This window comes from Anguilla anguilla, chromosome 5 (genome assembly GCF_013347855.1).
Source record: "Anguilla anguilla isolate fAngAng1 chromosome 5, fAngAng1.pri, whole genome shotgun sequence".
NCBI lineage: Eukaryota > Metazoa > Chordata > Actinopteri > Anguilliformes > Anguillidae > Anguilla > Anguilla anguilla.
The window spans coordinates 56,077,284-56,149,372 of record NC_049205.1 but is presented as its reverse complement, the minus strand read 5'-3'; positions in this window follow the sequence as shown (position 1 = coordinate 56,149,372).

Sequence of the window (72,089 nt, the reverse complement as noted above, 5' to 3'; positions counted from 1 at the left end):
TCAAACAGCACACACACACACACACACACACACACACACACACACAAACGCACACCACATTTTTTTTGTTGTTTCGTTTTTTTTGTTTGTTTTTTTTTCCTGCTGTACTGTTCAAGGTACTTTGTCTGAGATTGAATCTTTGACCTTCGGACTTTGCTTTGGGTTAAACAGAGCTTTGTATGGCTCATTATCAGCTCTGAGGGATGTGTCCACCATATCGATTTTAGCTCTGAGCCCTGCACTTTCTAATGCCTTTGGAATGCATAGTCTTTCACTCTATAGTGCGACTGCCTAACAAGCAGCTACTTCCTGCAAATTAAAGCACAGATGGAAAAGCGTGTCAAAGCCGGCATCCTGTGAATTCTTTTGTTCAACATTCAGAAGACAATACACGCAAAAAGAAACTTGGAAGGGCTGCAGAGTTGACAGTGAACATTTCAGCCTATTGAATTGAAAATCAGGCAACACTTGCCTTCAATAAGCACAGCTATTGTACATATATCGTACATATATACGGGGCGACATAGCTCAGGAGGTAAGAGCGGTTGTCTGGCACTCAGAGGGTTGCCGGTACGATCCCCCGCCCTGGTCGTGCCGAAGTGTCCCTGAGCAAGACACCTAACCCCTATGAGTTGATTGGTACCTTGCATGGCAGCCTTTCACCATTGGCGTGTGTGTATGTGTGTGAATGGGTGAATGAGGGGCATCAATTGTAAAGCGCTTTGGATAAAAGCGCTATATAAATGCAGTCCATTTACCATATACTGTATATCCCAGCACTTTTGTCAACACGCTTTGTTAACACATCTATGGAATGACATGCAATCAACCTTCCAACCTTAATAAAGGATACCTGAGTTGCAAGTGGTCAAGTGGTGTTTTATAAGCTGCACAATGCTCCTTTGTACTTTTACTGAACTATGTAACCGTGGGACCAGACTACGCTGTAAGAGACTTGTGTGAATACCCATCAGTGGACACCAAGGTCACTGTGTATTTGAATGTTTGATTTTGTTTAACATGTTTCTCTCCATACTGAATGCATTCCCAGAACTCCCAAACCCTAAAATATATACATACATAAATACCATAAAAAATATAAATTGCCCTCAGTTTAAGGGAACGAAAGATGCATAGATGAAACTGTTTCAAATATTTATGTGTAGGGACAATTTAGCATACACAATTTAAATAGCCACACTTATTTTCACCTTTCGATTTTTTTGTGTGATATTTGTTAATCTGTCATTCATATCACAGCTTTTATCCTTCCTTTAATCCTTCTGCTACCATCTATTCTGACCTTAAAAGAGATAGCTTTGTACAGATGAAGTGTAAATGGAAGTGATAATGTGTAGTTTTATGCATTCATTAAAACGATCAAATACTCTAATAATTCCAGTTTCAGTTGAAGGTCAGAGGCTGATGTGTTGTAAAACACACGGCTCTTCCGAGACTTTTAAATGGCACATTTAAACTCACATCAAACTGAAAAATCTGCTGCACTGACACTCGTATTCATTCAGGGTTAAGTGATCATTCACAAATTAAAATTTTTTTGGAGTCTTGGGCAAAACGGATGGCTGCTATTTTGCATGCATCCAGCCAGATGTTCTACAGATCTTACAAAGGCTCGCAGAGATGATCCAAATATTGTCAACATAACCATCAAATAAAATCAAATCAACTTTTATTTATACGGTACCTTTTGTGCAAGCTTGCAATATGAAGTGCTAAGTGCTTTGCAGATAAAAACAAGAAGAAAGATCAATAAAAACTGAGAAAAAGTCATAATATTAGTAGATTTAAAAGTATAAATAAATAAATAAATAAACACCCTTATGGAATAGCTAGGCTAAAAAAAAGTGTGTATTAGGATTCCATTTAAAAATGTCAACCAATTTTGAAGTCAGCGCATCCTTTGGCAGACTCTTCTTAAGGGCAAGGACCATAAACACTGAAGGCTGCCTTCATATCCTCCTCCTCCTCCTCCTCATCATCATCTTTAAATTATGTAATTTAAAGAAATTGGTTTTCAACCCAAATATTTATGCACCCATGTGTTGCTGTCACTGATAATTCATAATTGCATTTTAATAATATAATATAATATAATATAATATAATATAATATAATATAATATAATATAATATAATATTATATAATATTATATAATATAATATAATAATATAATAATATTATATTATATTATATTATATTATATTATATTATATTATATTATATTATATTATATTATATTATATTATATCATATTATATTATATTATATTAGCTACTTTTTTCATGTCTTCAGTAATTGAAAAATGATGCTTGTGCCTTTCACATCTTTGATTCATTAGCAAATGAGTCTTTCCTATGTATGGCAAGTGTTTGCATAACCCATGCATTCACCAAACACTTTCCAGGTGTGTGTCACTTCCTTTATCTCCATTCAGTGGCTTTCCTAGGATCACTCTGCATTGATTAGCATACCACCATGATAATATGCTAAGCTGTTAAATAGCGGCAGAAAATTATTACTAGGATATACCATAAGGGGATTAATTACAGAGGAAAATCTAGCGGATAAAGCTAATTGTGGAAATGCTCCATACCCATTGCACATCCCTGCAATCCTCATCGAAAAAAAAAAGGAAGTGTGCAAAGAAAAACTTGCTATTTGCTTAGCAGACAAAACATATATGCACAGCTGAGAGTTTCCCCAGAGCGTCTGGGACCAGCTGGTCCAAGTCTGACGTCCTTGCCGTTTCTGCAAAACAGCTGGCAGTGCTGATGAAAGCTCGGGAACACATGGGAGAACCAGGAGAGGACCATCTGAGCGCTTGATTCATTTGGATGTCACAGATGCAGGCGGATTCCTTTTTTGTTTATGGGTGTATTTCTTTCTGCCTCTCTCTCTCTATCCCAAACCCCTCTTTAATCACACCTTTCATTTCTCTACGGAGGGGAGCTAAGACCCCCCCCCCCACACACACACACACCTCTCCCCCCCACCCGCGCACTTTCATTTTTGATTGCCTGGTGGCCATCCCCCTTAATTTTGTGACACAGAGCAGCTGGGTGATGTCATGTCCACAGGGTATGTATGTATTGCCTAGGATTTGCAGGTTTGCGAACCATCCACCACCTGTGCTTTCTTTCTGTGTCCCCTTTGTTCAGCTCAATATGTCACTCAAACCCCCACTGTCCCCTGCCATCAAAACGTTTTCAGCTCAAAGGGGCTGGGAGAGGGGGGGATAACAGCTCACTTCTGATCATTTCATCCGTGAACTTTTGCTATTGCCTAAATACTGTAAGCTGCAATTACAGGAATTATTGCATATAATTATGGCCTAATTAATCATCAAGCTGTATGCAATACATCCTCATCTTAGCTATTTCTGTTCATGTAAATTGTTCTGAATTGTAAACATATGTTTAATATCTAGTTGTAAATATTGTATATACATTTTCCTGTTAATCCACTCACGATAGAAAAATAAATGCATTAATGAGCCCTCAGGATTGGGTGAGGAGTCACTGACTGATTGGGTTGTGTTTAGACACTGTGAAACGATGAGTCCAGGATCATGCTTTAGGGCCTGTGCTAGGGAGTAGGCAGGCTCATGATAGTGTAATAGCATCTGTCCTGTTAAGGAGATTAAGTTGAGTTGAGGAGCAGGCTGTCCAGCTTCTGGACTGCTGTTTCCGATGATTTAGTTAACCTTCTGGAAAGAAAAAAAAAAACGGTTTCTGATTTAAATTATTTCTTCACCAAATCATTCCTCTCTAATTATGTCCAAAGTGCTCAAGTAGAGATTGAACTATTTATATGCCTTTGGCTGAGGCAAAATTATGTCTGCAGCTGTTTATGATGAAATATGCAGTAATAGCAGAGAGTTCCTTCTCTACATGCTAGAAACTTTTTTAAAGTAAATGCTCTTCCAAGCATTATCTTCTGCTGGATTTTTTGAATTTATGGACAAAGGAAATCATGGTTAATAAGAATAGGTTCTGGGCCCAGTTTATCTTAAAGTAGCATGAAACACAATGCATGCATTACTAACATATGTCCTCACTAAACAAAACACTAATGTGAACCCATTAAGTTCTGTATACAGTATTTCCTCCTAGTTAATCACCAGAAATCCACAATGCAGCATTAGATGCACAACTGAGCATTGATTAGTGAACAATGCAGAGCTATATTTTGGATTTTTATTATTCTTTGTTGAAAAAAAAAAAAGATACACTTACCCATATGTACTTTTGATAGCAGGTTCTTGAAAACATGGTTAGATTGAACTTATCAGACTGTATGGTACTGCACCAAGCAATCATGCATTACCTACACAAAATGCATCTCTCATACGTCTCTGGTATAAAACAAGTGTCATCTTTTTTCTGAAGAACTGTTATCATAGTCCATTAGAAACATGGAAGTTCAGTAGACATTTTGTTATGTCAATTATTTTTCTCATTTTTGGCACAACGGCCGTTTATTGACCGGTTGAAAAACATTTAATTACCTTCCTGGGCTGCAGTCCAAGCTGCTGAAGTAAGTCCAAGCTCCTGCACTTACACGCCACTTCCACTTGAGGGAATCCATTTACTGTCTGGAAGACTATGTCCATATTGAGTGCAGGAGTGTCTGTTAACAGCGCAAAGGAAGTTTGTGAAATTAGCCCCTCCGCCCTTCATTTTGCACAGGGAGTGATCCTTTGAAATTCCTAATTTCCTCTTGGAAGTTAACTATGCATCTGGAAAAACCTATGAAAACGGACATGCTGCTTACCGCTGAAGCCAAATTATTGAAATTATTGAAAACATTACTAATTGAGAAAATACAAAGTTTGATTTTGTGGTTGGATATATATTGTGTGAATTTCCAGATAATAGTTTGATGATACATAGAAAGCCATTTCTTGTTATTCGACACCAGCTTGTCACAGTTAAGTTACTGTAGACATCTAACAAGCAAGCTAGCTAGATCAACCTCATGAGGAATTTTAAAGGCAGAATATACAGACGGGTGACAAATTAAATTTCAGGAAAAACCTGAATATAAATGAGTGGAGAGACATAACAAACGCAGATGCTTCCATACAGGTGTACTGCATGATACAACTGAGCAATTAACATCATGCTCTGTATAAATGCATGTATAAAAATGCTGAGCAGGCCCAGTTGACCTCTATTTTGGATCAAGATGGCAAGAGGAAAAAATGCAAGTGACTTTGAAAGAGGGTTCATTATTGGGGCACGGGTGGCAGGAGCTTCAGTCACAAATGCTAGTATTTCAATAAGAACAGTGACTAAAGTGACAGCTGCATTTAGATCTAGGGGAAAGACATCAGTAAATAGGGTCAGAAATTGTGATTGAAAGCATACATTCAATGACTGTGATGCTCGTGCATTAGAGCAAAATTTAAGGAAAAAACAGAAGAGCAACTCTTCCTCAGGTGACTGAGAAGGTCATTGCAGGACGTGATCAGACGGTGTCAGCAAGAATAGTACATTGATAGCAACACAGAGAGGTGTATTATAATAGGGTTGCAGTGCATGAACCCTTCATTACAAAGATGAATGCACATTTGAGAGTTTGGTGGTGCAAAAACCTTAGGCACTGGTCTACAGAGATGTGATATGGCCAGAGGAGTCATCCTTCACCATGTTCTCGACAAGTGTGCATGTGTGGCGTACACCAAGAGAATGGTACAGGCCTGAATGCTTGACCTCTACATTGAGGGGGTCCAGTGGCTTTGTTATGCTGTGAGGGGCATTTTCTTGGCATGGTTTGAGTCCACTTGTTCCCATAGAGGGAAGGGTCACACAGCGAATCAATACAAAGTTATTCTGAGTGATCACCTTTATCCTATGATGAAGCATTTCTATTCTGATGACAATGCCCCCATCCACAGGGCACAAGGGGTCACTGAATGTTTTGATGAGTATGACAATCATATGGCCTTTGCAGTCACCGGATCTCAACCCAATTGAACTCCTATGGGAGATTTTCGACCAAAGTGTTAGACAGCGCTGTCCACCACCATCATCAAAACACCAAATGAGGGAATATCTTTTGGAAGAATAATGTTCCATCCCTCCAGCAGAATTCCAGAAACTTGTAGAATCTCTGCCAAGATGCTTTAATTTATCACCCGTGTATATATATATATATATATATATATATACGTGTGTGTGTGTGTGTGTGCATGCGTGCTCGCATTCGTGCACATTGTCATTGCCGAAGACATGAAATTGCAGCAGGCATCTCAGTCGTCGTTTCTAGTTTTATTTCCCAGGGCAAACAGTGGACCAGTTCAAATAATTACACTCCCTCCCTTTCTTCTTTACTTGGTTAATAAATGGTTATGTCACATGCACCCGAGTGAACTTTGCAAGGACAGAACTTTCAGCGGACTGGACCGCAGCCATGGTACAGCAAGAATGTCCGTAACACTCATTATTTTTTGATGGACAACTTCCGCAGGCACTCCTTGATTTATGAGACGCACTCTGTCCCTGGTACGTACTTCTCATTTATTGTTTCTCAGACTTCGCTCCACCCCTTGACTTCATAGCGATCACTGAACCAGGTCAATGCCAAGGTTGCACAGGAGAAGTTATGCTACTTTGAATGCTTTTGATTGGATGACGTTCAGTTTATTGTCAACCTGGCTCCTTGATCTTTGTTTTAGTGTCTTTTCCCACACACCATTTGTTTGTTTATTTTTTCCCACCCAGGTCTCCCATTTTTTTTATTTATTAAAAAGTGAATCAAATATTATTTACAAAGGTGCATACATACAAACAGCATGTATAATTTCACCGTAAACCTTTACTTTGAATGATAATGTTTACCTTGATGGAAAATGTCCTATGGCTGATGGCTGAAATAACCATATGCATAATGCATATGCAAAACAAACACACTGCTCCCTATAGCCACTACCCTGCAGATATTTCACTCAGAAATATGAAATCGCATCATGATTTGGCATACGAATGCTATGCCAATGGCATATTACAACAATATGCCAACTTCCACCGAGTTCACCTTCACTTTTATTTAATTTTTTTCAAAAGTGGAGTTGTATTCACTGAGGGTACATTGTGTTTTTTTTCCCTCTATCATATAAATTATGCCCCGCCTAGTTTTAACCCAACTGTTCTTCATTGATGTACTTTATTTGAGCTGTTAGCTATACAGTACACTAACCTGCATTTGGCCTCCACTTGTAGATAACCATACATAAGTCAGTTTAGCGATAGAAATCTGTTTCTAAAATGTATTTTAGCATGTGTGGAGAAGGGAGCAGTAGGCTGGCAAAGAGTCTGTGAAATAAAATGCTTTGCAAAATGACACTTGCGATAGGTATGATTGCACACCATATAAATCACAGTAGGTTCTGACAATGTGACATTTGCAGTCTCACTACGAAGTGCTGTCCGGGCCAGAAGGATCACTACAGTGGAGAGTAGAGGGGGAAAGAGCAGAGGGTGTCTTGTCGATTCAATTCAATATGTCAGGATGCAGCTTCTCACCAAGAGAACAAGAAAAAAAAAGTACCAGCTAATAATCAGACGTTGTCCTTTACCCAAGTGTATAATGGCAGATAATAACTGATTTCAAAGCTTGGACCTTAACCGCTATAGCAACTCAACATTAGTGAAGAAAGAAACGGTTGATGGGCACAAATAAATGTTAGCTCCCATTGGAAATTCCCCATTGAAAATAATACAAAAGAATGTGAATATGTGGCTGTACAGGATTAGCTGTTAATACTTTTAAAATGATTATGTGCTTTTATGTAGGGTGACAATGCGATTATAATAAGGGCATAATTCACATAAAGCAACTTATACTTTGAGTAACTGAGCTAATGCACATTCGATTTATAGGTCGATTTACTAATGCATGTAATATTACGTTACAACCACAATATTCTGTCACTGCTATATTTTAAAATGACGCATTCAGATTTGCTGTCTCGCTTATAATAATTCAACATTTATAACATACTACTGTGGATGCAGACACCAGTAGAGCTATCCAGTCTGACACAAACCCGATGGGGCCAAAAGATATGCTGTGATTTTGTTGGTTATCAGGCCTATTTTTAGCTCTGTGACATTGGGTCGGATCAGGTGCAGGCCTGCTGCCAATCTGGAAGTTTCCAAATAGCAGCGCAGCAACACTTCCACCAGCTGTTAACAACAATTGATCGCAATGGTACAAAGCTTCCGGTTTTTGTAGCGTACCATTATGCTCAACTAGCTTATTGAAACAGCCATATTTGGCAGCACTTGAGCGATGACCTTGTTGATGTCACATTAACCTTTGGAATGTTAAAAACGGGCTTCAGATGTGTGGAAGGGTCAGGCGGGACATTACAATACAACCTTCAGTGAGTGCATTCTTTGTGGCGTGCTGCATTCTAAACTACATAGCCATACGCCTCGGATGAAGCAGACCTTACAGAGGCCACATTACTAGACAAGTGAGGATTGCAAGGGAGATTACGTCCATGTGTTTAAGGGATACTAGTACAGGATTGTTTTTCTGTGGGATTTATGTGGCCCCATAAAACGTAGTGTGCCAAGTGTGCACGGCCTCCCAAAGTAACTGTACAGAAGGACAATAAAAAGGAACGCACCAAAGAAGTCTCACCTTAGTGTCACGTTCCGGAGATATTTACATTTTTTTCATTTTGTTATGAGTGGCCTGAATTCCCCTCCCTTTTCTGCATTGTCAACTGTTACTAAAACCAAATCCAGCTTTTTTCTGGTTTATATATTGCGTGTGTGTGTGTGTATGCGTGCGTGCACGCATGAGTGCTAAATTTTATTTTCTTATGTGGATACAGAAGAACAGATGGAATTGAGAGCCATCACCTTCATCATCAGTGCACAATATTCCATCTTTCCGAGTCCTATTTGTATTTGAATCCTGCAGTCGTACTTTAATGGAATATCCCATTCATAATGGATTACAGTTATACCATTGGTGGTCATGGTCCACAAGTTTAATTAGAAAGTTACAATATACTCTGTCCTCATATGATGGAAATTATTATAAGTTATTAAACACAATGATATATATTCAGTCAGGTCCACACTCTACAAATGCAATTACATGTCTCTCTGTTATCATTGCTTTTGACTGCAAGCACTGGAACATGTCAGGCCATTCTGTAGTTTTCAAAATTATTGTGCAATCATCGCTACACAATGCTATTATCTTTGCCTAAAAGAAAAGCAAACTAGTGGAGCTATGGTGTAGTAGAGATCATTATAACCTTATAAGAAATCTGAATATTTCATTATCTGGAATATATGTGAGCTTTGAAACATTGAGGCGATTTTCTTTATATTAACAATAAATAAGATGGATTTTTATTTGTGTTTTTGTTGCTGTGGGTAAGAGCAAAACAATTTACTCACATAGTAACCAAGCAATGTGGATTCTGAGCAACTGACACACAATAATTATCTATTGCTATACTGAGTATCCATTTGTTTCCATTAGGATTGTGTCTAATTGGATAAGGAAAATACGTCATAGGTTTGATGAAGTGAATCTGTCATGGCGGAGGCTCCAGAAACCCTACTCTGAATTCTGGAGGGGAGTATGCAAGAAACAGCAAGAGAGGGAGTCGTTCTGTCAGACAGCCAACGCGCGTGCGCTGATACACAGGCCAGTCCAACACTGGATTATGTGGACCGTAATGGATCTCATTTCATTGTAAATTCAATGTCGTAGGGAAGTTTTTACAGTGGAAATAGACCTTTTTTATGCAAAACAAATGCACAACAGGCAGACCTTTGATATATAATCACACACACACACAAACACACACACACATATTTGTGTGTGGGTGTGTGCATGTGCGTGTTCTGACATTTCAGAGTGCGTGTAAAAGAGTAGGCCTTGGATTCCACACACAAACAAGAGTAAAACCCACAGAAATAAAAAAGAACATCCGTGAAAAACAAGTTGTCTGCTTTCTCATCCAAACACAGCGGAACAGCATGAGACGTGAACGTTTCTTTCTTTTCCCCTCGCCAGTCAGTGCAGTTTCCTTTGTTTTCCGACCTCCTTAATCACGACACCTCTGAGACTGCAGAGCGAGCGAGAGACAGAGAGAGAGAGAGAGAGCGAGAGAGAGAGAGAGAGAGCAGGAGAGAGAAACAGAGAGAAACAATGTTTACTGTTAAATGCACGTTCTCCTCTTTTTTTTCCACGGCTATCGAATGCGTACGGATAACTAAATCATTTAAAATCACCGCTTTGAAAAAAGTGCCACGACTCAATCCACAGAGGAAGCTGAGAAACAGAACAAAGAATGACTTTTGAGGAGTCCTTCATCTCTAATCCTCCTCAGAGCACCGCACACGCCAGCTCTGGCAATCCGAATCCTGGTTCTCTCTTCGCACGTACGTTTGACTGACAGCGTTGTGATGGCAAACCGCAGCACGGCATCAACGGCGGCAAGTGGTGCGAGTGGCGTCGCAAATAAACGCTGTCGACACCGTTAACACATTTCTGTAGCTTCCCATTCATCTTCCGGTCTCCCCGGTTTTTAACAGAATGAACCACAGGGACACTGACGCTTGGATTCAATCAACATTTGTCCTTACCTTGACTTGACTTGACTTGACTAGATGCAAGACTTGGATGCAAGGTTTCGACTTTTAATTTGCCAACAAAAATCTAAGGCATGTTAATTTACTGGTGATCTCTGAACTTGCCAGACCATGTTTGTGAACACTTGCAATAAATTAAAGGCAAATCTTCATTGAATCTCGGAGTGAATCCGTAAATGTTGCTAACTAGACACAGATTAGCTCCTCCCCATTGAATATGTATAATTAAAAAAAGCCCCTTCGTTCATTATAAAAGCCCCATGGTTTTGTTTTCCTCGCTGGTGTCAATATTTGGTTCTGGTGCTTGTTAAGGATCACACCTGGCCAAATTGGTTTCTTTAAATATGCTTTACATCATTAAATGCCAGCAAAATGTGAACACGCTCCTTCAGATCTCTGACAGATCTTCAAAGAAAGCTGACATTCTTTTGCAAACATTGTAGAAAATGTGATTTACCGAAAATTACGAGAAATTTTCAGTACTCTGATTTGTCTATCAAAGGTAAAAGGGAAAACCTGAAATGTAGTCTCTGCTTCCTCAAAGGAAGTCCTAGAAAATGGTGAGATACAGGGAGGAACAGCTTGTTAAACAAAAACAAATTCAAGAAAACAGATCATTATTTTTACATTTAGGCATTTAGCAGACACTCTTATCCTCAGCGCATAAGTGCGTAGAAAGGATTCAGACAAGAAGGGATAATGCGGAGTCATTAGGACCACAAGGAATAGTAGCTGTTAATACACAACTTACCTAGAAGTAGTGAATACAAAAATAAACAACATAGAGTTAGTGCTATATCTGGCACAAACAGAGACTGAGAACGTAGTGTTTCAACTTGCAAATGGATTTGAGGATATAGTTTTGTTAGTCAAAGCAAAGGACAGATGTTGATTGAATCTAGGACATGTTTTTTTTTAAGATGTGGCACTAGTAAAGCAATGGAAACATCCACAGTTCAGCATTAGGCGACCCAAGATGCTATTAAATCAGCTTGTTTTGGGTCTGCAGCAGAACACCAACAGTGACTCTGCTGTTTTGATTGCAGCGGGGAGCTCATTCCACTGGGGGGCAGCGTAGAGAGCAGATGTGAGTTGGGAGTGAGTAGGCATTGAGTAGGGGGTCTTTATGGGGAGGGACGGTAAGGCTGCGAGCATTTGTAGAACAGAGTGGCATTCATTCAATGTCTTTGCTGTGTAAAGACACGAAGCCTGTTTTTTTTTATGCTAAAATAATTCTTTTTGAGCTGTCAGAGTTGCCTGGCACACACTGTGTTAAAGCAGGGTGATGTGGGAGGTTTTGAAACTTATTGAATACTGATACAGATTGGTAAGCAGAATAGCTATGAATTAAGCCTGCAAAAAAATCATTTCCATCACAGGGTGTGGGCTTGAATCCAGCAACCCAGTGAGCAAAAGCCGAAATCTAGACATCTAAAGTGGTGGAAATCCAGGTTGAGAGACATTCTGACATAAACGGACTACGTTAACCCAAATATAGCTCAGGATTTACCCAGATATAGCCTGACTACATCCTAGTTGGATAGAAAACTTTTTAAGTAAATCTAGCTGGGTTTTCACCTGAATTCATTGACATTTCTTCACAAAAATGTTCACTGGGAAGTTATGAGGCAGAATGTACCATAACAAAAGTATACTACTACAACTACAAGTACTACTATGAATAATTATAATAATACTAATAATAATAACGTGTGTGTGTGTGTGTGTGTGTGTGAATATAAAATTACATCTTACAGTAGATGAAGCTTTGGCGGAAACCAGGCATCTACATTAAAACTGACAGTTGAGATACCAGGGAGAAGGCATTGCTGTCAACCAAATGCGAGGATCATGTTAATGGCAATATAAGGTAGGAATACAAATACACGTTTGGTTCAAGCCCTGTCAGAGCACAGTGACAACTAGCTTAAATCAGGACTTCCTGCAAATAATCATCTAAGGGCCTAGGAACAGTGCACGCAAACACGCACTCGGGCTGTGTAAGGCATCGGAATGCAAGTCGATACAGAGGCAGCTTTGCTTCCAAACACCTGCCACTGGCAGTGCGTCAAGCATTAAACATACAAACATCATAACGGCCAGATATAATTGCAGACCTATTCTGCGAGGGGAAACAATGTTTATTGTTTGTGGTTAGAGGGTACCCTTTCTTTTAAAAAAAAAGAAAAGACAGAAAAAAAAGACACACATTTCAAAAATAAAAAAGGCTCATCTGCACAATAAATATTCTGATGTTATCTTCCTTTTGGCTCAAGAGTTTGTACTGTTTCATTGTCTGACATTAAATGAACAAAATGACTCAGGAGTGATTTGCCCTGAACGCAATTTAATTATTTTGATTGGCATCCAAGCCTGTGTGTGTGTATGCGCGTGCATGCGTGCTTGTGTGTGTTAAAGATTTAATGTCTTGCTGTACAATGTTGTCTTCAGCCCATCCTCAATTTTATTTATTCCATGGTTTAATTTATTTACCTTGATGATAAAACACAGATTCATGTGGAACCAAATTTTGTTCCAATACTGGATTTTTATTACCTTACTATACTCAATATCAGCAGTTTAAGCTACATAATTCCAGGAAAACTGATCCATTTTAATTAGAATGCAGTCGTTAATTCAGCCTAGGAACTAAAAGATCCATAATTTGACTGACAAAAAAACATTTTGTTTCTTTCAACTGTTTTGCAGTCAATTCCCCAGTACCCATCAGCCATTTCAATTACACTGTGTTCCACCTTGGGGGAAATGATAATGTGCTGGGATTCTATCAAACATTTACCACACTTAGTGCCTTTTCTAAATGCTTTATTTACTTTTATATATATATATATATATATATATATATATATATATATATATATATATATATGCAGAAGGTTCTTTAACAACTCTTCAAAGAATATCCATTTAGATAATTGTATCCTTTAACCTCAATGTTTTTTGTTCTGTTCCATTCTTTGTTAACATAAACTGGGCTTTGGAGCCTCTAAGATATGTTTGAAGTTCAGATATATGTTCGGAAGCTGGGTTTTATGAAAAAAGCCCTTGTTGGAAATAACCTGTAATATGTCCAATGCAACTCAATATAGATGTTAAATCTTTGGACTCAGCTGCAAAGTATTACAAAATGTGTTATTCATGTAGACTCTATTGCATAATAATCACAAAACGCTTTCCATAGCTGGAACACAACAACATGAAAGTAGAACACAAAAATGAATACAAAGAAGAACAGCACATCTAAGCTTATATTAGAAAAGTGTTTCTGTGCCAGTACAGAGAAATGAGTCTAAAGGAGGTTTACAATCTGTGAGACAAGTTATTTAGTTTGGGGAGCAAAGAAAGCGGAATAACAGCTTGAGCAATCAAACCAAATATATTACATAAGAGCCATATAATGAAGCGCCATGCTTCTAAAACAAGATCCAAATTCAGAGGGGAATTGGACATTTTACATGATCAAAGAGAATATTCCAGTGATAATGGCCAATGCAGGAAAATGTACGAGAAAATATCTGCCATCATGTTGATTCTAGTCTTAGGGACAGCCAGGATTTCTGTCCTTATGTCTGCATGTGAAAACCTGGGATTACATGAAACAATTTATGGCCCAGGGTGCGCTAATGTTTCAAAACCCAGATGTCTGTTTTTAAATCTATCCTTTATTTCAAAGGCCAGCCAGGGATTCAAGAGCTGACTTTATGCTGGTACTCGTTTTATTTTTGTTATAATCTGCCCAGTTTTGAACAGAAAGCACTACAGCTCTTGGAAAGGGCTTTCCTTGAATTCTATCAACACTTTTTCCTGATTCATGGATTCATGTTTGACTGAATCCAACCTTACAGTTTTTAACACACCGAAAGGTTTATATATTTTAGTCAGAATCTACTGACCACACACAAAAAAAAGTTCTGACAAATCTCTCAGAAGTTTATGACCTTTAACAGATGTCATATATTTGTTCTGCCTGAAAGTATTTCAGAGTACTTCTAATGCCTGCTCATTTGCTACGAAATTAATTGAAAAAAGACGTGCGCTTGGAAGGTTGCACAGCCATCAGGCCCCCTCCGAGCTGATGGACGCGCTGAGGTGAAGCTTTTTTGGGCCGAATCTGGTCTCCCCTCTTTGTCATGAAGGCCTCGGTGGACACCAGGCCTTGATTAGTCCGCTACTGCAGCAAGCTGTTCCCACTTCATTCTTCCGCTCATTGCAAATGAACCTGATTAAGCTCTGAAGTCAGTCAAGAATGACAGAAATAGTTCTTCACAGACTGGTGGTAAAAAAAAAAGAAAAAAAAAGGTATAAAGAGTCTAATTTCTCCTAAAACTGCTTGATTGCTGTATCACGGTGTTAACCACTCTTTTACTTGTCCCTGCTGTCTCTGTTACTCCTGTGATGTGTGAACATCATTCTTGCAAGTCGCTCTGGGCTAGCTTACCAACCGAATGAATAATTAAAACCAGGTATGGATTTATAAAGATGATGATACGAATTGACTTCCCGATCATTCCATCTTAAAACAACCTGCATTAGTTGCCTGCTGGTGTACGAGCTTGCGAGCGCAGGGAACACCCACCTCATCTGTATGCCTGTGGCGTAATTATGCTCATAATGAAAAATCTATCCGGTATCAGTCACGGCTGCCGTGAGTGTCGGTCTGCTGTGATCGAGAGAGCGACTTAATTTACAAGGTCCTGTAAAAGCTCTCCACAGGTTCCATAAGAAATTTCCTCTCGGTTCCACCGTAATAAAACATAATGGCAGAGGGATCGGTGTTATGCAACAGAGGGCTGGTTATGCGCCACTCATAAAACCATAATTTGTTTCCAAATTTGGCCATTTTCAGTGTTTAGAGTACACCTGTATTGTTGGCGTTTGCCCATAACATTTTATGCCACCGTAGCGATGAAATTTTACAAGCACTTTATGAGCTCAACTATAATGCATCATCGCTGACTAGAACACCCTGATTGTTTCCATTATAAGACATTTTTCAGTTGATAAAAGTGTAAATAGGCTAGGCTAGTTCTTTTTAATAATGTATATCATTATCCTTTTTTAATGCAGAGAGTACTGTCTGGTGTGCCATAATCTGGTGAAATAGCGTGTATAATGTTAAAACATAAAATCATTTTTGAAAAGACTGCTGTCCTGGTAGATGCATCCCTGTGTGATATTTGTCCTTCAAAGAGCCACTTAGTTCTCAGCTGCCCTCTGCAAACAGATCTGAGAAGAATATGGATTAGTTTAATAAAAAGGCGTATCCCTGAGGTTAATCCACAATAGCTGTTAATCTGCCCCATCTATTGTTCAATTTTCTTCTCTGGTCAGAGACAAGAGATTACGTAACAGCAGGTTTGATGAGCTTCGGTGTATTTACAGAAGAAGAAAAAAACCTCATGAGAAAAAAAGAGATTTGAAATAAAAAATTATTTTTAGTGGACAGCATTGCCTACAAACATGGATTCCCTCTACGCAGTCAGGTACATTGACATGATTTTAATAAACACATTTCATCCATTTTTGTTTTAGAATGGGCTTCTTTGGTAATGAGTATAGTGAAGTTCCTACCTCAGGACTGCATTCTAAAACGGCACAGTCCGCAATGTTCAACACACCAACCATGTCACTAACCAGCTATCTGTGCACAAAGGTTCCCGTTTACCACATCAATTTGTACATTTTTGCATAATGGACCATTGTAGGTTCAACATTTTTGTGATGTCACGTTTCCACCTTGGATTTCAGGGAGGTACAGAGAAGCTCTCAGTCTACAGTGGAAGAATTATGAAAAAGGTTCTGCACAAAAACCAATCTGTATAGAGAAAGTCATGCTTCCAAGAGGTGTTAACCATAAAAAGAAATGAATAAAAAAAAAATAAAACATTTTTAAAAACCCTTTTGATTGGAGGACATCTTTAACTTGCTTTTGGCTTTCCAAAAAATAATGACTACAAACTTTGTTACATTATGTCTGTCAAGTTATTTTATTACTCAGCTGTTATCAGCGCAGCACCATGTATGAAATAAGAATTTGATTAAGATTTGATTTATTAATCACTGTTTGGGGAACAACATTTTGATTTTCAATTACAGAAATGGAACTGAAAGCAGGAGGTGACCTTTCGACTTCTAGACTAATCATTTCTGGCACAGGGACCATCGGAGTGCGGTGGTGATTAAGGGCGGTAATGCATTTATAACCATTAGGAAGACAAAGAATATCCATCATTGATAACATATGCAGAATTAAAGCAGGGCATGATTGATTTCAGGAAACCTGGTCTGACCCAGGTGCTAATGAATTAAACACAGCTTTTGTATGACATGACAAAACGAGCCCTCTCCACGCCGAACAATTCCACGGCATCTGCGAACCTGATGGAATTTTAAGGCCCCGTCCAAAATGTTTGACACCGCCACCCCACATACCCATCCACACACACACACACACGCACACACATGCGCACACACACACACCAACACCCACATACCCACGCACATACACACACACATGCATGCACAGCATGCTTACCTTCTGGGAAAGTTAACTTTGTTCCTGAAATATGCATGACAGAGTTCAAAATAGTTTTCTTTTTTTTCTCAGCCCATAACATACAAGACTCACCCCCAAATTAATGTTTTGTTGGGGTGTGCCTTGTATGGTTTGCACCATGTTAATGTGCTTTCTTTTTGAGGCTCATTTTGATTTTAATTGAAGCTTGAAATTAATATTTTTTTTAAACTGAAAAACAGAAAATGTGCATTTAAAAAAAAAAGGTTAAGGTTTTTGTAACAGATATCAGTTTTATATCTTATATATCTATAAGGCTGGTTTAGAAAGGCTGGGCATGTCCAATCAAATGTTTTTCTTTGAATTTATTTCTGATGGAAATACATGAGGAGTTCTTAAAAAGTGATTTGATGTTATGCTGATAATGTGCAATATTGTGGGGATGACAGTGACAATGATGACTCTGGTAATTGGGGAAGAGATTATGCCCTGGGGTGCTTGTAAATTTGCTTCTCAAGTTTCAGTGATTTTTTTCCTGCCTTGTTAAATGATGCAAAAAAATAGCATATTTGCAGAAAACCAGTAGAATAGTTTGTTTACAAAAATACACACACAATATTAATGCATGCATGCTAGGCATAGCGAATACCCAATAGCATGCATCTGCATGGGCCCTCTTATCCAGTATTATTTAAATCATTTATATTTAAGCAAACAACTGGATGCTTGAAATCTTCACATGATACATTGTCATTGACTTTTATTTATAATAAATGAAAAATTACAAGCAAATAATAATTCAAAGCAAATAGAGCTTCCTTTAACTTGACATGTGTTAGACTGACCACACAGTGTATGACAAAAATGAATAGCACTTGGAATTTATTTTGTGTAGAAGCTAAAGGATGAATGTTGATTTAATCCAGGCCAGTATCTCCCTTGGGATTTGATTTCTAACGCCTTTATACAGGTCCACTCCCAGAACCCTTGCTTCACACAGCTATTATATAATCTGGTCAACAGATTTCTGGAGCCTATTCTAATATGCATCCAGTGAGAGGTAGGAACACGCCCTGGACATCGCACACATACACACCACCATGGGCAATTCAGATTCTCCAATCAGCTTAACTTGCACATCTTTGGACTGTGGAAGGAAACCCACACAGACAAGGACAGAACATGTGTCCACACAGAAAGGCCCTGGCTGTGATTCGATCCTGGGACATTCTTACTGGACCACCATGCCACCCAGCTAAAAGTTTTGTATTTTAAATACAAGCCACTCATGGGAACACATCAGGTATAACATGGATTGTACAAACCAATAGTGCAAACAACATGCATAGCTCTAGCAAACACATTCCATTTAATGCCCAGATGCTTTATTAAAGAAACTTAAGAGGGCTTTTCCTTTCCTTAAAGTCAGGATTTAGCTCCATGAAGGTCAAGGCAATGTTTCCGTGTCACTTCCCAACACCGCTATTAATTTATACATTTATAATGTAACTTTTTACATTATAGAGCCTACAAAATTTATAGCCAGAAGGCCTGTCCAATTGAGACTAGGCTGTATGTCTTGCTGCAGGAAAAATAATTGAACTCCCGGCTTTGCAAGGTGAAGTCTTTGCCTTCAATATTGAATGTAAACATATGATCATGCCTTATTCTTGAAAATATGATAACCTAGCAAATTCATTTTTCCACATCTTTAGAAAACATAATTAAACATTAATAAAGCTAGGAAAGTTATTAATTGTTGTTTTTATTGGTACCTACTAAAATGGCTTTCAGTTAATACTGTACTTTTTTTTCCTTCTTCGTTTTAGCCTGTTAACCATAAAAAAAAATGGTGATGGTTCCGTGACTGAAAATCAAGTTTTACTCTGCATGTCCATCTTGTGAGTTACATACAAAATCTTGTCTCCACCCCTTCCAATTTTATTTTAAGAGGATAAAGCAGTTTTACCCAAATGTAGTCCTGGGGAAACAATGTGTATGACTTTTTTTTGTTAGAGCTCTTGATTTCTTGATAAATTGGGGTTGTTGAAAGCTTGTCAAAGCTCCCACTATAACTCCCTTTAACTTAATGCAACGCAGGTTTGGATTGTTTCCATTTGTTTTCGTGAGTAGGTATGCCCATTTTTAGCTCTTAAGACCCAACTATTTTACCTGCCAGTCTATATCTCAATCAAATGAAAATGTAACCATGTAATATGTAACATTTATTCTTGATTGCTCTATCTGACATAGTGTGACCACAAGAGGATAGATCATTCCTCAGTGAACATTAAAGGTGCATTACTAAGACCAATTAGAAGCTTGTTACAAATCAAAGGTTGCAGCAATGGTTGGAATAAAGAACAACATACACTGTGGTTCCACAGGACTGTGTTTGGGAACCACTGAGATGGCACACAAACACATACTCACACACACACACACACACACACACAATGACATTATATAAATGGAGGATGGGACACTGCTATTTCCAATGGGCGAGATTGGAGGCCCATCGTAAAACTTCCTGATCAGTCTTTCATGCAATGGATATTGGGATTGCATAAGATTGCACAGGCACCAAGTGTCTGGTTTGTGATGCAAAATATGTACTCCTTGTAGTAGCTACGCTTTAGAATTAGTTAGATTATAGCATCAAGGTTAGAATGCAAAATCATCACGATTCATGAATCATCCTCGACATTTTGATATACATAACATTGTTCCTCATATTCTCAAAATAGCTCACTATAATATGTAGTGTGGGTTATAATTCCTTACTTTCCATATGGCAAAAATCCATAAAAGTTTCAGCATCTTCTTCAAACATTACAGCACAGTCGTTTGAGGTTCAGGTCTATGGCGTCATTATTGGTGCTGAGAAGCCCAAAAATTGTTGCTAATGCTGGCACTTGCTAGGAGAGAAATCCTGTACCCCTGTGTCACACAGGCATAAAATGCATACCATCTACATTGTGCTCTACCTACATGTGACATTAGAAGAAAAATTAGTCTTAGAGTCTGGAGAGTTTGCCCAAAAGTCTTCATAAGTCTTGATTCTCAGAAATGAACTGCAATTTGCTTTCCCCCCTCACCTTTAAAAATAAACAAGCAGAGTATCATTTTCAAAAGTTCAGGACAAAGCACAGTGCTGTTCAATGTAATGAAGCCCCTGTTTTGGAGCCACAGTAATAGCTTTAGGGGAGCAGAGTGCGTAGATTACCTAACTTCCTCTTTTTGAAGTAAAAATGAAAATTGATTCAACCAGCCAGCCAGCCAGCCAGCCTCCACTGTCCTTCACTACTTCAACATGATTTGTTGGCTTTGAAATGGTTGGAAGACAAGGTTAAACTTTGTGTAACTTACCCATGTCTCCTTTACTTTATACTATGCAACTCTTTTTTTTTGTGCTTCTACATGTAGCCAGTGTATTTGTTTAATTATTATTGTATCCATTATAGATGTGAAGACGTGAAAAAAATATGTGAAGCAGATCATCCTAAAATGGATATGCTGCAGTATTAAATTATACTTATTTTAGGGTTCTTCTTGCAATATCACATTTTCCAGTGATGAAGAAGGCCTTGGTTACCTTAGAGACAGTGGAAGCAGGCAAGTGAAAGGTCCATGGAACGATGGGGCTGGGATTCATTCAGAGTTAACGTTAATCTGAGGGGTTATAAGTCTCTCTGATGCACTAATATCGCCGATTTCCTGGAAGAGTGCCTGCTGACTCTGAAGGCTGAGACGCTCGGCATTCGAAGTACATTGACTTCCCACGTTCCCTTTTCCCGTGTTCTCTCTTCCCACGTTCTCTCGTTCTGACAGCCCCTCTTGAAATGTATCATTGGAGTGAATTCTGGCTAACTTGTCAAATAATAAAAACAAAAGCTTGCATTTTATTGTGAGTTGATGTTGGTTGTTCCGTGCTGGTGATTAAACTAGCCCCCTGTCGGTGATCCGTGCTTCTCTCTCTCTACCGGTGACTTAGGCTGCGTGAAAAAGCGCATACTATGTACTACATACTATACATCATTTTTACCATGTCCGAAACAATAGAATGAATGAAACATTATACGAAAAATACCAGGATGTCATACTACATTCGATGAAATATCGTAGCATGCAAGCGCTGCACACTACGTTGGCCATAATGCATTGCGATAGTTCACGACTCAAGCAACCAGACATCAACCAATAATGTAATAGGGCGGTTTCGTGCAAAATACTTCACCCCTATCTCACACCATCATCAATGTACGAAGTGCTGAAAGGAAATGGAGCTTTTCTATGACAACGTAGTATGTCCGAAAAGCCATTGTTTACTTTTTTACTCACATATTAAATGCGCTGAATGATGGTATATGTAATACGTAGTATGCGATTTTGGACACAGCCATAGTGCTCATCCTTAAAGAGCTGCTGATTACCTGATTGGCTTCACCTGCCTGTGGCCCTACATAAGCCAGCTGCAGCTGAAATGAGGGCAGAGGCTGAGCAGTTTTGTGGCTGGACCCAGCACCGTGATGGAGACGTTTGGCTTTAGTTTGGTTATTTCTTGGTTATTTCCTCTTTTTGTGAGGTGTTGGACGGGGAATGACCTTTTTCTTTTATGCGCACGTTTTTGTTTTTAGGTCAACGTAGAAAACCATTCTTGTTTTCATCGGGAGAAAGATGACTACTTGCATTAGCCTTGGGTTAGTAGTCTTCTGTAGGCCCTGCTTCAGCCCGACCTGTCCTATCCTACACCTGCTACTGTTTATATGTATTTTGTGGTTTTTGGGTTTAGTTTTCATCTGTATTTTATACGTTTGTTTATAGTTCGTTGGGGGAAATTTCTTTCAAACTTTGCTTTGTTTTGGGCACAGGGGAATTTGTGTTGCATTTAAATTCTTGTTGATATATCGTGGGTGGATTTGGAATGTGTTTTTGATGTCAGCAAGTGTGCTGTTCTTGATATTCATGATGGCATAGTTATAATTATGATTATGCTGATTATGGTGACTATGGTGATAGCATGATCACATTAGATGGTTTGCAAATTCATAACCTGAATTAAACGTTTTGTATGATTATTCTTTTTATTTATTTTATTTATTATTATTTTTACTTGAATGATTGTTGAGACTTTGAACTCTTCACTGGTGGATCATTCTGCATTAACAGTACACTACTGTAATGGTACAAGAGTGAGAGAGAGAGAGAGATTGGTATTGCAGTTCAACAATGAAATAATGTGAAAGATAACAGATATAAGTTCACAACATCACACTAAAGTGGAAGTGGATGTGTTATTAAATTCCATGGCTGGATCATTTTATTAAGGTTATCCTCCCACTTACCGTATCAGATTGATTCATGATGGTCCAAAGAGCAAAGCCAGGATCAATAAATAACACAATGGAACAATGTAATAATCCTCTCATTTAGAGCTGTACCTTTGCCTAAGCTGATCCTACACTGGAGTGGGATAAATCTCTATGTTTGTAGAAGTGCTGTTCACCTTGCAGGCAAGGTTACTGGGATTTTCAGGACTCTAGTGCTGCAATGATAGGATGTACTGTAAATCACATTTATATAGTTCTTTATAACGATGTGAACAGACTTTAGAATTTGGGAGGTAACTCCCTTCAACGAATAACAATGGGATGGAGAAATGAAGCTTGAATATGGACTGAGCAAAAATGATCATACACATATTAATTTCAAGAGTGCAAGGTAAAGGAATATTTTACCCTGCTAGTGCATATACATTGCATTAAGTATAAATTGATTTTTTGGGATATTATGTAATTTCTTTTTTAAAGGCCATCCGCATCATCCACATTGCCCAAAATCAGTCATCACAGTCTTAAAGCAGATTATTTCTAGATTGTATCCTCAATCCTCAGAACAGAGATTTAACTCACAGAATTTTGATACAAGCCAACTGCTTTTTTTCGACCTACTTTACCATGGTAACAAGCCTCAGACAAGGCATTTGTGGTAGCTGGGGTGTGGTTGTGAGGAGTGGTGGAGGCACTGGCAGATTCTGTTCTTTTGTCACATGAAAGCATGAAAGTGCTCTGCAAAAAAAGTAGATTTGATCAAAGTTATGAAAAGCTATCTGGGCAATCTGTTTTATATCTGTGTAATGGGGATGGCTTTGAGGCCTGTCTCTTCTTCAGCTGAGTGTACAGACTGTGCTCCCAGTTGTAGGGTTTGTGACCCGATTTAACCAGCAAGGCTGGATTGATGTCACATTGATGTTATATGAAAATATAAAAAAATAAAAAAAATAGTCCTATAGTCCTTTGTAGCACCAAACTCCAGTCATCTTTCATTTCATTCAAAAGCTGAAATGCAGTCACCCCTTCATAATTAGCCATGATTTAAATTCAGATCAAACTGAGAACTACACCACAAAAAATACATGAAATAGGCCAGGAGAAAAAAAAGGTCTGAATTATGATAGCTTTCACAAAGGGCAAAAGCATCCATGTGCGGTGAGACATGGTAGTGACAGTGGCTGTAGAGAGCGAGTGTGTGTGTGTGTGTGTGTGTGTGTGTGTGGGGGGGGGGGGGGGGGGGGGGGGGGGGCGAGGTGGGTGTGTGTGAAAGGAACTCTAATCTGATTGCTCCAACAGCAGATTATCAGATTGAGAAGACCCTAAAAAGTCTCCCGACACACAAAGAGTCCCTCATTGTCACCACCTCCTCCCTCCTGCTTCAAAGCAGATCTGCAAAATAGTTACAGATATGGCTTAATTATTGAGCCTTTCAGACCGACTCCATGACAATGGACACACGGCATCTGTAATGGAAGGCTTCATTATGCTTCTCTGAAGATAACATTAACATAAAAAACACGCAATGTCATGACATTTTCTAAAAATACGAATTTAACTGAAGCAGCAATAATACAAACCTAGAATTATCCTGCTCTCAAGACTGACATGTCCTCATTTTGTTCAGTTCAAGGGCATTTTGTGACAAGACATTTCGCCCTGCGCTGTCAATGTGAACTCTTACTTTCTTTGGCCTGTTTGCATATATTGTCTCCCGCTTCAGGTCCCTAAGGATCATAACCACAGCTTTAATTGATTTTTCCCCTGATGAATTTTAATTCAGTTGATAAGCTTTCTGTTTATTTATTTATTCATTTAAAAAAATGTTAAATATGTCTTCAAATTGATAAACCCTAAGCTTGTGGAATAAAGATAAGTATTTTTAAAAATGCATCAAAAAGTGCTGTAATTCCTAAACAGATCACCCAACATGCATGTACATGTAAATACCCTCAAATTAAAGTTGCCACTCTGCACTTTAACCTCATATTCATTTTTAATTTGAAATCCAGTGTGCTGGAGTACACAACCAAAACAACAAAGTTTGTGTCATGGTCCAAATGCTTCCAGACCGCACTGCATATATTCATGTATTCAATGGTAGGTGAGGTGTCCATCTCAGTCTGAAATCTGTCAAGCCTTTCAGCAATGGCAGTCTTCAAAAAGAGGTAAATAACAAAGGAGAAGAAAGGTCATTCAAAATTATGCCAGTCTGTCAGCTGCCCCTTCAAAAAAGTATTAGGTGGCTAAAATCATACAGAAAAGGCAGGGTACATTTTTTTCACGTGTTTCATTTTCCATGTTTTGATGAATGGGTCTTATGCATTATTACTTACACGTGTTGCGGTTGGAACCAAATCAGTCGGTTTCTGAGAAAATTGACGGCCACTACATGAGAACACATAAATTCATGTAATATAACTGTGAGCCCTGCGGAAGGTTATTCAGGTTACTATGAAACACTTTCTTTGTGGACTCCAGTGCTGTGGTCTGGAAACAATTGATAATGAGCCATTTACATAAATACAGCATGTCTAGACATTTCGTATGTATGGATTGCTTTATATAATCAGGTCTTTGAACAATATAGACCGGTCTTTCTGCCATGTTCTCAGTGTCTTTAAAAGCTGCATTGCTTCCTTTTCCAATGTATTGCGAATCTACGCCCACTGTAGCACATGTGTTGGTACATATGGAAGTAATGTAAAAGCACAATGATAGGATGCTACATGATAGCTTTCATTTCATTACCTGTATACTGTAGGCTAAAGAGAAAACAGAAATGTGAAGTCCTAGGTACTTCATAAGGGATTCATGTCATTCCATTATATTCATTCATTCATTCATTCATTCATTCCATTTGGAACTATGAATGTTTCTAGGAGCATGGTAACACATATTGGAAATCAGAAGCACCAAGGAAAATTCTCTGCATATAAAAATATTGACCATCCATATGCTGCTTCAGGAATGTACACCTTAAAGGAACTTGAAGAATTTCGTAAAACCAACTGAGCTGAAGTGAAGAAAAACAGGATGGGAAGCTGGGGAAGAGGAAAAATGCAGTGGTAAACACAAGAGATAGACATAGCAGAGATAGCCCACAGATAGACATCCTTTCAATCTTGGTAAACAACCAGATGGCCGTGGAATGAAGCAGCGGGGAAATAATTTTTCCTTATGAAGGGACACAAAAATTGGATGAATGTGCTGGAGATTCCATTAGAGGCGGGCAGCGTTAGGCCGAACTGACCGAAGAAGCGCCGGAGCGGGCTTCACTGAGCGATGTGCCCGACATCACGGGTCTGTGTATCAGCTGGGGCTCGCAGGCAAACCTGCCACAAAGAGACATCAGCGCGATGCACACCGTGCCCCGTGGACCCTGCGTGCCAGGCGGAACGCATTGTGCTCCCAAATGCACCCCAGGGGAATACGATGCCGTTTGTCGAGCGCACCTCGCTTCCCCATTCTCAGTTTGTCTGTCCTCAGAAAGAATTTAGTTCAGCCCTTTTATTTTCATTTGTTTATTTTATTCTGTCGCAGCAGTCGTTTATCTTTTTATAGCATCTACCTGGTCTTTCTGAACCCAAAGACTTCAGAACGACGTGTGATGCCGAATCGGATTCAGCAGCCACGCTCATTGCTGCAATGGCTGCTGGGAGAGAGAGAGCCGACAAGCATATGCTCTTCCAACCGGCTCTTTGAAGACCGCGGTCCACAAGCTGAGCTTGCTCAGACGTGAGTCAGAGTGAAGACACTTCATGTGCAGCTTTATGCAGGCAGGCTGTGGGCACCAGCTCACCCAGAGGTGGTCACTGGTGAGAGATGAAACATGGGCTGTTGTGCTAATCAGCATCCTAACTACTGTGTCCTCAAAGTATGTGCTGCCGATGAAGCACACTGCGTACTGTTTAGTATGTGACGGGCAACATACGAGAAATACCCTCCGTGTTATTTTCCAACCATACTGTGGAAGTTTTGTAAGACATTCCACCCTTGTGACTAAGTTCACTTGTCACTGTTGTTGAAGGAAAATGTCTGTGAAGCTGTGACTCGTTTTTAGAGCGAAGCTTCCAGAGAAGTATGTTCCTGAATATACTCAGAAATAAGTATACTGTATCATCCTGGGATTTTACATAAATTATTCTAAGAGAAAATCTTGCATACTTAACACTAGAAACTCTGCAGCGTTGTCACTTTAAGAAAACCAATAACTCTTCCATCATGAAAACCATATGGCCTCCCCTTCATGACCTTTCATAAACATACAGGTTAGCTTGGTACTCCACTTTAGATTTGTAATGAAATAATTCATATGTGGTTAAAGTGCAGATTCTCAGCTGTTATTAAAGGGTATTTAAAAAAAAAAACATTTTGGTTTCACTGTGTAGAAATTACAGGACTTTTCTGCACAAATAAATAAAAAAGTATTGTCCCAAACATTATGATATAATCTGAATATCAATATTGCATAAGGAAATAAAGATGCAAACACATACTTAAATGGCCATGAGTGGTCAAATTGACCATCATTTATCTTGCCTGTATGCTCAATCATTCTGATCGCTACGCATGTTACTGCAAACGCCGCAGTACACACTTGTGCTTCACAGTAAATGTACAGTTATTACTGTAACTTATGCTAACTATACAGTATTTTCAGTTAGCTATCTACAACTCAGTCGTACAAAGCTGTACAACGTCATACAAACATTGACAATGACAAAGTCGAAACTGACTGCAGTTCAGTTAGGTTACATACATTTTTTAGCAATATCGTGAGTCAAAATATGGTCTACCAATTGGTCGAGTAATAAGGATGTTACTGTGTGCATTTCAGTACCAGGTAGCCATGGATTTTATAATAAGGATCAGCCATAGCCCTTCCTGAGTATCGATTATGAGCCTATATATCTGGACATTTTCTAATTCACCAACATGAGGAAACATTTGTCTGTCAACCACTCAGTGCCAAATGTGTGTTTTACTTAATGTAATACTTTCAAGCATGACACAGACGTATTGTACTGATCTGTTACTCATCCCACAAACAGCTCATCATGTCAGGTTAATGTGTGCTAATTTCAGCGTACAATGAGAAGCCCTGTTTGGAAGCCTGTGGCACATGTACAGGGTTGCAGCATGTGTCTGACGTTAATAACAAGGGACCTAATTACACAGTGTAACGGTAGTCAACACATGGTTTTCTACTACTATAATTATTTAATCAATAACCATGAATCAATAATTGACTCTAGAGGCTTTCTGTTTGACAGTGACACAAGCCTTCTTCAGACAGACACTATAGCTTGAGGTGGTTTTAATATATACAGACAACAGCCAATGCTTTAGAGGACTGTGCAAAGAACACTTTAATTGATGTACTACTCAGATCTTTGCTACATACTTTTGCATTAAGACCAAAACCATTAATTCGCACCAGCTCATATTCGGGCCATAACTTTAACGGTAGACACGCTGAGAATGTTATGCACCCGCAACAAAGCTTTTGAGACTTCATACCTAATAAGGTTGTTGTTTTTGCAATGCCTAAGTCTAAACAGAAGACTTTGGCCTTGGAAGAAATCGCTCATTTGAGTGAATATCTGAGGAAGACAGTGAAAACAACATTGACTCCACAGCAGTAGACATGTTCAATCACAGCAACCTTTGATATAATCCAGCAAGAACTAAGAAAATATTTGCCGTTATGATAAATGAATTAATGTCATTTTTTCAAGCATATAAACACTTCTGGAAGGAATACAAAATAGACTGTGAATGTCAAAAGGGACACTTAATCTTTCAAATGTAATGCTTGTTCATAACGATCAGTAACAAATTTACATGAGCGCAACCTCTCTCAGTTTATATTGTGATATTTTACTTGACGTTTAAAACCTAAATGACAAATATATATTCTTTGGTTCTTATTATTTCAATGTAAACTAACTCCATAATGCTTTTATCAGTTATACATAATGGCGATTACCCTTGTCATCCATGTATACATGAGGGTTACGACCAACTTATTATAAGTCATATATGACAAGGAATTTCATGATAAGCAATATTAAACCACTGATATAATTCTGATGGTATATGTCATTAGGAAAATGTTGTTTAACAAATGGCCAAATTTTACTTTGATCTTTTAAAAAGATATGGAAGCTACCCTGTGTCACCAAGCAATAGAATACAGGTCATGGCAGTTTGCAGTATAGACAGACTATCAGTGTGTGGCACTCATATGCAAAATAAAAAATGGGAAGATCCTTTCCTGCATTTTTAGTTTTTTCCTGGGGTTTTTGTATATTAATGCAAACATTAGAAATGTACAGCTGGTACAGAATAGGCATATACTTCAATGTATTGTAAAATTATATCTATGGCAATGCAAAATAAAATATAAAATAAAGATAAATAAAGAAATAAATTCTGCAGGAACACTAGCCCAATGAAGTGAACACATAATAATAATAATAATAATAATAATAATAATAATAATAATAGTAATAATTGTGCATGAATATGGAAATTCATTTGGGCTTTTAACTTTAGTGCCAAAAAAGGTGTGTGTGCACGTGTGTGTGTGTGTGTGTGTATGAGTGTGTGTGTGCGTGTCAGCCCCAACATGTGTTTAGCCCATAATCAAAGCAAGTATAGTGCTATTATGTCCTTAGCTGCTGTGCAGATGGGAGAGCAGCGCTGTGAATTGCACTGTTTACATGTGTTATTTTTATGGTTGTGACAGAAAATGTGGAGCTAAACAAACGGCTCACTGCTGGCACCCGTTTATACCACACAATTAATGTTCTATTAAAACTGTGCAATTAATTTCATCCCACTGCCAAGGATGCAAATTGCATAGGGGTTTGGAAAACATTGCAAAGCAAGCTCAACAGATGGTACAACACGGCAAGATGGCAAAAAAATGCTGCTGTGTTTTTTTTTTCAGTCAGAATAAGGTCTTAGAAAATAGAAAACAGGAGAATGCCCACCTCTGTTCTTCGATCAACCAAGCCACCAAACCAATTTGCACACGTGGAAAATTCTCCGTCAAACCCTCCCTCTCATCCGTCTTCGCTGACACCGGCCTCCCCGAAGGGCTCCATTTTGCCATGTTCATTTTATAACAACCACGGCAGTCTAGCGCTTGGTAACGGTGCTTTGAGATACAAGCTGATTTCTCTGCTGAGTGGGGTTACTAGAAGAGGAATAATAGTTTAAGTCCCATCTGTTTCCCTTTAACGATAGTTTCATGCGCTTACTGTACAACTAGCCAGATCTCAGATGGAAAGAATCTAGGCTCATTTCATTTTGGCTCACAGGGCATGGTGGTTTGGTGACCTTAATTCACGAACCATTCACACGCGTTCCAAATCCAGACAGTGGTCAAACGAGGCCAGCTTTTTCATCTCCAGTGCTCTTTATATCTCGCTTTATCTCTTTGTAGAGCCATTTTGGAACTCAAACGAGAGAAAGTGATAGCTGGACATGGCTGGAAGTTTCAAGGAGCCTCTCCAACCTTGCTCACTTCACCACAGAAATAGAACTCAAAATGAAATTCGCTGTTATTATATGATATTATATTGTATATGGACATGAGGGCAGAATGTCCACTTGAAAGCATGAGAATGAGCAAAAGCACTACCTTGTGCTCTCTGGAAGCATTTAAGATTAAGCCTCAGCAGGGTATAATTTTTTTTTTCTAATGAAAGGTGAGAATTTATTTCCTGAATTTTCTTTCTTTTTTTTTTTTATTCCAATCAATAGGAAATGTTTAATCTTCTAAAATGCTGAGATCTAGCTCATGGCATGGAAATACCACCACGTCACATCCGATGCAATGATAAATCACAAAGTAATTTTTCTGGTGGTTTGTTGTTGTCCCATGAAAAAATATAGTTTTGTGGGTCTCTTTATCTGCTGTTTCAATGCTATCTTGTAAATGCTAAATGCCTGTAATGTAATGTAATCTCAGAGTTGCTACTAAAGTTATCATTATGTTATACATAATATAGTGTTTGCCTTGCAGCTAGCTAGACAGTCATAGAAGCTTGTAATATAGCATGCTACAATACTTAATGTGTACTTTGTTTTTCATTGTTAAATTAATTGTCTTTTCTCAGGTTTTTGATAACTGATAAACAGCTGTAGAATCCTAACTCTGATTGAAATTCTTGCATATGCATGGGATGTCCTGGTTCATTTCTTACATATGTAAATACCGGTATTCAAGAATGAAGGTTGTTTTACAGAAAAAAATGAAATTAAAAATAAAAACGCAGAAGTGCCAACATATAAATCTACAAGCAACCCAGATATTGGAATGCCCTTATTTGGCATGAGCTTTGGACTTTTGTGTTATGCATCGCTAAACATTTTTTTAAAGAATGAACACCTGGCTCGGGTGTACAGCAGCAGAGTAACAACAGAGTAACTGCTGGCCTCAGAACAGTTCTGCTCTGCTCAAACAAGCCCACACTACTCCCTCACGGAACATTCCTCTTCAGAATATTGCACTTGAAAATACGCATACTGTAAGTACACGCATATATACGCGTACTGTAAGTACACACCTATGAGGGCTGTTTGAAAAAGCCAAGCACACTAATCAAACTGAAGTGCAACCTGAGTGGGAGATTATTATTAAAATAGCCAGGTTAAACTGGTTGATATGGTAACACAGATATAGCTCTTTTGGTATATTAAAACTGTGTAAAAATGTTACTATATATTGCCAGATGTGTCCCATCTTCCCATGAGATAACTCCCATCTTTCTTTTTTTTTGCATTGTGAAAACTCCCTGTAAACTATGAGAGCTGACTCCATGCTGTTAATACACGTTAGTTACTCTAGGCTGCCTCCAATCTCTGAACACTCCCTGTATGCTAAGAGAGCTGTCTCTGTGCTGTGAACATGTCCTGCTCACTTTGGGAAATGTCTCTGTGCTGTGAATATTTCCTGCTCACTCTGAGAAATGGCTCTGTGTTGTGAATGCTCCCTGCTCACTCAGAGAGCTGCCTCTGTGCTGTGAACAGGCCCTGCTCACTCTGAGAAATGGCTCTGTGCTGTGAACACTCCCTGTGTGCTGTGAACGCTCCCTGCTCACTCTGGGAAATGTCTCTGTGCAGCGAACACTCCCTGCTCACACTGAGAAATTGCTCTGTGCTGTGAACACGCCCTGTGTGCCGTGAACGCTCCCTGCTCACTCTGAGAAATGGCTCTGTGCTGTGAACATACCCTGCTCACTCTGGGAAATGGCTCTGTGCCGTGAACAGTCCCTGCTCACACTGAGAAATGGCTCTGTGCGGGTGAACATTCTCTGCATCCTCTGTGAGCTGATTCTGCCCTGGGAAACCAGCTGCTCCCTGGGTAGAGTTTCTGTTTAGATCAAGCAACATAACAATGACAAATATGTGCCATTTTCTTTAAAAACAGGTTGACAGATGCTTGCATTCCGTTGATCAATTAGATTGAACAAGATTTGAATGAATGAACACAATGTAATGTGAACATTTTATTTTTTCTTCTTTTTTTATTTTGACCTACACAACACATATTTTTGGTTCTGTTCCAATGCTGCTATAACAAAAGGGTATTGGTCATGTCAGGGTGTTGATTCTCAAACCACTGGCCACTGTGCACTGTGCACTGTCAACAAATCAGTAGTGTTAGTGGTTGTAGCCATTACAGACTAGCAGGTTAGTCATGTTAGGTAGCTGTTGTTACTTGCATCCTTTGTTAGTTCTGCTAATGAGACAATAGTCTTTTCAAACATCTGTGACCTTTTTATGATATCAAAAATAGCATTTTTTATTTTTTATTTAACCCTACAAATCTGAGACGAATAACCTGCAGTAGGAAACAATTATTTCTACATTTGTGTGCAGGAACATTTAGCCCATCAGCTCTGTAGCTGTGCTAGCTGCCTTTAGCTGAGGGATTTATGAAAAGAAAAATGGATGGCTGAAGTCAAAGACTTACGGGGCAATAACCTCGGTGGTTCAACTGAGGGAGTATTTATATCGACAGGTGTAATCATTCTTCAAAAAAGAAGTTGTCTTGGTTTTTTTGGGATGTACGTAAGGCATTGGGAGGCAGGGCAATACATCCTAAATGAATGTTTTCCTGGAACCTCCCAGAGCAGAAGATAAGTGACATTGAAGAGTCTCGGAAAAATCGACAAAACAAATATGCCAGAAACCATCCATGCACAGACAGAGGACACCCAAAGCAGCCATTTCCTGACAGCTCAGCAAGCCTGGACTTTGACAATTTTATTTTTCTCTGATTCTCTCAGAAGAATCAGAAATCAAATGTGTTTTTTTGCACATGGCAAACAATTATATGTATGTGCATGTAATCTGCTTACTATGGTGACTGCATTGCAGATACTTTGCTTTAAATCCTATTTTCACAGTCGCATACTAGGCATTGCATGATTTCAGACAACTGTCATCCCTGGGTAATACGACAAGCTTAATATAGTATGTGAAGCAGGCTTCACATGCTCCAGTTCGTTTAGACACCTGTGGATTTAACATGTGCGTGTGTTTAAAGACAAACCGCAATTATGGAAGTCTCCGTGTTAGCAGTGGCCAAATCACTTCGACCTGCCGCGCTCTGCCCTGCTGAGTGATTTACGAGCAGAAAATAGTCACTCGCTCACGGGAAGTCGCGTCGGAGGTGTAAATGTGCCGCGGTTCTCGCTGGGCAGGTGCAGGTGGCAAAGCACCGACTTGAGAGGCGTGCTGGGCGCTTCCAAATCCGGGAGAGGAGAAGAGAAAGGGGGATAATTGTTTGAAAGTAGAAAATTAGACGGCGGAGCTCCCCGGGTCTGATTGAAGCATTCTGATTCGGCTTTTCTCAGAGAGACGACTAGGCCACGGGCAGATATATGCTCTCATTTTCCACTGACTCGAGTGAGTGCACGCTGTGGTTTATCGCTGGATCCAGGCCAGAGGACACTAATGGATAGAATATTTCCCTCCATGGGAGTAATGAACTCCTGCTTGCTGTCAGCCCTTCGCTGCTTTTGCATACGGTTCCCATTGCCAGACTGCCTTTATGTGACGAACAGGTGTAAAATGCATGAAATGGCCACCAATTATGAAAATTTAGCAATCGAATTAGCCTGACTGATTTGTACACCGCATGGTGTTGACAACACTAATTGAGCCTAATATTTACTGTTAGTGATTCTGTGTGGTTGGGCTTCGAATAAACAATGGGCAGAATCAGGTAAAGTGATACCCACGCTGTTCCCAAAAACACACAAAATTATTTGGACTCCATTTTGTCCCCAGTTCATTTGGTTCTTATTCTCTGTTAAAATCAATATATATATTTTTTTTTACAGTCATGAATGAGTCTGAGGAGGCCACTTTGTGTAATCTGTGTGAAATGCTGATTAAAGTCACACAATCTGAACTGCACAGAAAAGAAATGGCTCAGCTAATTGCAAATACAGTCAGGTCACATAGATAACAAAGAGTCAGGCCTGCATAAAGACAGCAGAACAAGTTTTTCTCTGTGGTTCATTAGAAGTCAGTTGGACGCACATTGTTGGTTGTTTTTTTAGTTCCTTGTATTTGAGTTCTTATTTACTCTTCCAACAGTTATTGGAATAACATACATTAATATGGTCCCACAACTGATTTTTGTCACTCACTTACCACATATTATACATCAGCTTTCAGACATGAAAAGGGAAATGCGATCATGGAAGTTTTCTTCCCAACTCTGGGACCATGAAAAAAAAAAAAAAACAGGAACAACATGAGCCAAATATGGTTTGACTAAAGAGAAGAGAAGAAGCTGTTTGCTTTACATAGGACAGGAACTGCAGTGGTCCGGGTAAGCAGACTCATTGGTGCATCATATTCTCATTCAGAAACGTTCAAGTCGATGCATTCAGGGCCAGCTTGTGACACCACCTCTGTGTTTAAGAATCTTTCAGAGGCATTTCCAGTATCAGTGTTTCTCTGCATGCTAAACAGGCTCTGATGTGGAGGCCTCTCTGTGGCCTTATCACCTGTGCTGCAACACGGTGGATCCAAAACAAAGACATAAACAGAGCCTAAAACTGTATGCTACTGTCACTGGGCAAATGCAAATGTGTGTGAAGTGTTCGGTGAAGGGTCAAAGTTCACTGTGTTTTGGCAGGACAGTAGGTGGAGAAAATGCAATAGTATGCCGTGGCACATGCGGTGATCAGATCACCTTGCCTGTTTGAGTCCTGCCACTGGACACACTGACCCCATTCTGCTCTTAATTAAGGCAGACATAACATCAGATGAAAGCTAACGAGAGCATTTCGTGGAATCAAAGGGCATTTTATTGTGTTTTTTTAAACCGTGTTTTTAGTCATGTTTTACCCTTTTTTATGAATAAAAGAAAAGAAATGAGTGTCATTTTTCCCTTTGGTTACAAGACAGCTTAAGTACAAGGACAGTACCCCCCCCCCCCCTCCAATTATAACAAGGTAGTGCTTCTGAAACGTATCACTTTACAAATGAACTTTTACTTCTTGTTGTGATTGTCAAAATAATGGATGTTTTTTTTAGTGGCAGTGACAACAGCAACAACAACAACAGCAACAACAACAAAATTAAAATACCTTTCCAATTGTCCACTGTATTCTCAGATGAACAGTTCACTGGGGACAGTAAGCCAACACGTAATTTTCCTGTCTGTAATAAATCCTTCATGCTATTTTACCCAACAAGCAATGGAAGCTAGCACCTGTATTTCCACCAAAAGGGAGAACAAAACAAGTATTATAGATACAAATATGATAAACACTGCAGCAGACCATTTGACATTTTCTGTTTTTTTTTGTTACTATCAAAATAGGTGGGCTGTTTGGCAAATGGCACACATAGACAAATCACATATTACTGAGGTGAGCACCTGTTTATTTGTATAGGCATTAGACAGAATGTGTAAATAACACTACAACCAGATGGATGACAATCAATGTTTCACTCTTACATTCACACGTGCAATTAGTACAAACTTGAATTCATTACCCACAAGTAGAATTTTATCAACACAGTTTCTCATTATGTAAATCCATTTTGAATAAAAAATAAAACAATGAAAATACTACACAGTTGTACACAATTTCTTAATTATCAACTCGTATAATTTTTATCAGTCCGTGATTTACCAGGACCACGAATGTAGAGACAATTATAATTCATTACTTAGCAATGATGGACGCAAAAATTACAGATACTGTACTACAAGATATATGATTAAGTGGTTACATATTTGGTATTATGGGCACTGTGAATTACAGTGTGATTCCTCTTCCCCCATTCTGTTAATCTCCCATCATTTCACAAATGGCATCTCTGAAGTTAACATCCACATTCAAAGTCATAAAAAATCTTGCTTATAAATATTTACAGCCATTATCCAGAGATGCTATTAATAATCCAAATGTATTAATGAACTGCTCAGGGAGCTCATGCTGGGTATCAGGTCCAGATTTACTGTAGGGGGAAGCCCTGCCCTTTAGCGCATGATTGGCCTGTTGCAGGGGAATCCCACAACACACACACACACACACACACACACTCACACACGCACGCATCCACTCACACACATGCACACACACACACATTCCATCCATGGTGGGGCTCTGTTGTTGTTAGGTTGTGTGAAACATCTGTTTTTAGTTTAATAACCACTGGACATTCTACTGTGTAGAAGCCGTCAGCTCCACATAAATATGTTCTGAAATGAAATAAGCAAAATGGCTCTTCGATAAGCACAATGCAATCTTGACAAAATCTGGACAGCGTGTCATAGACGATAACATTCTCTCTCGGTCTTTCTCTCTCTCTCTCCCTCTCTCTCTCTCTCTCTCTCTCTCTCGCTCTCTGTCACTCTTTCTCTCTTGTTCGCTCTCTGTCGCTCTCCCCCAGAGACTCCAAGATTTTTTTTTTTTTTTTTTTTTGCCGGAAGTCAGGAAAGTAAAATTAGGTCAGCAAGTACTGAGCTGTGGAGGAGAAAAGCAACTTCATAAGCTGTTTGGAATTACAAAAATATTGTTTTTTTAAACCTGTGCAATGGAATGCAGCACACGCAACATTGTTTTTTTCTACCTTAGAGCATTCAGAAGTTGAACACACATCTCTTTAGTCACATGACAAGGAACAGGGTTGCCCTCAAGACAAACAACAGACAGCATATGACCTTTATTGCATGCTTTTCTGCATAAACACTTCCACAATGGCCCTCTGTAGGGTTACTACGGTATTGGTTTGATCACAGATTACAGGCATAAGCAGGTGTTCCTGCAGGGATTTTGGGCCCCATTAAAAGATCTCAGGTTGGGCCCCACTACCTCAGAAAAATATTGTCCTCTGACTAAGTAGTCTATAGAGTGTAATTGTATCCGATTCAAAAAGTGCTTTGCCATCCACGAAACTACATCACTTTGATTTCAGTCATAAACCCTGGACAGAACATGTTATGTCCCTGACAACATAGCTCTGGGGCTCATAAAATGCAAGCCCTTCCACCAAGATCCAGGAAGGGATTTTACCATTTTAATATTCAAAATTTTACAATTTTCTACATTTTCCTTTGCAAAAACAAAAATAATATTTTCTATATTTATTTTACTTTATTTCTTATTAACCTTACAGAATTGAGCTCTGCTATAGAGGCAATATGTAGCATAAGTAAAAGCTTTTTAGTCTAGCCGATGCATATCATTTGAATTATTCAGCAATTTCAGGGAACATAACTGGAATTTTAATGAATCATGCTGAATTCAGGATAGTTTAAAAAAAAAAACATTTTCCTGATGCACACACTGGTGAGCTGGCCATGCTGCCAACAATAAAATATATGAAGTGGCTTTTGGGAAAGCAGGGCACTGATTAACATTTATTATCTAACAATGGAAGTTGTTTATGATAAAATGATAATCGGTTTCATAACATTTTAGTTAATAATATGGTCCTGTTATGAATGCACAGCAAAACATCAACAACTGTACAGTTTGGCATTAAAAATAAAGTGTTGTTGCGTAGTCAAACATAACTGTGGTGTCATATGAGTGCATTGGTACTATTTTCAATTTCCATGCCATATTGATGATTGCTGTGTCTTTCACCACAGACTCTTCTTCCACCACTGCTATCATTAATCACACATAGGCATGGCTGTAAAGCCCATTAGTCATGATACAGTATGTTCATATCCTATTTCCCCTGACAAATCATAAAGTTGACCAAGTTTCACAAATCATTTTTTTTTTTTTTTTGCTTTGAGTAACTTTTTTTTTTTTGCATAATGGAACAGCGTGTTTACCAAATCCGAGGGAACCAAAAAACACTGAAAGCTTAATTAAATCTGAGTTATTACACATCACACATCTTTCACCAACTATAACAAATGGTCCACAGCCCAGAACATAATGAATTTTTGTGGTTAGTTGCAGAAAAAAATGGGCTTCCTAATGAAAATGTCAAATATAGGAAGCTAATTAAGAGCTCACTGTGCCGCTCTAAGCAGAAAATATGAGCCAATGAAGGAGGCTTTTAGAAGGAGTCAAGAAACGCAGTATCCATTAAGGTTACCTTTTGTTGCTCAGATTTGGTGGATTTGACATCCTCCCTGTGAGTATTCAAATACAATAATTAACAACAAAACCCAATCCAGGTTTGTTATTAATTTTGTCGTATATAATGAAATGGGTTGATATCTACCCTTTGGCATGTGCCCAGGAGACTACTTCATGTTTCTACATTTATACTAGTACTCTGGATCATTATTGAGTAATATTTACTCAATATGTATAGATACCGATGACAGCTGAAGCCTACAGAGGTAGCGTGGTTATGCTGATTGATTATTCTACTAAATATAACAAAAGAAAAATAAATAAATGGACAAAAATGAATAAAGCCATGTAGAAAACCCTTATAATACTGCCCCAGAAATCCAAATACTCTTGAGATATATTCTGAATAACGGGATCACAACCATAAGCAAACAGCCAGTTCAGCAGTGTGAAGTGCTTCCAGCATTGGATACTATTACTGAGCTTTGACTGAGCCAAATACAATATTGGATAACTTGGCAAAAAAATAAATAAAATAACACACTGACAACTCTTGGATCAGTATATAAAACTGGCATAACGAATCAAACTGTTGTAGACAGTGTATTTATTCTGTTAGGCAACCAAGCTGAGCACATTTGAAAATGTCTTGTGTATATCATTATGTGGCTTTCATATCTGGGTTGCTGAGGTGAAAAAAAAAGTATTTATATGCATTCATTGTGTTTTTCCTCCCTTTGGGATATCTATTGTGCTGTAATATTGTCTTTTCATTGTGATTTGCCATCTGTCAGTAGCTATGTCCCTGTGGACCACTCCGTTGAACTTGTCTGTGTGTTTAATACTGTGTCATCTCAAATATGCAGAGAAAGTAAATATATTTGGTTGCATGCTCTGAAATACTTTTTTCTTTTCCGGTTTACAGTTGATTAGAGTGATGGAGGTGAAACACACAAATGGGTTGGCAGTGCTGGACAGCCATTTCAAACCAGAATGCTTGGTACACTTGGTTTTACCTCGTGTGGAAATGTAGTGCTCAACTTGAAGTCTGAAGTGTTACTCTGATTTCAGGGAAGACAGTAAGACATCTGTCTTTTTTCCAGGATTCAGTAGGATGATGCTGAAGACAGGAAGTAAGCTATGTCAAAATAAATTGCAAATACTTTTACATCACTTTAATTATAGTGATGTATCAAGAAGATCAAATTCAATGCTTTTATTCTATGCCTTACCATTGTCCCCCAATCACAGATAGGCAAAACGATTTAACTATGTCAGAAAGCCTAAACATGTGCAATAAACAAATTGTGAAAGACATTTTCAATTAAGACCACCTACTTGACCATTGCTGTGTGTTTCATTTTATTAATTAAACATAACCACATTCAGAGCAGCAGGAAGCCCTAAACATTATGGAGAGGTTAACATCCCTGTCAAGTTTTTCTGACAGACAGCAATTTGAAAAGCCCTGGAGGGTTTTCCTAAGTGAAAATTCATTTATTAAGGAAGCAGTTGATCTCATCTGTCAAATATCTTTGATGCTAAAAAGGTTTTTTTTCTTCTTCAAAAATAGCATTGTTGAGGATCCCACACCCCCCCATGGCCTACGATCGCAATCCAATATTTTTTTAAATTTGACTTTAGATTTGAATTGAAATAGTAAAATACCATTAGCGGTGAGAAAATAACTACGCCCATGCCCCTGGTTGTACTTCAAAATGTGGTCATTATTACATCTACGTTAGCTAATGTGATAATACATGACATGCTTTTTGGCAAATTAGCCACTTTAAAAATAAATGGTTGTTAAAAAGTTATATTGCCTATGGCCATTCCAGATTAATTTTTCGGCTAAAGTGAAACCTTGGATATCTTTCCTATTTTTAAAATAATAACACCAAGGTGAAAGATTGTGTTTGTTAAGTTGACAAATTGCCCCAAATGATTTGGTTTGGCTTAGGGCCATAATTATTCTGTACCAAAACTATTTCCCCTCTCTGCCCCACCGTACTCTAATAAAATACACACACATTTACATGAGACATCACAAATCATCAAACATATTTGCAAACAAAATAATAGGTTGGTCATAATATTAGCTAAAAAAAAAGTTGTAAATGTTGGGACCGAGGTAAAATCATAATTGAAGTAGATTTTGACAGGTCGGATTAAATCGAGCCATCTTTCACTTGCAGACAGCTTTAGTTATGTTTTATTTCCCCGAAATTCAGTTCCATTTTTTTACCGCAACTATTTAATTTTCTTTTTTGTTTTTGTTTTTCCATGTTCAGCCTGAAATAAGCCACATGGGGATTTGATTCAACATGCAACTTCCCCTAAAAACGTATTAAAAATGAATATGTATGGTACCATATTGATTGCATGGAATTTAATTGACCTATTTAGTTATATATTCAAGCTTTTGTGTCATGCAGCTCCAAACAGCCTGTGGTACTATTAGTAACACAGTCAAGCAATTATGTCTGGATATATAAGCTACATTTAACAGTGAAAAAAAAATCTACATGTGAATCTTTATTTGGCAAATGTGATGGCAAGACAAGACAACTTAATTTCACTGCTCTGCTTTCAAATCTGATCGAGGAAATACTACTGCTTTTGTAAAATTATTAAACATACCTTTTAAAGCTTTTATTTAACTCCCACTTCACTGACTACTGAGCTGACTAGTAGTGATGTCATGTGATTATATTCATTCCTGCATTTCTTTATGTGCTGCCAGGTAAAATGTAGAGCTGGTTTATGTAGCCCTTGTCTTATCAGTTGCCTCAAGGATCACTGAATTTTTACTTTATTTCACAGATGGTTTGCTTAGGACCACCATGTAGGAAGACAATGGCTTGAAGTCTAGATTTATTACAGAACTTCATAGACTGAGATAGGAAGTCAGGCCTTGATCGCAGTCCTATATCTACTTTGAAATTGCTCTAAAAAAGAATGATTTAATGGGCAGACAATGGCATTAGTATTGTCAAACCATTTACTTTTAAGTGTCTAAATGTGCGTGAATATGTGCACAGTAAATTTGTGCGTGTGTGTGTGTGCGCATGTGCATGCATGTGTGTGTGTGTGCATGTGCGTGCATGTGCGTGTGCATGCATGTGTGTGTGCATGTGCATATGTGTGCAGGTGTGTGTGTGTCTACAGCTATACTAAAGGGAGTCAGGGACCACAGTAATGCACTTGCAAATGTGTAGCATATTAAAAGACATTTTGATGGAAGATAAATATTGTACAAGCCAAAAGCATTATGGTTCGACTAAATTTGTTTCATACATGAGCATTGGTGTCTCTTTGGATTCTTTAATCCACACACCTATGGGTCAAGCTTATCCTGCTAAGCTGGGATCTGTTTAAAAAATCTCTAATTATAACAGTCTGTTTATGGATGTTTTCCCTTCAGTTGATGAAATGCGATATTATCACACAGGATTACAAACACCTCCGATCAGGGTCCAGCACCAGAGCATCAGAAAACTATTACAGCAAGGCAAAACAAAGCAAAGCAAAACAAAACAAAACAAATAAGCATACTGTATCTGTAAGTCACTACTGTGTTACTACTCTCACTCAGCAGTAATTTCCATTAATAAAGGTTTGTACTGCTGTCCACCTGTTTTGGTATTAGTTCAGTTGAGATAATATGACACATCTGATAAATATTGTTTCAGACATCCTATAGATCTCTATAGAATGGGAGGTTAAAAAACAAAATATGAATTCTGTATATGACTCTACCTGTCTCCACTCTTCACTGTTTGTACTTAATGAAGATTAGAAATGACTCGCCATGAAAACTATTATGAAATTGGACCAACTCAAACTGTATGGAGATTCAGAAATTCTTTGCTTCAGAAAAGAAGAAAAGTTACTTCCCACTGACATCCCTCTGATGTTTGTTTTGTATTACTACAATTATTAAACACGATAATAACAGAAACAAATGCCTCATGATCAGTTGCAAACACAATCTTTTATTGCGCAGCTTTGAAGTTTAATGAGGGTGACTGTTCAATTATTTTTTTCTTGAACAGAGGCTTAAATTAAAGTATGACTAAGAATACCCTGCTTGAAAATGCATCAAATCGGCACACAATACAAGCAAAAAATAAAATAATATAAAAATCTTATGGTCCATAGCTACTAGTAGTATTTGTAGTTGAGTTCTGTCAGCAGAATATTAGGCTCTAGGTGAACTTAATCAGTTCTTAAGTAGTAACTTAAGAGTTATTGCTGCATGACCTTATAATAATTATAGGAGCAGAGAGCCTCGAAGACAATAGAATGTGTGAGAATCATGGATGGGCTTAAAGGAAAAGGTCTGCTCTTGTGAGTAGATATTCTGGAATGAAAAAAAAGACAAAAACATTCTTTCTCCATATGTCTATAAGAAAATATCTGAGAGGGAGAGGCATCACTGGGTCACAATGAGATTAGGACATTCCCCCCCCCCACATATTTTATAGTGCATGCTAATAATTTTGCAAATAAGGGATATTTACTGAGAATGTGCATATCAAGGACCAGATACAATTTGCAACATTCTCTGTGAAACAACATCCAAATGATAATTACTCTATTGTAACACCGTTCCAGTTGGACAGGAACTGCTTTGCTGCTGAATCCAGCCCAATAAGGAGCGACATCGGCGCAGAAATTAGTCTTGAAATGACGTGTCAGGTGGTTCCGGGCTGGGTTCTGTGTGAGAACGAGGCCATGGACTTTGTTGATGCAGTTCATCAACGCCCCAGTCAAAGCCCCAAATATGAAGATAATTACTTCAGTGTTTTGTATGGAGCCTGAGGTCGAGGGATGGGGTGGGGGGGGCGGCTGTTTTTGTGCTAGCTTGGAAAGAAGTACTCTGGGCTTTTGCTAGTCCTGTTTGCAGAGGCCTCTTATTTACAATATTTTCGGGGTTGCGGCGCAAAGCTGGCACCATGGAGAGACACTAACAGCTTCAAAGAGCTGTAGGAAAATTGCAACACAATGGCGGAGGTGAAGAAAAGATTACAATTCAGCGCCGCAGCTGCAAAACAGCATTAATGCTCTTGTAATTGGCTCCAGCTGAGCCGGAGAAAAGAGCGGGGGTTGTGATTTTTTATTTTTATTTTTTTGTTGCTGCCCGCTCTTTGTTGTGAGCATCAGGGAGGATAATTTCATTGAATAAAGGTCCTGTGTAGATGATGGGTGTTTCGTAAGAATATGCAGCTTAAGAGCAGGCGTTAAAGTGTGGCGAATTACATCTGTGCTTAATGTATGTTATGCTCTTCCCCCCACTCTTCATCAGCAGTTGGTAAAGGTACAGTACATATCTAACATCTGAGGAAAGAATGTTTTAGAGTTGATGAATAGCATATATGGGCTACCTGGGAAGGTACTTTCAGAGCTGAAGGGTTGGCTCCAGGCTTAGGCGACAAGGGCGAAGGGGGAAAAAAAATTTAAAAGCCACACATGATAGTTGGCGGCCACGCCAAACCCACAGTTAAATATTCAGTGTTGAATTAACGCTTATTACATGTGTACTCTATTACAGTTTGTGTACCCCCCCCCCGATAAGTCTGCCTGATCCCCCCAACCCACCGACCCCCCGACCCCCACCACACACACACACGCACACACACACCCCCTATTCCACAATACGTGTCCCGTCTCCCTTACATTACATTACATTACAGGCATTTAGCAGACGCTCTTATCCAGAGCGACTTACACAACTTTTTACATAGCACTTTACATTGTATCCATTTATACAGCTGGATATATACTGAAGCAATGCAGGTTAAGTACCTTGCTCAAGGGTACAACGGCAGTGTCCTTACCCGGGATTCGAACCTGCGACCTTTCGGTTACAAGCGCAGTTCCTTACCCACTGAGCCACACTCCGTCACTAGGTCACCTTACACAGGTCTCTGGTACCGTCACATGGTACAAAGCAGAAAGGCTAGAGCCATACCTGTGTCAGTGAACATGCACACTATTAGTATCTTTATTTTTTGTATTTTCAATTTTTATTATTCTTTTTTTTTTTCACCCATTCCCCCTGCTTGGATTGCCCAGTCATAACTGTAGGCTCTTCTATCATGATGCCTTAGTATCTCTGAGTGATGCTATGGCCACCAGTGCAACTCCTGGCACGACTGCCTCGACCAGATATGCCACTTGTGACTATTTTTGACTTAATGATTTTTTGTTTTCCTGCTTAAGGCTTTCCTTGGTTGGATAAGATCACAAAAAGCACCAGCGGCTGGGCCTCTGTTTTTCAAATAAACTCAACAGCGCCACTGTCTATCTACTACTGTATATTAACAGGTATAATCAGTTTCACAGACTTATTTGATGGAGTAAAATGACTGTTTTTTTCCACAACATGTTGCCCCAAAACATACAAATGTAAAAATACCTATTTAAAATGTATGCTTTCTCCTCTCACTCCATCTCAGTCGAGGAATAAGTAAATCCCTAAACGTGAAGTTGAAAAGATACACTAGTGAATTCTGCACTGTGTTTGTCAAACGCACGCCCGACACGACATTCGCATTTTGAAATGTTTTCTTGAACATCTCTGAAGACCTCTGAACTGAGTTCTTTGAGAAGATATCTCTTTTTTTTCTCTCCGTGACCGTTGTGTGGCTGGCACGCCAAAGCGGCACTTTCTTAATATTTATTTCACTTGAGAAATCTCTGTAAAGAGAATGGAAGACAAAAACAGCACTTGTATAGCAACCTGTAGATTCTATTTTGCAGTTTCGACTTTCAAGGAAATCGCTTTATCGTAAGTGATTTCAAGTCTGAAACATTCAATGATTTTTCATCCTGCAAAACTACAAAATAACATCTCCCTTTTAGTCAAGATCAATAAATGGATTAAATCAATTTATCCACAGTGTCAGGTCTCTTTATCTTCCTTTGGAGTGCTATTTTAAAAATGAATGTCAGCCCCTAGTAGACTCAAATGAACATCTGATGAAAATGTATTATTATGAGTCCTTTGACCTTAAAATCATTCAATGATAACAGTAAAACAAAATTGCATTTATTTTTTTAAGGCTATATTCAACTTTCATGGATATTATTTAATGTGCCATTCAATCCAAACAAAGAGGGCAATCTTGTATTGATGAAAGCTGCTTGGTAATTTCTTGTTTGCCATTGCCCTCTGCAGTATGTCATTGCTAACGTCTTGATTGCTGAAGATGCTCCATAAAATAACCCTGTTGTTATTCTGGAAATGAACCTTTTCTTTTGAATACTTGGTGAGTATTTATTTATTTAATTACAAAAAGTTTTTGCCCCCATCCTGATTTCCTATATTATTGCATATTTGCCTAATATTACATTTTGGTCTAAAAATCTGAAACCATTCCGTGTGACAAATATGCAGTACTATAAGAAATCAACAAGGCGGCAGATACTTATTCATGGCACTGTTATTTTTTGGACAGTGACACAATGTTTGTTGTTTTGGCTCTGCACTTCAGCATATTTAATTTGAAATGAAACTATGAATATGAGATTAAAGTGCACATTGTCAGCTTTAATTTTGTGATCTGTGAAGGAATTAAATAAATACTGTGGCTTTTTTTGCACTTGAGCATGTCTCTTCTTAAGCTACCCAAGGGATTATTGTGAAACATGGACACCTTTGGAGGGACCTGCACTTCAGTTGTTTTTGGACACATGGACACATAAAAATAAGACATTCATATAAACACACACACACACACACACACATATATGGCACTAGGAACTAATTGGACGAATTAGGCCTGGCTTTCAGTTGGCTTACAAATTGATCCCAAAGGGGTTGGGTGGGGTTGAGGTCAGGGGTATGTGTAGGCCAATCAAGTTCTTCCACCCTGTTCTCAACAAAACCATATGAACCTTGCTGTGTGCCCAAGGGCATTGTCATGCTGAAACAGGAAAGGGCCTTCCTAAAACTGTTGGGGAAGCACAGAATCATTTATAATGTAATTTTATGCTGTAACATTAAGATTTTCTTTCACTGGAACTAAGGGGCCTAGCCTAAGCCATGAAAAACAGCCCCAGACCAAGAGGTGTCCAGATACCTTTGGTCATACAATGTATTCGCTTAAGATTACAATATGTTCTTCACTTCTTGCATATTATAGTCTATTGTCATGTTTGTGCGATATTATGTACTTGTACCTTCTCTCTCCCTGCTCCATGGTCGATGTTACGTTCTTGGAATCCTTTGCAACTTTTACATTTTATTATTTATATTGTTATCGGCATGTACCGTGACTTCTGAATTTGAGCAAACAAAGAGCTCAAATGTAAACCAGTTAGCGGCAGGGTGAGGTAGGCATTTGTCTGAAATTAAAGATTATCACTTCGAGAATGGAAGCATTTCAAAAATGTTATTAAAAAAGATCACAGAATAGCTCAGCGTATGACGGTCGACACAAACCACAGTGGGATTCCTCTGTCCCTTTCCATCCCTTACAAAAAATAATAATAATTTGTTTGATGTTAATTCCGTGTCTTCTTCTGAAGCGGAACACACAAAGAGATGAATGTGACCTTGTGCTCAACCTGACTATTTAATTTTTTTTTACTTCAGATAAAGTCCCAGTACTGATGCCAGCAACTGAGGTAACAGCTCATGCACCATTCACAGCAGTAAAAGGACTGTAACGACATAAAACTGGCTTGCAAATGAAGACTTTGATGACATTTAATCAGGATTTTATTGCCTTTATTCTGCAAATGTTGAAACAAAAATAGTAATTAAAAATGTGCGCCTGCATATTTTAACTGAAATAATAGACACACTCGAGCACTTGTCTTGAGTCTTGATATTTCTTCATTTTTTATTAATTTGGGAATTATTTCTCTCCCAGAGGTGTTTTGTTTGCCAAGGTGCTGTTGCCTCGACAACCAGGGGAAGAAAGGAGAAGAAAATATTGACATCACCTGTGTACCCATGTTGCTCCACATGTTCCTCAGAACCCGGCGTCAGGAGAGATCATTTGCAAATAGCGGTGTGGCTTAGGGTCCCTGGGTCTGCATACTCTTCTGAAGCATTTCTCTAATCGCACCTACATTTAGGGAAACGGTGGCATTTATTCCTTGTTAGATGTAATGGGAAATTTAAATGTGAACATTATGACACACAAAAAATGCTTGTATAGAGGCATGGTATTAATGTGCCTAGCGTGCCAACAATGAGAGACTGCAACCCTTCAACAGACAAGAGCAGGTTTATTAGATATAGTTTATGTGCTTGGTTATCAGACAGGACACTTTAACCTTGAGCAATACTTCAATGAACTTGAATTGCTTCAGCAGATATCATCTTGATTAATTATACTGCGGAACTTGTTTCATGTAGCAACTTATGCATCTCTGCAGCATAAAAAAAAAAAATCTTAATCTTAATTTAAAGAAAGAAGGGAAAGGAGATACAGTAGCGTAGCAAACAAAAGCAGGGACTTGCTAGTGTGTGTGTGTGTGTGCTTGTGAGAGAGAAAAAGACACAGAAATGGAGAGAGAGAGAGATAGAGAGAGAGAGAGAGATCAGTGGTGGGATTTGGATTGGACAAAGTGGTGGTAACAAGTAACACTCTTTTATGGATGGTGGCCTGGGAAAATCCAAGGTGGGCACAAATGGCTGTTGATATCCAATCAATTAAAATGATGTGTGCCTTGGTGTAGGTGGATATGAGATAGGGTGGAGAGGGGGATTGGTGCTGCCACAATAAAGCAGGCTGTTTGCTCAGATAATCCAGGAAAATGGCCACTTTAAACACACTGCTGCCACGTAGCTCAGCATCTTCAGCCGTTACCGGGCAACCTGGAGGGTTTTGACCACGTCAGGCCACATAAAAGGAGATAAGCAGCTTAGAAGCATCAGAAGACCACAGTATGATGGATAATTCATACATATTTAGCAAGGCATGAATAGACTTCTTTTTCTTTTTTTTTTTGTACTTTTATCTAGGAGTTAAAGCCGGCTCTGCCAGTGGAGAATGGGTGTTACAAGGGAGCATGGCTCAGCTACAGCACTTCTCAGGCTGAATATGCTGGAGGATTTAATGTCAGCAATTACCCCGATCGGGTGGAAACGGGCTTTACAAAATAGAAAAAGGAAATGAAAAAAAAAACTGCATTAGATTTCTTCTTTAAAAAGATTATTTGCATTTTTATTAATTCTTTTCGCATTTTCCGTGTTCCAAGCGTCACTGCAATTCCCCCCTTTCAGTTTAAATGCTTCAAAAAAAGACATCGTAGCCTGTCAGGAATTCTAATCATTTTCTTGGTATAATTAAGCCACTGATGTTACATTTGTGACAGGTATTTCTCAAACCCGCTCCTCTTTAAACATCCAGTAATGAAAGTAGGTCTGACACTTCCCTAAAGCAACTTTTTTAGTGCTGTGGCCAATGTTAGCCTGCTCTGTGGCATTGCATATTTCAGAGAGCTTGTCTGTTGTTATGTCCTTTATTTCAGGCGTAGATCGCACCCTGTACCACAACCAGATGCACATACGTACATACAGAAGCACAGAACGGCAGCAGTCTTTAGTGCTGAACAATACATATTGCAACGTGCACCGCATTGAGTAAGCTTGCAAATAAAATAAAGAAATTATGTTTCACAGTTTTGCTTGTGAAAAAAAAGTGTTGAGAGTCAGTTTAGCTATACTGGGGTGAGGCAACATTAAATGATGTAGCGTAGATCTTTATTAAACCAGTCAGGTATATTTGCATTGTGTGGACTACCTAACAGGTGAATACCCAGGTGGAAATTCCTGCTTGCTTTGAGCCTGGTTTTATGCTCATCCATTTGGTTTTAAGCTGGTCTGGCTGGTTTGAAGCTGGTTTGGAGAAGTAGGCAACAAGATGGTTGAGATAGCAACCATGCTGACAAGGCCATGGTGGTGGGCCAGCTTGGTACAGGCAACAGAACATTACCAATTTCCAGATGGTATCCAGCTGGACCAGAAGCTGTTTCCAGCTAGATTCCATTCCCACCAAGGTATCCAAGAGCAACGATGATGTAAGTACGGACAGGCCAGACTTGATAGAGCCTGCCAACTCATTTGGATGCAAAGGTAAAGCTTGTTTCTTAGACTTCAAAATAGTGTACTGAAAAACAAGTAAAACGAGCAAAATGGCTTCCACATTCATTCATACCAACAGTAACTACATGAAGTCCATGCGTTTACCTGGCATTGTAGCAACCTCTGGCAGCCGTGAGTTTTTCAGCTCATCGTTGTAGTTTGTGCAAACTTTTCCGGAGTGCTTGTTAGCTTAGTGTCAGTAAAAATGAAAGAACAAACTTTTCTAAACCACTGTCCTTTCTGTGTCGATGCCGGGTGTAACACAAGCATCTATAGCTTGTGAAGGCTTTACAGCTTGCTGTAAGTCGTGGTAGTGAAAATCATACTCCTTCTCAGAGTGGAATTTGTGCATAGTGGACGCCTTTTATTGTTCAGCTGAATTTATACTGTGAAATGTAAGTTATTGCAGCATTTCATTTTACAGCATTTTGGTTGGTCTCATGCCTTGCAGTACACCCACCAAGCACGAGAAGTTACATTTTTTGCCTTGAATGAGCACATTCAATATGTATAGGTTCAGGGTTCCAGCATCAAATGCTGGATACGTGTGAGGGTTGGTAGATGAAAAGTTATGCGGTGCATCTGCACAGTGTGCGAACCCCAGGCTTCCCAAATAACAAGACTGTGATTCGATGTTCAAATAAAGCCATACTCGAGATTTATTGCCTGAATTCGCAGGCTAACTTGGGCCTTGGGATTTGTGAGAAAACAATAAAAAATAACAAGCTAAGAGTCCCTCCACAAAAAAAGGCAGTTTTCACTTGTCATTCCATTACACTCTGTGCTCTTCCCTGCCGGGTTCGAATTTCACGGGTACTCATAGACTAACCCCTGCTCCCGCCCTAAAAAATTGTATGCATTTTTAAAAAGCTTCCTTTGTCATCAAAACACTAAATGTGATTTTATTCTGAACTAGACTAGCCCATGGAGGAAGACAACAGGATTCATGGCACTAGCAATCAAAGAGGAAAGGGTTACAGCTTAATCAACTTTAATGGCACAAAATTTAATTAGGACCATTTTAACTCAACTAAATGTAAGCGTCTGGGTGGCCAGTGATGTGGATGTCCAACTTCCTGCCACAGACATGGACAGCACATCAGCAACCATCATCATTTTCATTAACAATGTTTCACTGGGTCCTTCCTGTCTTTACCTCCGAGTATAACCAATCTCAAATTCCTAAGAAAATGTATCAGCAGCATAAAGCCTACAGTATGTGCATATGCTCGTGTCTGGGGAGATGCATTCATTTCCCCTGATGCAAGTCTTCCCAGTGTAGTGCCCTACCACTCGTCCCCTTCCTGGTCACCAGAGCACCACTGACAGTGAACAGGAATGTTACCGATTCTACCGACAGTTTGAGGGCTCTGACCTGCTGGCTTCACAAATGAACTCCTGGTCTAGTTTCAGTTGAGTAACATTTCATAGTGCCTGATGCTTATCACAAAAACAGGATTAGGGATAATGCAAATAGTTATGTGAAGCTCAGAGTTTTACCATAATAATGCAGGTCCTTTTTAATGTATGTGCTTAGAATGAGCTCATATACAGGGCAACTGACACTGTTTACATTTCACACTTCTGTAAATACAGCTGGGTATGCATTAAAGTGATTTGTATTTATGCAAAGTGTTTTTCCAAGGAAACAATAGCCCTAAGTATCCCTTTTAAGCCTACCTTTCAGTAAGATACTCATTTTCTGAACCATTACTTTGCCCTCTCACTGTATATTTGCATGTTTCATTGATGGGGACTCAGAATTAAGCTTTCCTACCCTGTTCAGTTATGATAAAGGCAGTACAGCTGGTACTGTACATTTGACTTTTCGACTCATAATCCTCACACAATCATGTCAAAAATAAACAGTAACCAGCAGCATTCATTTCACTGTGCACTGAATGAGAGCTTAGGGGTTAGACTGAAGTTCTGCCCAGATTTGTAATGAGAACAGTGAAAATATTTACCTTTTGGCATATTAATCTTACAAATACCATTCCAAAAGCCTGCTAACATACACACAGAGACTAATTATGTTATGTAGGCATTAACAGTGCCTAATGACGATCAGTCATAGAAACATTCAGCTGCCTCAGATTTCTCTCTTGGGATTTGAGTGATCAGGTTCATTTTATTTATTTATTTATTTATTTATTTAATTGAAGACCTTTAATTTACAATACAGAACCTGAACCTATCAGGCAGAGTATTTCTGCTCAGTATCACTTGGGTTATTTCAGCCGAAATGGATTTTGTACGGGGGTTGCAAGGAATGACAATTTGTCCTTGACTTCTTGACAGAATGAGATTATGTGGGATTCACTATTTCATTCGGTGATGAATTGGACACATTTTGACACACATGCTGGATAGAATCTGTAATATACGAGAGTATTGCATTTCGAGTTTCAGCATCCTGCCTTACGTTCTGAATAATCCACTTCTATGAGCCGTGTAAACATTTTTAGCAACTTTATTTTAGCACCATTCTGCCCCCAGAGATTTTTTATCAAATCACCAATTTGCAGGTCCCACATTAGTTGCATTCAAGGTAGAGTTTTTTCTCTCCTGCATTAAGGTTTTTATTTTTTTTTTTATTTTTTTTTTTAGATAAATAATTGACTCACTCCTGGAAGCTTTATTCCCATAAGTAATTCAAGACCCACCAATAAGTCCTTAACGTCTCCCTCTTCCAATTAAAGCGGTATCTGGGAGGAAGCGGAAGCTTTCGTGCTTCCTGCCCCGTCTCCGTCCTCGGCGGAGCACAGCTGCGCGGGATGACGTCGCCTTGAAAGGCCCCGAGCAAACAAACAAAAGGCCGGAGTCGGTGAAATAAATTTCCGCGGCCGCCGGAGGAAGCCGATATTGCGCTCGCCTTCTGAGAGCGCCACTCACCGCAACGTAGCCGTTCGCTCTCCGGGGGGGGAGGGGCCCTGGCGGTATCGAAAGCCGATTTCGCGGGCGACAGACGAGAACGCGGGGTGATTTAATTATTTAAGACGATGGGGGTGAATTAACAGGGAGGCGCGCGCCGCTTCGAGAAGTACGCGCACCCCTTTGGAGAAAAAAAGGGGCCGGGTGGGGCCGGGTGCCCCTGCGACTCGGGCGTCGGCCTCAGCTATCGGGAGGAGCAGAGCCATCATCGGAAATCGATAAGTCCTCTCACCAAAACAAGATCATTCACTGCCACCCGGAGTAAGCCGGGCCTGCTTTTGAGTAATGTGCCTCGTTCACTGTGGGGCTGGACGCCCGAGGATCAGCGGCAGAGAGAGCCCTGACGTGCGCTGAGGGTTCCACGGCATCTATACAAGAGCCCCAGACAAATTTCCAACAGATGTGTATGAATGTAAAATGGCTTTTTCTGTGCCGCCATATTTTCTGGCCCTTTGCTCATATGGGCCCTGGTATGTTTTTCCCTCTGCTTGCTTCAAACATGGTTACTGTGGCGACTTTTACAAATGTGGTCTCCTGGTTTTTGACCACAAGAGTATCCATGTAATATTGGAGAAAGATGTCAGTTGGGAACTGATGCGTATCACCTTGTTGCCTTCGACATAATATCATTCACCCCAGTGCATTAGAACGCAGCTTAAGACATTGTGTGTAATGTGATAATATTAATACCGGTCAGATAATGGCTTAAATAGCTCCAGGATTCCTCACAGTTTCCGATGAAATATAACACAAAAAAAATCAATGTTTAAGCAAATGCACACATATGCATTACACGTGTAACCACTCTCCTCCTAATATTTTCCACTTCTCCAAAGCGCCATCTGTCAGTCGCCACTATTACTCAATCTGCACCTGTTCAGGAGGAGTGCCCTTCATGCACTGACAGCACAGTCACGCCGCAGGCCCCCGACTGACCACAAGAGCCCCGCTATTTAAGACAGAGACCATTTTCACGGCTGAAAGCCCTCCCTCCCCACGCTGTATTTTAAAACATAAAAACCAACACACAGCGGGTGGCAAATACAGTGCTCATTATTTCACTCCAACATACTGTAGACTTTTCATGGCATTTCTTTGTTTTGGCATATGTGGAATTCATTGGGTATAGCTGCAATATCATGGAGCTTAAGGGTGGATCAGTTCAGGCTTGCTAGAACTGGCTGCTCAGTAGTAACTTAGCTAGTTTAATGTAACCCAACATATTTGTTGACAGCTGTCTTTGTTGTGGGGGTCATTGAATTATTAAAGATCAAGCTTGTTAATGAACAGCAGATGAAAAAGAGGTCAGAATCAGTTTTGCAGGAAGCCTCCCTGTTTCCGATATTTACTGTTCATGGGCCTATGACTGTCGACACATAACTCATGGGAGGTTGAGCCCGTTTGACCCATGAAATACTGCCATGGGAATTTCCAAGTCGACCAGAGCCAGAGTTTGGGAACTGTGATGTATGTGGTTGTCCTTGTTATTTTGAAGGGTATGGAATCAATGTCACATGGAGACACTGACGCTGTTCTGTCACAGCTCACCAGAAGAGTCAGGCAGACTGACAGTGGGCTAAATGATATGGTGGTCATTTTAAAGTGGCACATGGCTCCCGATCGTGCCTCCTTCCCCAAAGTATAAATTTAAATTTGCACTGAAACCCATGCTGGTTTTAGCTGCTGTTTGATTAGTTAATATGCTCTGTCATGAAAGGGATTAATGAAATGCACTGCCAAAGACTTGTGAGGTTCTATCAGCAGAGAGAAGAGAAATTTGTCTGTTAAAATAAAATATGGCACCCAGTATCAAAAAAAGGATGTTTTTTGCACAAAGAATAGTCTGGCTAGGGCATGTAGGTGAGAGAAGGTCACATCATCATAAGCCTGAAGAAGGTATAAACCTCTTATTGCTGGAAACGTTGAAGAGCCCAAAGGGCTGTTTACGGAAAAAAAAAAAGATTTTATTTTATTCTTATCATTTAACAGATCGATAAGCCTCACATATACTGTATAGCTTAACTTCCTAAGCACATACCAAGACAACGATTTTTACAGCAGAGAAGCTTTAGTCACTGCCTGGATTGTCTCTCAGGTGCATGTTTAAAGATAATACTCTTGGATCAGTGCTGGCTCTCCTGCTCCGCTTGCCTGGTTTTGTAGGATGTTCTTGGGCAGGAAACTGGTGGGCGGAGCCAGAAAGAGCTGTGTTCAGTTGAGTCACTCCTGTGCTGGGTGCTGTGTGCCCCGTTCACTTCTTATTCTCCTGTTCCAGTGTGGCTTGGTTGCTTTCACTCTCTCCCGGTATGTTGGGTTATTTGACTTGGCGCATCTTACGACATTTGCTGTGATACCTTTCCCCCATGCGTACACAACTGATAGCCTACATACTTCCACACCTCATGTTTTCCCTTAATTTTAGCATGTTTTTGTTTAAGTAAATTAATATTTCCCCCGTCTCCCTCTTCGCCATAGCCTTACAAGCCCAAGTTGTGACAACTGATACTTGCAACTGATTGTTGCATGTTAACTCAGATGTGAAAGGAACCAAAACGGATTTCAGTTGTAGACATCGAATGCTGCTCCTTACTCCTCTCCTTATTCTATTTACTTTACTGTGGTAACTAATTTATTTAGCTTTATTTGGCTTTAAATGCGAGCTTTACAAACTGTCCCTCGGCTTACCCACCTCTTAGCTGTTATTATATCCATCCTAATTACATCTTCACAAAAGATCCCCCTGGGCAAATAGAGAGAAAGGCCATTTTAATTCAACAGAGAGATTCTACTTTCCATCTGCGTAGAAACAGAAGGAAAGAAAGAAAGAGAAACAAGGCAGTGAAAGAATCTCAAGAAAACTGTATCTTCCGAGCAGCGTTAATGGATTTCTTTCTTTTTCTTTTCTCTACGATTCATTCGCTTTCAGCCATCTTTGTAAATCAACTCATTGTGTGAGCTATACTAATTATCAACTTAGTTTTATAGTGAATGTTTTCCTCTTGTGTTTCACTGTAATTGCAGTTTCAAATAGGTTTGAAATGACAAGGCTGTTTTAATTGCTCAAGCCTCCTTTTTGTACAGATTCTTCTTATGCCACAGTGTGAAATGTAAAGGCAATTTCTCTGAATGAATTAGGTATGTCATCTATGAATATGAATAACTGAAATTATGATGAATAAAATTAGTTTTACTTCAAAATTAAAGACCGGAGAATACTGGAACAAATTAAGTTGCCCTTCTCAAATGGTTCAAAGTAATTATATTTGAGTAAAACAACTGTTTTGGAATGCAACCATTGAACAAAGCCTACTGTTGAGGAACCTTTGCCAGATCTCTAAGCATGTATACTTGTTCATACATAAATTAATTAAAATGCACATTATAGGAGACAGTTGTGAATATGTTGTGAAACACATGAGTAATGCATATGAAACAAGTAAATTTAACTAAGAGCTAGATGGGGGGAAAAGGCAATGCAATCTAAATGAAGTAATGAGAGATTGTGTCATTTGAGCAAGACTATTCAGCAGCCTTGATTGATTTGTCACCATTATATCCTATTATTGTTAGATCTCCCCTTGTCCAGTTGGCCATATGTGAATGGCCCTGGTTAAGGTAAATCAATCAATCAGTGTCAGGACAAGTGCATATGGCTTTGCCTTTGTGCATCAGAAAATAGATTAAATGTACCTCGGTTTCATATTACATTCCCTTCTCCATTTCAAATATGTATGAGGCACATTATGTGGGTCCAAATTATTTTTGCCGTGACCTTGTTGGCTTTTGTCATTCGTCTCACTTTGTTGAAGAAGAGAAAGGAGAGGAGGAGGTTCGAGAGAAGTCATTCCGTTAAAACATTCAGCAGACATTCAGAAGTCTGTCCTTGAGACTCGGTGCCCTTTGGCAGTCTTTTGAATCTTGAGTGCGTATTTAATTTTGTTACGTATGATTAGCTATGAACTCTCACCATGTCGTTGCTGGATGCAGCCCACTTATTTTGAAGTGGGCTGCGTCTAGAAATGACCACTCCATAAGGTGCAATTGAACTTCACTTCGCAATGTGAGCACTAAGCACATAAGTGTAACTGTGGGTGTGGTATGGAATTGAAAGACTAATAATTAGGAAGGGCAATATTTGAAATAGAAGTATTGCAAACACACTGACTGGCGAAAGGAGAGAAACAATTTAATACAAATAATGGCTTGCCAGGCCCAGATTAAAGTGGTTCAAGATATAAAATTTAAAAAAAAAACTTTAAAAAAACTACAACAATAAAAACAAACTGCATTCTACTTCCAACTGCACCTGCTCCCATTCTGTATCAGCAGGAGGCCAATCTTCCTCCGGCATTGGCCAATTATCCCTCAGGGAGGTGCTCCTCCCCCAATCAGAAGCCTTTGAACGTGGTAATGGGATTGCATGGGTACTCCTTTATATCTTGGGCCCCAGTGTCCCAGTAAACCACCTTTTTTTCTCATCTGGCAATTAAATGCCAGTGCACTGTCAATTACATAATGACCTTGTCAAAGATGGATGACAAGGCATAAATGTATGGCGGGCTACATTCAGCTGTGTATGAGATGTTGAGACTGTTGATTCTGGCAGTTGCTGTTACAGAAATATGCTAAATCCTATTACAGTAAAGCCTCTTTTTATATCATAGCAGTTTATGAACAATGCAGCAGAGTGTTTAAAAGCAAACTCTTGCCCACAACAAATAAAGCAAAAAAATTATGAATAAGCTATTTGACAAACATATTTGTCTTTTTGTTTACAATTAAAATTAAGAATTGCAGATAAAGACGGAAAGGTAAATTAAGCCTGTTGTTTCCAGTTCTGTGCATTTAAATCCTTATTTACCTTAAATTCATATTATGACTGCTGGGGAAAAATGAGAATTAATCACTTCAATATTAATTACACTATTGTGATTGTGGACTATTGTAATTCTATAACTATTATGGAAAATGACAAGTGAAATAGAGCCGCAAATGGGTTTTTCCGTTGTAAGTTATAATGTATCAATATGTACGTACACAGTTTTTACCTTATGGCAAACCCTGCAGTTGTAATATGACTGCATTGTTATTTATGGTTTATACTGATAATCCTATCACAGTAATTGATATTGTTCATATTTTATTATTAGTGATTCCAGTTCTTGGGGTCTTGATTAAGTGGTACTATTCACAGTCAATATTTTATTATGTGATTTCTAGATTGGTTCTGTGATGTTTCTGCTGGATTGTTTCATCAGGATTTATTCAGAATTATTTTTGATAACACATCGAATTGAGTTACAAAAAAAAAAAAAGCCCTACGATAGATTGGCAGGCTGTAGATTCAGTGTATTCCTGCCTTCTTGCCCAATGCATGCTGGGATAGGTTTCATGCACCCTCCGTGACCCTGCCCAGGATAAGCGGGTGTACTATAGATAACGGCTCAATGGACATACAGAGAGAGAGGGGAGATTTAGAGTAAGGAGGACTTAAGCATATGTTTTTGACACATTAGGAGGGCTGGCAATAACAGAACAAGATGTTTGTGCAATTAATGCTTTAAGTGCAATCTTGTGCAGTTACATTAAGAATTGTGATTGAGTCTTTCTGTCTTTAAGTGTAAGTGTTTTGTTTAGAGAAAGGTAAGTAGCTGGATAATAGCAGTAAATATGCGAGCTGTAATTATATTACATTATTTTTCCTTCATACTATTTTGTTGCAAATTAAAAGCTGTATGTATTCAAAATCATACAGCACTTACCTTTTAAAGTATTGGAGTGTAATTGAATATTCATAATGCCCATACAGCATAAATATTGAAGCTGCATTATAATGCAGGTTTCTCGTAATAATCACATTATTATCTGCAAATGGCTTCCCATTGTTTCATTTTGTCTGATTATGTCTGGGAAATGCTCTATTTTAAGCCTGAAGTATCTGGTTAATATAATGAAAGGGTTTTCTCCTGTACAAAATGAATCCACATTGCTTGAGAGGCTCGTTTAAAAAAAACAAAAACAAAAAAAAAAAACCAACTCATTTGAGCTCAGATGAGAGTTAATTACGATTAACCAAAAGAACCGTTTGAGTGCTAAGGCGACAGAGAACAGCGAATGACCTCGCTGTGCGCTCAGAGAAGTCTCCGGTATAGGCCCTGCCGTGGAAACCAGTGGGGGGAGCCCCACAGGTGTCACCCATTGGCTCGTGCATGACGGCATATTACAGAGTAGAGGCTATAAATAAATAAATCAATAAATAAGTAAATAAATAAATAAATAAATAAATAAATAAATAAATAAATAAATAAATAACATCTCAGCTCCAAGCTGTTGAATAATTGTGGCGTCTCTGTGAGGAGCAGAGCGGAAGGGGAGAGAGAGGGGAGCAGGGAGGAGAAGGAGAAGCCGTCCCCTCTGGTGGAGGAGCTAATGAACTCTACAGGGCTCTTCGGTTCTCCCAGGTAAACTTACCAATTCTGAGGAGGGCTTCGCTAATGAGCTCCCAAGCCAGTTTGTGGGGGGAGAGGAATAGCAAGCGTGCGGTGCTGACGCGTGCGGCACGAGAGTCTCCCCGTCCCCCGTGAAAGGACCGTTTGAGGGAGGGAATGCATTTCCTGGAAAATGAAGCGACGCTCGCTGGGTGGAAGTTGCCCTCGGACCCCCTCGCACAGGCGAAGCTGCGATGCTGAATCATCCCGGTGGTCCTAATCGGACCATTATGTGCATTAACAAAGCATTTAAATAAACTGTGCAAATTTATTTGCACTCAATATTGTTAAACATAAAAGCAGGTATTCGAATGGCCCAGTACTTTCATAATGAGAGTAGATTGTGTGTGTGTGTGTGTGTGTGTGTGTGTGACTATTATTTGACCCCACAAGGGTATTCTTAATTTACACCATGTGACCCTACATTTATTTTGCACTGGCTTCTTTAAAATGTTCTTCAACAGTTATTTTGCAATAAATAAATGAATTAATTTCTGGTGGCTTATTACTGAGGCCACCATCGTTTAAAGTTCTGAAGAACTCTAATGTTTTGGGAGACATCAGTAAATTTGCTTCTCCACCACCTAGCTGGCCTCAGAGGGACATAATTAGATTTAATTGATTCTCCATGGTTGGGGTAAAACAACTGCGGTACCCATAAAATGCCTCAGCGCTGACTGCGTTGAATCCCATTTTAAATGCATTAGGAAATATGAACATCTTTGGGCTGAATGAAGTCATATTGAAGCTAAAATCTTTCAGTGTCACAGGCCTGTCTCCAGCACTTCCCTTTGTGCTGATGGAATTGCACTTTGATGCTGATGCAGCATCGGAGTTTTTAATAGCAAAGTTGAACATTCAATGGTATTTAATTAGCTGACTGGCCTGAATTGATTCAGCTCTCACTGCAGAAAGTTTGGTGAATGAACAAATTATTTATATACCCCAGCTCTTATTTAACCTTCAGATTAAAGGCTTTCATCACAATGTGCCAACTTGATGGGTTCATTCGGCTGCAATTTAAAACCGTGTTACACAAAACTAGATTTGAACAGAAAATAGCCTGTTTATGACATGGCTAAATGTGGTTTATTACTTCAGGCATATGAGATTAAATTTTCAGAAGTGTAAATTTCAATTTCACACACACACACATGCATCAAATCGCTCTCTGGATATATATTTAAGCCCAGGGAGCCAGATCCATTTATGCAAGGAACGAATGTGAGGGAGGTCTAGTTTTAGCCAGGAGGGCAAGAGGCTATCAAGACCCACTTTGCGATCTGGTCAAACAAGCAGAGGAGGGCGGTTAGCACAGTGTTTGTTTTCTACAGTAGTGGGGGAGGGGGCAAGGAGAGTGGTGGGGGATTGAGGGTCAGGAACAGTCTCCCGGATTAACCTCTACAGTTATTGGGCTGAGCAAGGACAAACAGAGTGTTCTGTTTTTCACTTTCTTCAGAACAAGATTTTCCTTGAGCAATGGGTAAATGTTGTCAGCAAGCGCAAACAGATGACCTGATATAGATACAATAAAGCATGGTTGACATTATCATGGAATATTTCGTACTGCCAGCATGTGCATTTTTGCCAAAAACTGGATAAATGTCTTCACTGTACATGGTAAACAATAAAGGGATTTATCATTTTGGTCGCGTTTATAACATTTCAGCAAACTGGCCAATGTTTCTATGACCAGTCTACTAATTTCATCTGTTAAGGTACTAAAAATGGAAGTACGGGAAAGTGTGTAGCTAAAGTTTTCTATTAGCTATTAGCCATTCACCCCATGTTATGCCTTGTGTACATAGATAATAACTTTGTGTAGGTGGAGTAGTCTGAGTTGATTCCCTGTTGTTTTGGTCACTGCCACACATTGACCATGCATTCATCCATTGGTGTCGGTCTATCATGATCCAGTGCATTTAACAAAGTAACTTGTATTTGTCCATCCTGGCACCTGCCTAATGGTGGAGAGTTGACCCCTACTCAGATCTTTCACACTCGAGTTGGAGTCAACTCCCATCCAGTGATTTTAACAAAAATTAGTCAGAAAACATACCCTAGTCAGAAATCAGCATTCGTCTACAAGGGCTTGGATTGTATCGACAAATTGCAGGGTCAATATGTGTTGGTGTGGAGGGCTGCATCCTGACCTTGTGTTGATGATGCTATCTGTGTTTAAAAATTTTTTTTTTTTTTTACTTATGGTAGATAAGAATTCAGTCAATTTACCTGAAAATACACACATTAAAAAAGCTATTTCAGGTTTTTGGCTTTTGAGGTAAAATTTTCATGATAATTATTCTGCCCTGCCATTCCAAATTACATCAATTCCAGTCTGTTATTATATTAAGTATTGTAATGGATTTGATTTCAAAAGCTTGCCATAAATGCAAGAACAGGATAAAGGGTGATCACCACAGTGAATACTGCATTTATGATCAAAATTAATAGCGAAACCTCGAAAGGGAATGACACTAAGAAAGCAGAATTTAAAATAACATTTCAAAGACCACGGCAAAATGCATTTTTCCCTTTTCGATACACCAAGTACTCTACAACAAAGTGTCCACTGCACTGCAGACAAAGTCGAATACTTCCTTCGTATTACTTACTGTTACGCTTTGTCATAGCTGGAGAATGTTGCATTCGTGAGCCATGAGAAACAAAGAGCATCGGCATGTTATGTAAGATGGATCTTCATGAACAGACAGTAATAGCATGCAATAAGCAGTACAATATACAATGCAGTCATATTGTACAATGTACAGATACGGTCAAAGCCTCTAGCCAAATAAGCCAATCATTGCATTCCACAGGATGGCATCACCATCAGTGCACCGATGTAAGCCATGCACACAACACTGAATTCAAAAAGAAAGGCAGCGTAAATAATAGTTTGATAATATTTAAAAGTCTGTAAGTTATGTCAGCTTGACTGGACGGGGGCCATCCAGTCAAGCTGAATAAAACTTGTAATGTTATGTGTCACATGAGTTATATGTCTTCCTCAGAGAGGGTAATGATACTGATTTATCCTGTGGCTCAAATAAGTACCTGGCAAAGGCTTAAATCTATGGTAAATGTAATATGGGGAAATTAACCTTGGGAGACATTTTATATGTATGCATCACATCATGGTTACCGACAGTGTAATAAATAAATAAACAGCATGGATTTTAAAGCACATAATGTAGTAAACATGGGCAGTTAAGCCCCAGAAACGTGCACATCTGAGTTATGGACTGACCATTTGACTAATGGTATGAACCTTCAAACAGCAGGCATAACTCCGCTTTTTTTGTTTTGTTATCATTTTTGACTATCAAATCTGAAATGCCCAACCTTCTACAACTGTGTAAACCCCACTGCCAATTTGTGAGAGCGCAGACAACCATATTAATAGATTGTAACTAAAACATTTGCTTTATAATCTCACTTTCAAAGATTTGAAAATGGTCTGGAACCTCGCCTGTTCCAGACATTTTTGTCGTTTGAGGCTCTGCTTTACTGTACATACTATTCAAGCACAGATCTGTTCAGAGAGCAGGTATTAAAAATGCTAATACTGCCAAAGCAGCTTAGTCGGTTTTCAATGCTAATGACCTCCCTCCCAGGTGTTAGCGATACTGGTTAACAGTAATAGATACTTGCCGTGCCTCCGTACAGACTTCCCTGAAACAAAAATGCTCCCTGACCCATTGCCACTGACTGCCCGCGGTGATACAATGCACAAAATCATGCCTAAAAGCATATTTTTAAAACTTCTCAGTCGGTGAGACCTGGTTGGCCAAATGTTCAGCTTTGTATCGTTTTATAATCAGTGTTTTTTTTTTTTTTTAATCGTTAGTTTTTTTAAATTTTTTAAATATTTGAAAAAGCTGTAGCTGCAAAGAGAGTATTTAAGCGTTTTCCCTAATTTCTCTGAAATGGGAAATTAGAAACCCGCCATGCTCAGCTGATGCCTGTGCTTTAAAATGTGACACACTGTACGGCTCTAGACTTTCAAACCGCGGTGTTCCAAGGCTCTCTTTGCGACAGTAAACAGGTCGAATACGTATCTGTTTGATCTTGACGTTCCTCAATGTCTACTGAATTTTTATACGCCCACAACACAGCGCAGTGGATCAGGTACAAAAACCCTCTGATGCCCTGGCCTTTTGATCTTGATGACAGGTTGTGCACTCAGAAGAGAGAGTGGCTATTAGAATCGCTCTATAGCGCTGGGGGGGGATACACGGCGTAAATAAGGGGCTGTCGCTACATGAAAAAGACAGCCGGACCCTCAACCCCCCCATCATCAAACCTGCGTCGTGTTTGGAGTGCCGGGGAAGCGCGTTAGAGCAAGCGACTGAACACGGCTCAAAAACGGCTACGTTTTCACAACAGCCCTCGAAACGCCCACACGGACTTCTCCCGTTTGACAGGTATGCCCTTTGAACCTCACAGCACGTGCGACACGCACGTTTTTTCTGTCAGTTACGTAGCTTATGTTAACCAATCATGTAATATACATATCTGTTCACACAATTCTTTTGCAGATCATCGACTGTATTCATCCATCCATCCATCCATCTATTATCTATACCTGCTCATCCTGAGCAGGGTCCATCCATTATCTATGCCAGCTTATCCTGAGCAGGGTCCATCCATTATCTATACTCGCTTATCCTGGGCAGGGTCATGGGGGCTGCTGGAGCCTATCCCAGCATGCATTGGGCGAGAGGCAGGAATACACCCTGGACAGGCCGCCAATCTATCGCAGGGTCATACACCATTCACTCACACACTCATATTTGTGGGCCGAAGAATACAAATAATTTTGTTTGTTCAACAAATACAGAAACAAATACAAATAGTGGCATCTTCATATGTATATATATATATATATAAACATCTCACTACTCACTGCAGTTTATAACTACTACAGGGCCTGTATATTGGGCCAAACCCCAGCTATTTTCATGGGACCTTTAAAGAGACTTCCTGCAGAGAGATTTATCCAGCCATTTTTCACAGACAAGCTGGGCTCTCATAAACTTTTACCACTGTCCGAAGCTTCACAGTGAATGACATCTGTTGTCATGGCAAGGTCCCTTTCCATAGTAACAAGGATCTCTTGGTTCCTTGGAGGTTTATACCAAAGAACAGTGAAAAACAGAATTGGTTAATTTAATGGGGTGGATTGTCCTTAAAATGCCTTCTCTCTGCTCCCACGGTCCCAAGGTACAACTTTCTATTTTCTTTTTTAAACTAAAAATCGAATGCATTTTCTGATACATGATTAAACATTTAAACAAATCTATACATGCATAGGATGATTTGGCATCTCTACTGCACACTTATTGTAAGTAGAATGGCACAGGGCAGTAAATGTTTTCAGTGTGTAAAATGCTCAGAACAACAACTGTGGGACTTGGGCTGCAGTGATTTATTCATTACGGTCAATGTCTGCTGATGTATTGAAGAAAAAATTCCACCCAGATGTGGGTTTTTATTAACACGAAATATTTTAAATGGCTATTTTGATCCCATCAGAAAATGTCTATCAGGTTTTATGTCTATCAGTCAGATTACCTGATGGAACCAATGTTTCTTTATGCCACGATGATGCAATGGACAAAAGGCAAGGCAAATGAGATCTGGGAAACAAACACATGAAGTACTAAATTTGCCATTGCTTACGCTGCAAGTGATGCGTTCCTGTGTGCTTTCAAAGGCATTTTTCCTGAAGAGACTGATGAGGTGGGGGGGGGGGGGGGGGGGGGGGGGGGTCTGGGGGATGGGGCTCTACCCTCAATTGGGTCAACTACTGCATTTATTTAAATGAGCCCAATTAGATCACAACAGACGGTACGGTCTATTCTGTTGAGGGCATGTGCTGCCCATTTCTTTGCTGTTTATTTTGCAGTTTTTATCTTTCCCTCTCAAGTGCAAGAAGAGAAGAAGGAGTCCTCAAAATGCACTGATTAACTATTAGGAGAGTGTCTCCCTCATTCAGTGACTGCCCTGAATAAGAAATGCAGGCTTGGATCCCAGCAATATTTGCCCTTAAATTTGACTAACAAATAAATGCAAGTGTTTTTCTCTCTCCACAAACACAGTTCGGCATACTATGTAGTATGCATTTTGTAGTAGTATACTACATAGTTAATTTTGATTACTGACTCAAAGTTAAGAACAGATTCTTTTTTTTCAGTCCATACCTGTATGTACCTGTCCTAGGTAGCGTAGTGTCAATGCTCTCTGCTCAGACCCAGGAGAAACACCGAATGAAGCTGAATGAAGCTCACCTGCTCACAGTCTAAGCTGTGCTCCGTAGCTCTGTCTTTCATCTGATCCCTTCCCATTCACCCCCCCCCCCCCCCAATGTTTCACAGTGCTGGTAGCGCATGGCACGCGTGAACGGGGTGTAGTTTCTCTGTCACGGTTGGCAGAACTCTCCTTGGAGACAACCACCACGCTAGGAGACACCCTCCCGGCCACCGTTTAACACGCGTGTACGTGTATAAATAAGCCGTGGCAGCACCTCGCAGGGTAACCTGCGCTAAGCGAGTCGCACGGCCCGCGGAGGCAGTTTAATTTTAACCGCAGAGTGCGCTTTTGTCGAAAAAGACAAAATGGAGACATTCTGATATTTTTAGGTCAGCTCCGTGGAGACCGCTGCCGTATGCCCCTCCCCTCGCGCAATCTCAGATCAGGATGCGCGCTGTGCGTAGGTCTCCCGGCCCGAAAAATAAATAAATAAATACAATAAAATAAAATAAATAAATAAATCCCGCCCGGAATCGAATTTTCTCAAATGAAATACGGTAAGCTGTGCCGAGATCAGGAGGCCTCAGCTTCGTCGGATGAGCGCTGCTCATTTGCATGTTCTTTTTTCTTCTTCTTCTTATTATTATTACTTTGGGAGAGCGCATTGGGATATCGCGTTTTTCGATAACCGTCGTGCATGTATTTCCATTCCGTGCTTTGCTCTCCGAATCATATCGATTTTCAGAGGTTTCCATGACGCCAGTCGTCGCCCCCCGAGCCGCACGCATATTTGCGGTACCACGGTGACGTCTGCCTGGGAATGTGCGGGTTCGAGGTCTCGGTCGTTTAATGCAGCTGTCTGTACTGAAACGGGGTACGGCTGGATAGCTGGCCTGAGAATCCCTCTTCCTCTGTCATAACCAAAAGGTCACTCTTACAGTATAATTGCTGTTCATTGAGCCAAAATGACAAAAAGAAATCCTGGGGTGCCATGTAGATGCAGGCTTAATGAGTATTAAGTGTATATTTTCAACTGTGGCCTTCTGATTCTGAAAAGCACACTAGGAGGAGGCAATCCTGTAGCCTCTTTCTTTCGTCTTGATACGCTGTCTGCTGGATACAAAGCATATGTAAAGTAATAAACCCATAATGTTCCACTATTTTCTGAAATGGCTGCGATATTGAAATATTAAAATGACACAAATTCGGTCAACATATAAAAATGATATTCAGATCAGCTTTCAAAATGATATTTTTATTCAGATTAAAGTAATTATGAAGAATGAAATGCATTGTGGACATTTTTGACAGCCTTTGATATCCATTCATCAAAATCTACAATAAAGAGAGAACACAAAGAGAATATAGTAGTAGTTGGACCTAATATCCTTTAATTTAATCTCATAATAACCCAGTGACTATTTTAATATTACTTATCAGCAGACAATGAGGCACATATCTGCCACACCTCACAACCCAGCCCCCCACCCCACCCCCAGCACCCCCAATACCATCATCCCCAACCCACCTGATGCTGCAGATTCTCGCTGTTGGATATCTACTTATTCTACTTCCCACTCATTGTTAATGCCAAAGAATGACAGTAACATGTCAAGGACAATGTCACATGATCAAAAACAGCGTATCGGCTTGTGTTGCTGTCATAGGCATAAGTTCACATCGCAGGCCTTAATGCTCAATTACGATTTTTTGCAAGGATCTAATCTTTTTGCATTGACGTATTGTTCACGTTCATGTTTGACGTATCAGACGTATGTGTGAACAAACCTCTACCCTGAAAGAACCTGCAGGAGTGCAATAACAACAAAAGAAACGTATGGGTTCATCACTCATAATGCGCTCATGCTAGTCAGAGAGAGGACACTGTGCAACCACGGCCACTGCGCTGATTAGAGTGTTTTGCCTCCTTGAACCAGCTCTCAGGCTCTAGATTCTCTTTGAGACAGCAGCCATGTCCTTTTGTGACCCCACTCGGCCATTTTATCTTGCAATTTTTTTTTTCAAACACTGGTTTATTGTGATGTGTACCCTCGAGTTTAGCGTGCATGGAAGCATCTCCCAAAATATCTATTAAATTACTGACGTCACTGTCTTGCCACTGACTACCCTCACTGCAGTTGTGAGCCACTGCCGACACAGAGTGATGACAACAGTGATGTGCACCTGCGGAGCCAAGTGTGACAGTTCTCACAGCGAAAGCGTGGTCACAGATCGGATATGTATCCGATGGAGGAACATAACATTATATAACATTTATATTATGTTATGCAGGACCACATGTGCAAGTGGCCTGAATCTCATCAGATATTTTTTTGTTCACACGGCTAAGAAGGAATCAGATCTGTATCACATTTAGCCAAAAAAAAACATCTGACTTGGGCCACGTCGGGCCGCAATCTGAATGTATCGATAGAGGGCCTTGAACACCCTGTACGGGGCGAGAGAGAAACTAATGAAAGGAGTCCATTGCTGCGGTTTCTGCTGCAGCATCTATTTCCTCCTCAAACCTTCGTAGGACTCAGTCGGCTTTATTGGCAAGGACACCTCTGAAATTCCTCCTCAGTAATTGCCAAGAGTCTAAACCCTTTAATAGAGTCCTTGAAGGAGAGGGGAAAAACGGTAAGAATGAGAGGTTTGTTACAGAAGTGCCAAGCCAATGACAGCCAAATTGGCAACAGGAAAGAGGAGAATGGAACTTCTCTAGGGCCCAGGATGTCATTTGAAGGGACTGACAAAAGTAATTAGGTGCCTAATAAGCAAATGTATGGCTCAAATGAACTCTGGTGTCAAGATGTATCATTTTATTTTATTTATTTATTTATTTTGGACAAGCATTTGGATTCATCTGGGCTAGAGCTACAGTTTTTTTTATTAAATGAGGAAATTAGTGGGTCTAGGTTACGTTGCAATTATTAATTTAAGGAGTTCTGTAACTCACAACAGATGCTACCTAAGGTATGGCAATAATACATTGGGTATCTAAATAATGTAGTAACCTGGCTCAGGACAATCATTAAACAGATCATTAGTGATTCTTTCATCAGTGATCTGGTGCATTAGTGGATCACCAGTGGTGACCAAGTTATCACCACCTCTACACACAATACCACCACTAAACCTACACACACAGTAAGAGTGATGATTGATGTAAATGATAGAGATCTCACATCAGAACCATTATCGGCACCATTCCTGGCATCTGTGCGGCTTTTTTGGTTAAGGAACTTATCTCATAACCACTAGATTGTGGGTTAGATTTCCAGAGGCTGCACTTGTGAACCTATGAACTACCTTTCTAAACAGAAGTAAAATGCGTAAGTAGGTCTCTGCTGAAAAAAGTGCAGTATAATTTAATTGTTTGGGAAATGGTCTTGCAGCTTCAAGATATTTTTGATTTCCAGGTTAGGCACTGGCATTCTTCCCTTCAGCAAGCAATTTGACTTGAATTGCTTCAGTAAATATCCTGCTGTTTAAATGGATTGCGCACAAAGAGTGTAACCTTTGCAAGTGGTCTGAATAAGACCTCTGCTAAATGCCTAAAATATACACTTTTTTTTTTTTTTTTTACAATAAAGATAGTTTCAATTTTTAGTTTGACATTCTCCAGACTTTAAAAAAAAAAGAGTTTAAAAATGAACAGTATTGTCAGAGGAAATGAGTCATGTTCTTTTTGAGTCAAACATCCTGAGCTAAAATGAGGGGTGAATGATGATTCAGTCCAGGGGTTGGTTCCATCAAGCCCACAGAGCAGCATGAACAATCACAATATTAATATGAACAGTACAACAAATATACAGCCCATCTCAGTTCGGAAATGACTACTCACTTCCTGTAAATAAGGATCTCAGCGGTACCGGTTTAAACACAGCCGTCACACCTGGAGCGTCGCACCCATTAAAACAGTAGAAATAGAGGTGTGCGTGAAACGGATGCTCCTGTTATCACAGCAGTTTTATTTTCATTCCCGGTACAAAATTATACTGTCATCCACCAAATTTAGATTGGTTATGAAGACAAAAGTGATAAATTCAAGGGCTTTAAATTGTTAATTTAGCAGAAACGTGAATGCTTTCTGAAACACCCAGCTGAATGCAGTTAACCATGGCTTGTCCTATTGCAAACCCAGGAAACTGTGATAGATTCCACCATTTTGTTGGGAATCTCCTTCTTTAAGTTTTGTTTTCTGTTAGCTAGTAAAATAACATACATTAACAATGTAACTGACATCCCTGGAGACTGGGAGTACTGTAGTACTGTAGTCACTTGTTTGACATATATGCATCTTGCCAACAGTAGATTGTTCCAAACGTAATGTTCCAGAATGGCCTGAGGCTTAGAACTGAACATTTATTCAGGGCACTACCAATGGGACCAATAGTAATTATAATGGAGCGTATATTTATAACATGTATTCATCAACTGTTTTATTTATCATTCATTCAAATTCATCACTAATGAATTTCTATTTAAACTGTAGCATTATCATAAAAGCAAAAAAGAAAAAAGTTAAAGAAAATCGGTAAAAGCAACATGATTAAGTGACGATGACAAGTGGAATTATTTCTTAAATCCTTTCCAATATGCCAAGACACAAATAGCTGTTGCACACTGTGTCACTTGATATATTTAAACTATGGGCAGAGGTGGGTAATGAGGGCCATATCTGTTGCTGGTTTTCATGCCAACTTCTGGCCTTAATTAGTACTAACATTTACACCATCTGACATTTTAGCTACATTTCTTGATAAGCACATAAATGACAGTCTGAGACTGTTCTGATGTCCCTTTATGAAAAGTTTTACTGTGATCTGATATACAAGTGAAACAGTGTTGGTGTATACAAGCGGTTAGTTCATTTAACCAGGGTAATTGGTGGAACTGAAAACCAGCATACATTTATTTATTTTTTATAATTGATTTATTTTGGGTGTGGGTGGGGGTGGGGGGGTTCACAAATGGTACCAACCACTAATACAGTACATCATAATATTGGGGAGCCCAATCCATGTTCCTAAAGTTAGTGGGAATCTGTTCCCTCATTTCGTGCCTGTGCCCATGCCCATGAATGGCCCTTCCATTGGCCTTACTCTTGGACTCATGGTTATGCCATTATGACCTTGTGCGGTTGGAGATACGCAGGTCCCAAACTAACACATCCCAGAGTACCACAACAATTCAGGACATACTTTTGCAAACTTTTTTCAAATATTGTATAATATCTTGGGAGGCTAGCATAGTTCCTGAAGGTATTTTCATTGGGTGAAATACAGCTGTGGACTTTTTTCCTTTGGTACAGTGGAATGCACCTGTTATCTCTCCAAATAACTTTGAAGGTCAATCTCAGCAAAGGTGTTTTAAAAAAAAAAAATTTATTTTAAGGAACATGTACAGTACACACACACACACACACACACAAACACATGCATGCATGCACGCAAGCACACGCACTCATGCATGCAAACAAACGATGCAGAATAAAAGGTAACTGAAAGCAGTTTCTTCTTAGAAAAGAAACTACAGTGATAAACAGTGAGTGTAGCCGTGCAATCTTAAATCCATAAATGCATGCACTAATTGTTTATGAACTGTTTCTCAATTCGAAAGACATTAACAAAAACACAGCTCGGTACATTTATATCCAAGAGGACGCGAATATGCCTTTTCAGAACTATGTCCATTTCAAATACAGTTTCAAGTAAGTGGAGCCGGAACAATCAGTATATCCATCTAACAGTGCTCCATATTGATCACACTGCACAAGCATTGCGCTGACCATTACATAATTGAGCCAATGTGTTATTCACGTCAGTAATCTCATTGTCACATAAAGAGCGGCAGCATATTAAAAATATTTCCCTTGCTGATGAGATGAGTTAAACTCTATTTGTCTATTTATATCTGTTTATTATTTCCAGCGCATCCACTTGGGGACCCTTTAGTTGTTTCGCAGACGAGGTACAAGAGAAGAAGACGAGTCTTCTGGGCTCTGGGACTCACAGAGGGAATTCAGATTCCCTCGGAATCCAGATTTCGGGCCAGAGAGATCTGCCTGCACCTTCCCCTCCGTCTGATCGCGTCCTCATTTCAAAGCTGCGTGTGCGTCAGAGGCCACGTCTTCAGCGGTGATGCAATCTAGCGGCCTCTTCTGAGCTACTAAGAGGCCAACCCCTGTCTGTTAGCTCCACACTTGGCTGAGCAGAAGCGTTAGAGTGCAAATGAGATGTGTACTAGCGCAAATGAGGCATGGCTTTTTTCACAAACACTGCACACCATTTACCAACCGTTGCAGTTTAGCTGCAGGCACAAAAGGCAACTTCAGGACCAAGGACAGCATCAACCCCACTCACAAAATTACTGCCAGGACAGCATCAGCCCCACTTGGATGGGAAGTAGTCATAATTTGTTACTTGTTGCTATGACAGCTGCTTTGTATTTTCTTAAGAGTGGGTTCATATAAAGGCTCAGTATTCAGGTCTGTGGGGTGGGAGAATGAGAAGACTGCATGTATGTGTGTGTGCGTGTGTGTGTGTGTTTTGGACTGGATGCTGCTTTATTTTTGAGCCTTAATTTCCTAAAAGTTTAATAATGCTTTATGTTTTAAGTCTTTGGAATAACTGTTTCATTTTAAAAATGAGCTTTTCTAAACAAATGTTAAAATATATATTTTAATAAATGTTAATAAATGACACATACTGCCATTTCATGATAGACTTATTTTAAGGCAGAGCTTACTCTTAACTGATTATAAGCAACCCCAGTGCCTGCAGTATTTATCTGGAAATATTTTTTCTTTTGACAGTATTGACGCATTCAACACATTCTTGCCACCTTGTTGCAACATCCGCCATGCTGCTAGTTACCAGAGATATGACACAAATGGGACTGTCTCTTCTAGTTTGATCTGGTAAATAAGCGCAGGTGGTGTTACATCTCAGTAATGACACAGGTTGATTACAGTGACATCATCAGCAGTAATAACTGGATGTTTTGCATGTGAAAATGTCAGCGCAACAGTAAAATCCCCAGCCAGTAATGAAATAATGAAATAAATGACAACACTTGGTGCACACCTTCAGGCCGCACCTGTCAAGCTTGCCGTTCGTCTGACATTTTCAAGAATCCTCCTCTTCCTCCTTTTTGAAAAATGCGGTCATGTCGCCAGCTTGGCGCACGTGTGTGTGTG